Source organism: Triticum aestivum, chromosome 5A (genome assembly GCF_018294505.1).
Source record: "Triticum aestivum cultivar Chinese Spring chromosome 5A, IWGSC CS RefSeq v2.1, whole genome shotgun sequence".
In the NCBI taxonomy this organism is placed as follows: Eukaryota; Viridiplantae; Streptophyta; class Magnoliopsida; order Poales; family Poaceae; genus Triticum; species Triticum aestivum.
Genome location: NC_057806.1, coordinates 43,880,594 through 43,941,541, shown reverse-complemented (window position 1 = coordinate 43,941,541; position 60,948 = coordinate 43,880,594). Strand labels below are relative to the sequence as shown.

General features: G+C 47.9%; 1 protein-coding gene across 1 annotated transcript; it reads right to left on the bottom strand.

Annotated features, from left to right (window-relative positions):
• Positions 1–2,600: 2,600 nt before the first annotated feature.
• Positions 2,601–40,018, bottom strand: LOC123101197 (uncharacterized). Its single transcript, XM_044522761.1, is given in 7 exon segments — positions 2,601–2,637; positions 2,639–2,714; positions 3,718–3,823; positions 3,975–4,049; positions 4,330–4,392; positions 4,477–4,551; positions 39,728–40,018. Coding segments are annotated over 7 exon segments (723 nt in total).
• Positions 40,019–60,948: the final 20,930 nt, after the last annotated feature.

The following is a 60,948-nucleotide window of genomic DNA, read 5'->3' as shown; positions in this document are numbered from 1 at the left end:
GCTCCACGTGTCATTCTGCAATATTTTTTATATCCAATTTTGACAAATGTTAGGAATAATATAACTCTAGCAAATATGTCCGTGTGTTGCTACGGGTTGATTTATATAATTTCACCATTGGAAATCAGTTTTCTCTGAACGACATTTAGTTGCATAGATAACAATAGTCATCAGATCAATTTAGTATCACCACCAACACGCGATACAATGCTCAATTCATCAGACGCCACCTCCCCTCTACGTAATGCATATTTTGATTTTTCGACCCATTCCGTGGGCGCGTGATGGATGAGGGACATATTTTCTTATGTGTTCAAGCATAGTACATTAGCAGGAATGTGCATTTCCTGCTCAAATATATCTAACTACTGAAATATGAACCAAATAGGGAACAATTTTATGTTCGAGCATGAATTGTACAGTGACAAAATAAATAAGGTGAGAGCACACATATGTTTCTTCCACCAGGTCAGCAAGCCTTTCAGTGATGCTCCACAGCTCCAGTACAATGTCATCACGGGCAAGACGGGAAAAAACACAAAGTAAATTACCAAGCCACAATAACTATTTAAGCCACTCCCACCCACTGGGTCATTTCTTCGAACAAATTCGGTGTGAACATTGTCATCCTCTTGAGCAGCAAATAGCAGTAAATGGGCAAGCAAGCAAGTGTGCGTGCAGGGGCAGCTTCCATTCCTGATGAGTACATTACCTGCTCCTCGTTCCAGTTCCCCGTCATTACCTTAGCTTGTGATTAATAATTGGTTGTTGCTGCTAGATGTTGCTACCAACTGCCATAGTCAAAAGCGGATCAAGAAATCCACACAAAATTCAGTCTCTTATAAGGCAACAAATCCAGAGACTGTACACGTAATTGTATCAAAGATAAACTGAAAAAATTATCACATAATTGCTGCACAAATAGTGGGAACTTACTGTACCTTTCGATGTATACTGTTGCAGATTTATTTTGTGTTCAGAGTAATTTCTTCAGAGTTGGCTAACCTAAGATCCAAATATGGACAATTAGTGGAAATACCTATCTTGGCCCTCTTAGGCAAAGCAATTGTGATAACATCTCAAGTTTTAGTAGAAAACAAGAAAAACACTGTTAACTGGTAGGTTTCAGTACTCTATTACTCTGAAGTCTAGACTCTCAAGCAATGAAATCAGCAGGCATACAACAGTACAACACAAACAAACAATGGGTGATGCTTCTCAAAGTGATCAAACACGATCTATTGCAATAATTTCACAGTAGATTGAAATTAAATGATCATGTACATATATATTACATGTTACACATTAGCTCAACCAGACAATTACTCTAGGGGGCATTGTACATTCTCTGACAAAATTGAACTGGGAATAATTTTCTCACGTCAGGTCAGGTTGTAAGGTCCATAAATCGTAAAACAATGACCCCATTACACCATCAATTACATCAGACACCCTAATAATTCGATGGCTACAGCTAGCTAAGCTAATCTCAGCTTGAACGGATTACCTAGCTGCTAGCCGGTATGTTAATATAAATCATGGACAATCATCTCACGGTTTTACAAAAGGAAAATATAAAATTAAGATCTTGGTGAACAAAATATAAAATTATGATCTTGGTGAATATTATATGATTCAACACCATTTATGTCTTATGATCCTTACGCACATTAGTTAGACCTTTTTAGTAACAAGGCAAAAAGAAGTATAAAGTCACATGATTTATTGGCGAGTAAATGTCATAAAAAATAACTTGCCATCGATTTCTAGATGTTAAACCCAGGAAACACAAGAGGTAATTCATTGACTGTCAGACAACTTGGCACCTATATGAATATCAGGCACAAAAATTGAGAAGTGTTCGCTCGCTACCGAGAACTTGCTGCCACATTTGAACAATTTGACCTTTTTTGCGGGGAAGAATAATTTGACCATTGACATGATAAATTTAAAGACCCTAAAAAAACACCAAACATAACACCTCTATACAACATATATGTAGTCCAAAGAGGATGGATCAAATGGGCCGTCCACATGAGTATGTCCGCGACGTCAAGCGGCGCTGCCATGAGCACGCGAGGCCATGGGCAGCGGCCAGACGTCTGAGTTGATGAGGCCTGCTGGCTCCACTATTAAGGCTTATATCAGTTTGCATCTCAGGTCCAGTTAGAAAATGAGATGATTAGAGAGAAAAATAAATTGTGCCATGACGCATGGTTCAGTTACCACCTCGGTACCTCCAGCAAGTTGTCCATCTGGTCAGCTCACTGCGCATGCTCCATTATTCATCACAATAGAGCCTTCACAGTTTGCACACACCACCAAGGAAACTGGAGACACTAATTTTTCCTTCCATCCCTTTATTCTACTATTGATCTTGTCAGTTGGCAGTTAGCACTTTTCCCTTGTGAAGTAGTCGAATGATCGATAAACTAGACTGCATATAGTACCTTGTAGCTGACACTATAGTTTGCTTTTTATAGATTGGTCATTAGTGGCAAAAAATAGTGTAAAGGTGATCGATAACATAGGGTACGATCTGAAAGGGGTGCCTTAAGGAACCACACCAGTACACAACTCATGCTTAAAATAACTCCAAGTCATCTCCCTTATTTTAGCCTCACCACCATCATCCGAACCGCGGCACGGCCTGGTTCTTTGGTAGAAAGAACATCCTTGATCACCACTGGTTTCATTCTTCAAGGTGAGGATTTCTTTACAATTGATAGAAAAACCAATCATTGATGCAAAAAATTAGCACAAAAATACATCAACAAGTTTCGCAGCCTACGGTGTACCTATATGGCTGCACGACCACAATTTTCCCTACCTCAATACATAATCCTCCCCTAGTCAATCTTCCTGTTCATAAAGAAATTACTTGTGAATAGAATTAGATCAACAAACATGGGATGTAAGAAAACACTTTCAGCTTCACATGGGTCAAGCAAGTATCGACTGTATTGTACCGTTACCTTTCATTGTATTATGCTTTAGTTCCAAGAACTCAGATGCATCAACTTGATGCCTTTCTTTGAAATAAGAAGAGAACTCAGATGCATCAGTTGTCTTCCTCTGCTCTTATTGTTGATGTACAATAAGAACACACAGAATGTAAAGCCCCATTTCAGAGACATGAAAGGACTAATAATACTGTAGTGGCATATCTCAAATAGCTATGCTACAGGTACATCTGTACAGGACCTAAATAAAGTAGAATGCTTTCAGATTTGAGTACACAACCAAATTAAAACAATTCAATATCATTATCACAATACAGTTGGGGCTGGTGGCATCAACAATCATCATTATGTATTACTGAAGGCGATACTGTGTACAAATTTCCGTTCTAGAGTTATGAATATTTACAGTAATTCAATCCCACTATTTGATATCAATTGGTTTGCAACGCGGGGGGGGGGGGGGGGGGGGGGGTAGTCCGGCAGAAGATTTTCGCTACCCCACGAAGAAATTTTTTAACTTCAAACAAAAATAGGTCTGATCCATTCTTGCCAACAAAAAAAGATATTAATCTACGGAATCAAGTAAACATAAGACATACTTTTGCTTCACCTGTCACAATGACACCATTGCATCTTCATCTTCGATGTCAGTATCTACCTTGGTGCTGGTCAACTTGTTCTGCGAATTCAAGTGGAGAAATTTCTTTTCAGTTCTCAATCCGTAGAGTGGAGTCTAATATATTGGTAGTTTTGCCTACTATTGCCTCTTCGGTGTTCTGCTGCAGGCAAGAGTGAAATGCCATATTGACGAAAACATGAAGGGCAGTGTCCAGGTCGTCCAGTGAAAGAACCTGCATATTCTGTAAGAAAATATCAATAAGGCAATATATTTTTATACTATAGTTATTATTATATTTTTCTATAGACTTGATCAAATATAGAAAAAGTTGACTTGGAACAAAGGTAAAACTTCAATTCACTTAATTTGTAATGGAGGAAGTACCAAGTTACTTTCCGCAACCAGAGCTTCGACAGTGTGTTGATTAAGCTCATTTGGGTAGAGTTCTCCGGAACCTCCAGCATTGTCTGCAGGATAGCAAGATGCATTTTTCAGATAAAGTGCTCTGCTTTTGTACTTCAAAGAATTTTACTCTGAATATGTTACTTTTCCTTATCATTACAAAGTAATTGAAGTTCTTGTTTTGCTAATTGTGCATATTTTGGCGCCATTTTGCTGATCTTCAGAAAACAATAATGACTTGTGGATTGGCAACCTACAGCAAAAAGGTTGTAAACAAATAAACTATCCAAGTAGTACTAACAAGTGGGGTGATATCAGAAAGTTCCCACATAGTTCTTGAGGTACCTTCTCAACATACTTTTGACCAAACCGCTGGGGGTGTATTGTTAAGAACCCAGAGTAGTCCACCTGCAGAATAAGATGAAGTCTTTCGTTTGACAATCCTGGAAAGAAAATTGGACACAACTATCAGAAGTCACCTGATTTCTTCACCTTTATCCTAACAAGTGAAAGTTTGGGCTCTGATCCACTGCCTGTTGTTGTGTCATTCTTAATAAGATTGGCCACCTAAAGAAGCTCAGTCAGTAGCCAGTACAAGTAATTAGAGGGTACAAATTACAAACATCAGACAACTGAAACTCCACGCCAACCAGCTCAGTCGACCAATATTTGGCCATGTTTTTGACAAAGATCCTTCTGTCCATTTATCCGTATGTACGCCTTGGTCTTCTCGGGATTGTATGCACGACCTATTTGTTGACTAAAGATATGTCTGGTTGGAGGCGTCAAATCTCTACTATTAGAGCATTTATGCGCGGGAGGACGGTCCGGTCATTGACGGCACGGATCTGGATGGAGAGGAGAGAGCTTGAGGAGCTTGGGGGCGTGTTGCGCGTGGCCGAAGCTCACCAGAACCGGCCGGAGTGGGTGATGGTGGCGGCGAGGAGATCATGGGGGAGAGGAGATCGACCGAGGGGTGGGGGTGAGGGGGGATATATATATATATATATATATATATATATATATATATATATATATATATAGAGAGAGAGAGAGAGAGAGAGAGAGAGAGAGAGTTTTGAGTGATTCGTGAGAGAGAGTTTGGTGGGGTGAGGGTCGATGGGGGTGTGGTGCGGCGGTGGACACACTCAGTAGTAGCGCGGGTATCTCACCTTGCTATAGCTATTCGCTTAGTAGTAGCGGATGTTTTATCACCCGCACTACTATTATGCCCTGTCCACGGGAGATATTTACTAATAGTGTTTACTAGTAACGAGGAGTCAATGTGGCGCGCTACTAGTAATTAGCAGTAGCGTGTATCAATATAGCGCGCTACTAGCAAGCGTCTGTCTATAAGCTATTTCCTAGTAGTGAATGAAGTTGAAGACGACATCCCTAATGTTGTATGGAATCTTTTTAGTCACATATGATAGTGTATTTTTGGCTCTATGCATAAGATCCTACCTGAAATGTTTTCTTTGATTTGTACTATTTTTTAGTGCAACCAAACTACCTTTCTATGTATGTTATTCTCACATGTATGTGTATATTAGTCGAGACGTGCATTTGCACATGCACACTTACTCGTTTTTATTAAGTGCAAGTTCGTTAAGCAAATGTGGACGACCTTTAATCTAGGAGAAGTGAGACTATCCTCACATGAAATCAAAACTACTAACTCTTTTCTCGTTTAGAAGGCCCATGATTTAACAACATAACATGAGTTTTATATCTGAAAAATTATATCATAAAAACACTCACCGGTTTCAGAGCCTCACTCACCAGTTTATTACATATTCATAGCGGAGCTAGAACTATTTCCAAAGAGAGGAGCAACGAACCAGGTTGCAGCAAAGAACACTACTCAAAGGATGAAAGCACCACCGTCGGGATTTGCAAAGATCAATGTTGATGCTAACGTGCCTAGAGCTGGCACGGGGGGCTCAGTCGTGGCAGTATGCCGAGACGCCAGTGATATGTTTCTCGGCAGCTCGGCTCTGGTCATCTCTGATGTCACTGATGTTGTAACTTTGAAGGCGATTGCATGTCGGGAGGCCTTATCACTCGCTGAACATATGCTGCTCCAGAATTTTTTGGTTGCCTCCGACTCGAAGCAGGTGATCAGTGATACGGGCAAGGGCAGAAGCAGCAGCTATGCATGTATAATCAGTGAGATCAAGCAACAACCGGTAAATTTTAACCGCACTTTCTCGTTTGAAAGCCAAGCAACGAATAACGATGCAGAGTCAAGCTAAATTCTCGAATTCTTTGGACGAGGGGAACCATGTGTGGTTCTAACCCCACGATCCTTTGTATTCCACTTCATGTGGATTTTGATCAGTAAAGTTTAGCTTTACCCCTAAAAAACAAAAAAATATGTCATAAAAAACTTAAAATATTCCATTTTCTAATGGTATACCTATTATATAATGTTTACCTTATTTTTTATTTTTCTTTGGTTTTTCTTTTTGTTTGCTATAACTTCGGGTTTATTTGTTTTTCACTCTGTTCTTTGTTTCTTCTTTTCTTTATTTGTTCCTTTGTTTCTTTCTTAGGTTTCCTTCATTTTTCTTTATTTTTCACCGTTTTCTTCATTTATTTTTCTTTGGGTTTTTGTGTGTGTTTTTCTTTATGATTTTTTCTTCGATTTTAGATCCTTTTCAAATTTACTTTTTTTGCATTCTATGTCTTTGTATCGTTTTTCCTTAGTATTTTATGTACAATTTTCATGTCCAACTTTATTTTATACAAGCTATTTGTAAGGCACATAATAATTTTTAAAAATAGTTTTTAATGTCTATATTTTTTGTATACATGAAGAACATTTGTATACATGTTTAACATTTTTAATACATTATTATAATTTTAAATACAATTACTAACGTTTTCTTTCAAATACATGTTTGATGTCTACTTTTTTCGTAAACATTGTGTATTTTTCATATACATCTGAAACATTTATTTGATATACATTCACCATTTTCCAAATACATGGTTAACCTTTTTTTCCTTATAATGTCACATATATTTTCTGAGACATGTTGTAATGCCATCGATTCAACCGTACACTAATCATACACGCAATTGTGTACGATCAAGATTAATGACTCACGGGAAGATATCACAACACAATTCTAGACACAAACAAAATAATACAAGCCTTATATTACAAGCCAGGGGCCTCGAGGGCTTGAATACACAAAAGTCAGCGGAAGCAACAAAATCTGAGTACATACATAAGTTAGACAAGTTTGCCTTAAGAAGGCTAACACAAAAACAACAACGATCAAAAAGGCAAGGCCTCCTACCTGGGAGCCTCCTAACTACTCCTGGTCGTCGGCGGCCTCCACGTAGTAGTAGGCACCCTCGGTGTAGTAGTAATCGTCGGTGGTGTCGTCTGTCTCCTGAGCTCCACCATCTGGTTGTGACATCCGGAAATAATGGAAAAGGGGAAAAAGAGGGAGCAAAGCAACCGTGAGTACTCATCCAAAGTACTCGCAAGCAAGAATGTACACTACATATGCATCGGTGTCAATGAAATGGATTGTATCTGTGGACTAGACTGCAGAATGCCAGAAGAGAAGGGGAAAGCCCAGCCTATCGAAGACTAGCATATTCAAGCATCTTCAAGCATCTTGCAGCATTTAGAAGAGTACAAATCAACATAATGTAAAGTGGTAGTAGTGTTATCAACCTCGGCCAGAGATTCTTTCTCGACTCCTTGCGAGAAAGCAATCCCAGAGCCATACTATCCATTTCTCATCACAAGTATCCAGTTCTAGTTGTATCGATCGGGATACAACTCCGAGTGTCCGCTACCATAGGACAGGCTATCGATAGATGTTTTCTTCCCTGCAGGGGTGTACCAACTTACCCACCACGCTCGATTAACTCCGGGCGGACACACTTTCCTGGGTCATGCCCGTCCTCGGCCAAACAATACGCCGCAACCCGACCTAGGCTTAATAGAGAGGTCAGCACGCCGGACTAAACCTATGCCCCCCAGGGGTCATGGGCCATCGCCCCGGGAACTCCTACACGTTGCGAACGCGGCTGGTGAGCAGACCTAGCTACCTCCATAAAAAGGCAGGTGCTTACGCAGTCCAACCCGGCGTGTGCCGCTCAGTCGTTGACGTCTATTAACCTTCGGCTGATGTATACGACACAAAACGCCCATACTATGCCCACGTGATGGTTAGTGCTATCAGGCCAGAGGCCCCTCAGATAAAATATCCAAACTGTTAGTGTGTTGGTAGTGCGGTCACGAGCAGAGACTCACGAAAGATGTGACCCCGTCGCCCCGTCTCGAGGACTTGTGGCAAGGGCTAATAATGCCCGGCCACGCCTCGTAGTTATCTCGCGGGCACTCTCCAAGTCAACCCGACTCCTCATCACTCGCAATTAAGCTCGCGCGGGTACCCCTCAGGGCCGACCCATCTTTAGTTACAAGGTTCAGTGTAAAGTCATAGTAACCATAGTAACTGTGTGTCTAACACCAAGGGGAACCCTGAGGAATCACCCTCGATGGATTCCACTCGACATAATCATCAAGGTGAACATAAGAGGAATCACCCTCGAGGTTCACTCTTGAGGGGTTGCACGACAGAGTCGTATCAGAAGTGGTTAAGGAGGAAATCACCCTCGATGACCACGACCGAACAACTACACTACATAGATCTCATTAGGAGTGATGTATGAGGTGTCACCCTCGGCACTCGATAATAACTCTGCAGAGTCATACAAGTAGGGGGTGATGTGCGGTGTCGGGGCCTGGACATTGATCGCGTTGATCGAGTCATCGAACACAAAGCGGGGCAACTGGGACAAGGTGGGGGTCACTGATGGATCACTAACCAACCTATACTAAGCAGTTTAGGGTAAGCAGGTAAGGTACAAAGTGCAGGTTACAAAAGCAGGCTATGCATGAGAATAGGAGCAAACAATAACTATAGCAAAATCTAATGCAAGCATGAGAGAATGGAATGGGCGATATCGGGATGATCAAAGGGGGGGGGGGTTGCGTGGAAGCTCTGCTGTAAAGGAAGAAGGGTCGTCGGAGACGTAGTCGATCACAGGGGCAACATCGGTCATGGGGTCTACCGAAGAGAAGAGGGGGAAGACACAATAAATATAAAGCAATCAAAGCATCACAAAGCATAACAAGACAATAGACGTGCTGGGTGTAACCTAACGTATGGCTACACGTTATATGTGAAGGGGGAATTCAACCGGGAATGTTTTCCCGGTTCCGAACCTGTGTCAAACAGATGACCGGAGGGGGAATGTTCCATGTTCAGCATGCTAGGGGCATGTGACAGATGAACGGACCGCGTATTCGGATTCATTGGATTTTGCTAAGCAACTTTCATGTATAAAGTTTTCCATCCGAGCCATAGTTTATTTTATATTAATTTTCAAAGATTAAAGCATTTTTAGAAACTAATTAAAATAACAGAAATGGAATTATGACGTCAGCAGAGTGTCAGCATGACATCAGCAGGTCAACAGACCCGCTGACTGGTCAAACTGACCAATGGGTCCCACATGTCATAGACAGTGGACTAACAGAAGTTTAAACTAACTAAACCAGAGTTATTTAGCAGGAAGGACCCACCTGCCATAGGCTAATTAACTAAATTAATTAGTTTTAATTATGAAAACATTTTAATTAGAGGATTAAGCGGTGGGGCCGGCACGTCAGTGTCACAGAGATGCCCAGTCAGCACGTTGACTGGGCCAACCCAGTCAACGGGGCCCGCGGGGCCCGTTGGCAGTGACCCAGGGGTGGCCCTAGGTGTGCCACGTTGGTGGTGGCCGGCGGCTCAACGCCGGTGACGCCAAACACGGCGGCGCGACTTGGATCTCGCCGGAAAACGCGTACAGGGCTCGGGGAGGAGCGGGGCTAGGCTCATTCGAACGAGCTCTCAGCGCCGCGTCCAGTGGTGGTGGTGGCATCGCCAGACCTGGCCGAAAACTTTGCCGGCGACGAGGTCCGCGGCGGAGCGGCTACGGTTGACGGCGGAAAAGGTGCTACGACGTGCTACAGCTCAGGCGAAAGGGCTATGCGGGTGCTGCATGATGCGGTGAAGCTAACGGGCATACGCCCATGACCATTTGGTCTCCGGAGACTCGCCGACGACGAGCTCCGCGGCGCTGCGTTCGGGTGCTCGAGGAAAAGGTAGCTAGGGAACGCGCAGGAGCATCCAGAGAGAGGAAGAAGGATGAGGGGCTCACCGAGCGGCACACGGAGGCCGGTGATAGGCTTACTAGCGGCAGGAGTCGTTGGAGAGGAGGAAGATCGCCGGCGACCGAGGCGGAAGGGGGGTGGCTCGATCCACGGCCTGCGGTGCTCCCCGGTTTGTGCTCGTGGACGGGGACGAGGAAGTTGACGACGGCGGAGCTGCTGGACTGGTCAGCGAGGCGAGGCGAGGTCGGTAGCCGCGGCTGCGACGGTGAGCGGCGACGGAGAGGCTCGGGATGATGTGGGAGTGAGGAGTGGCGCGAGGGAGAGGGAGCGGCGGAGAGGAAAAGGGGGGGGGAGTGGGATAAGGGACCGAGGCACCGGGGGCATGGAGGCCTTATCCTCCCCTCGACGCCGACGAGGGGGGTCCAGTGGCGACCGCACCCTGTAGCGGCGCGCGACCGAGGAACAGGAAGGGGCGCGGTGCGGGGAGCTGGGCCGGCTGGGCCTGCCAGGCTGGTTGAGGTCCAGGGGGGTTCTCTCTCTCTCCTCTGCTTTTCCTTATCTTATCTTTTTCTTTTGTTTTTCTTTTTCCAACAGCTTTTGCATTTTCTTTTTGCCACTAATGACTTTGCTTTGCACTTTGAAGTTGAATGGAATTCAAGGAAGGAATTTGAAATGCGATATTATCCCAACATGATTATCATTGCAAATCTCAGTAGCTTAGCATGATCATGATGGATTACTGTAGCTCCATTACATAGGGGTGTTACAATTCTCCTCCTCTAAAATAAATTCTCGTCCCGAGAATTAAGAGGTAGAAGGGAAAAGATCGGGGTATTTGGCACGGAGGTTATTCTCGCGTTCCCAAGTGGCTTCATCCTTAGTATGATTTGACCATTGCACCTTGAGGAACTTGGTAACCATCTGGCGTGTTCGACGTTCAACTTCTTCAAGAATGCGGATCAGATGCTCTTTGTATGTGAGTTCATCTTGAACTTCAATCAGTTCCGGATCCACTTCACGATCTGGATCCTTGAAGCATCGACGAAGTTGCGACACGTGGAAGACATCATGGACGTGAGAGAACTGAGGTGGCAACTCCAATTGATAAGCCACCAGTCCACGACGGGAGAGAATGCGGAAAGGACCAATGTTGCGCGGAGCAAGCTTGCCCTTGACTCCGAACCATTGAGTGCCTCTCAAAGGAGTGACACGCAAATAAGCTTGTTCACCAGGTTGATAAGTCGAACCCCAGTGTTTCCGGTCAAAGTTGCTCTTGTGGCGGGACCGGGCCGCCTTGAGATTATCCCGAACAATGCGAACCTGCTCTTCAGCTTGTTGAATAATGTCTTGACCAATGAGCATCCGTTCCCCAGTTTCTGACCAATTCAGAGGGGTTCGACACTTACGTCCATAAAGCACTTCGAAGGGTGCCATTTTCAAGCTGGCTTGATAACTGTTGTTATAAGAGAACTCCACATAAGGGAGGGATTCTTCCCACTTCTTACCGAAAGAAATAACACAAGCTCGAAGCATGTCTTCAAGAATTTGATTGACTCGCTCGACTTGGCCTTGGGATTGGGGATGATAAGCAGTGCTCCAGGTAATATGAGTTCCCATTGCCTCTTGGAAACTATCCCAGGCTGCCGCGGTCTGAACTGATCTCCTTCGGAATGCCGTGGAGTGACACAATCCTGGAGATATAAAAGTTTGCTAATTGACTAGCAGTGATAGTCTCCTTGACTGGCAGAAAGTGAGCAACCTTCGAGAATTGGTCGATGACGACAAAGATAGCATCGTTACCTTTCTGAGACTTGGGAAGGCCAATGACGAAGTCCATCTGAATCTTATCCCACTTCCATTCAGGAATCGGAAGTGGTTGTAGAAGTCCAGCCGGTTTCTGATGTTCTGCTTTGATGCGACGACAAACGTCACATTCTTCAATATATCGAGCAATGTCTTGCTTCATCTTAGACCACCAGTACTTCCGACGGATGTCTAGATACATCTTGGTACTTCCTGGATGAATAGAGAGAGGGGTGTCATGCGCTTCTTTCATCACCTTCTCTGTCATAAGCTCGAACCGGGGTACTAAAATGCGATCTCTGAAGTATAAGGTTCCATCTTCACCAAGTGAGAAATCTCTGGATTTCTCTAAGGCAAGATCCTTTTTCATCAAATCAACGTGAGCATCTTTGGCTTGAGTAGACTTAATTGCTTTCAGAAGAGTTGGTTCCAGTACAAGATTATTCAGAGAACCCTATGGAACTAGTTGAAGGTTCAACTTGCAAAGTTCTTCATAAAGGCGGGGTTAAGCTTTATGAACCATGTGGTTATTGCAATAAGACTTGCGGCTCAAGGTATCGACAATTACATTAGCCTTGCCAGGGGTATAGGATATACCGCAGTTGTAATCAGCAATAGCTTCCATCCATCGTTGCTGACGGAGGTTCAGATTTGGCTGAGTAAACAGGTACTTCAGACTCTGATGATCGGTGAAGATCTCGCAACGATTACTGAGATGGTACTGTCGCCATAGCTTCAGTGCAAAGATAACCGCAGGGAGCTCGAGGTCATGAACTGGGTAGTTCTCTTCATGAGGACACACTTGACGGGAGGCATAAGCAATCACTCTGCGCTCTTGCATTAGGACACAACCTAATCCTTGACGTGAAGCATCGCAATAGATGACAAAGTCCTTGCGATAATCAGGGGAGCAAGCACCGGGGCAGAAGTCATCTTGTCCTTGAGTGACTAGAAACTTTCCTGACACTTTTCAGTCCAATCAAACTTAACGCCTTTGTGTAGCAGATTGGTCAGTGGCTTGGCGATCTTGGAGAAGTTCTCGACAGTGACGCTTGGATATTTAAGCTACAATAATTCCCTGTTAATCATGCCACATCATCACGGTTAATGATGTTAATCTCGCGTTAGTTAAACAGTGAAAGGTAAATAATAAAGAGTAATTAAAAAAACTAAACGAGACAAACCCCCATCCCTCACTGGGCCTCGGCCCAGGTAACCCCGAGGCCGACCCACACAGCCCCCTCAGCCCCGTGCATAACCCCCCACTGGCTCACTGTGACCTAGCCCAAAAATATCTCCCCACTCCCCCCCGCACGATCCCCTCTCCCTCGAACACGTCTCTCTCTCCCCCCTCTCGGTCAGATCGGGGCAACCCCGACCGGCCCCGCCAATCACCGCCTCCACTCGGAGACCCACCTCCCGTCTCCTTCCGCCCCGCCGCCGCCGCGGCTCGCCACCTCGACGCGCCGGATCGTCCCCGTCCTACTCCCTGCCTCGACCTCGCCGACGGACACCGCTCGCCGGAGCCGCGTCGCCTCGCCTCCTCATCTCTCCCTCATCGGCTCCGACGAGCCTCGCCGACCCCCTACTCGGCAACGGCCGTGAGCGCCCCCTCCACCCCCCTCTCTTTCCGTCGTCCCGAACGCCACCGCGCTGGCGCACGCGCCTGCACCGGCCCCGCTCGCCGCGCACGCGCTTCGCCCTCCGTGCTCGCTTGCTGCTCGTCGTGCCCTGCGCCCGCACCCCGCCGTGGCCACGCCCTGGCTACGCTCGTGCCGCGCCAGCCACGCCCGACGCGCGTGCTCGCGCATCGCCTTCCTCCCCGGCGTGCTCACCGCGCCCTGCCACTCCACCCAGCCGCTCTCACGCGCGCGCCGTGCGCCCCTGACCGCGCCCTCGCTCCCGCCCGACGCGCCCTTCCCCGCGCGTGCCTCGTTGCTGCACCGCCGCTGCCGTGCAGCCCGACGCGTGACAGCGCTCATCCCGCACCCGCTCCTCGCCGCTGCGCGCTCGTCGACCCGCCACCACCGCCACCTTGGGCCACCGCTCGGTGCTGCTGACCGCTGCTCGCGCCTCGTCGCGCCCAGACGGGCTCCGGCCTCGACTGGCGCCCACGCCCGCAGCGCCCTGCGTCGTTAACGCACATCCACCGCCCGTTAGCCCCTGGGCCAATGGCGAATGGGGCCCGCCCCTTGTTAAAATGAAAACGGACTTAAAAATATAAAAACAATAATAATATATAATTAATTAATTAACTAACTTAATTAATCTACTTTAATTAAACTTAATTAATCCTGCTTAATTATAAACCCTAATTAGTCTGCTTAGTCCATGACAGGTGGGTCCCACTGGACCCACATACTAGATTTGACTCTGGTCAACTGGTCAGTTGACCTGCTGACATCATGGTGATGTCATGCTGACATCACCTTTCACTGTTCTGGATAATGTTCGATTTAAATAATTTAATAAATCCAGAAAATGCCTAAAACTTTGATAAATCGTAGAAAATAAACCGTAGCTCGGATGAAAAAGTTTTATATATGAAAGTTGCTCAGAACGACGAGACGAATCCGAATACGCGGTCCATTCATCTGTCACATGCCCCTAGCATGCTGAACATGGAACATTCGCCCTCCGGTCCTCTGTCTGACACAGGTTCGGAATCGGGAAAACATTTCCGGTTGACTCCCCCTTTCACCGGTATCGTGTAGCACCGTGTTAGAACACATCTAGCTCTACCTGTTGTCTTGTTATGCACCTGCTTGCTATGTATTTACTGTTTCTCCCCCCTCTTCTCTTCGGTAGACCCCGTGATGATGCTGATGCCCCTGTGACCGACGACCCCTCCTTCTCGTCTGAGCGACCAGGCAAGCAAAACCCCCTTGAGCATCCCGATATCACCCATTTCTTTCCCTCTCTTGCTTGCATTAGAACTGCTACTGCTTTATGTATGATCCTACTATGATGCATAGCTTGTTTTTGTTACCTGCTTTCATACCTTACCTGCTTATCCTAAACTGCTTAGTATAGGTTGGTTAGAGATCCATCAGTGACCCCCACCTTGTCCCAGTTGACCCGCTTTATGTTCGATGACTCGATCAACGTGATCGATGTCCAGGCCCCGACACCGCACATCACACCCCTAGTTGTATGACTCTATAGAGTCACCATCGAGTGCCGAGGGTGGAACCTCTTACATCACTCCTGTTGAGATCATTGTAGTGTAGCTATACGGTCGAGGTAATCGAGGGTGATTTTCTCCTTAACCACTTCCGTTACGGCTCTGTCGTGCGACCCCTCAAGTGTGAACCTCGAGGGTGGATCCTCTTACGTTCACCTTGATGATAACATCGAGTGGATTTCACCGGGGGTGATTCCTCGGGTTTCTCCTTGGTGTTAGACGCACAGTTTCTATGGTTACTATGACTTTACACTGAACCATGTTACTAAAGACGGGTCGGCCCTGAGGGGTACCGCGCGAGCTTATTAGTGAGTGATGTGGAGTCGGGTTGACCTGGAAGGTGCCCGCGAGATACTTACGAGGCTAGGCCGGGCATTCTTAGCCCTTGCCGCAAGTACTCGAGACCGGGCGATGGGGTCACATCGATCGTGAGTCTCTGCTCATTACCGCGTGCTCCTAATCCACTACGGTTTGGATATTTGATCCGAGGGGCCTTTGGCCTGATAGCACTAACCATCACGTGGGCATAGTATGGGCGTTCTGCGTCGTATGCACCAGCCGAAGCTTAATCGACATCAGCGACTGAGCGGCGCGCGCCGGGTTGGACTGCGTAAGCTCCTGCCTTGTTGAAGGAGGTAGCTTGGTCTGCTCACCGGCCGCGTACGCAATGTGCAGGAGTTCCCGGGGAGATGGCCCATGGCCCCTGGGGGCATAGGCTTAGTCCGGCGTGCTGACCTCTCTATTAAGCCTAGGTCGGGTTGCGGCGTATTGTTTGGCCGAGGCCGGGCATGACCCAGGAAAGTGTGTCCGGCCGGAGTTAATCGAGCATGGTGGGTAAGTTGGTGCACCCCTGCAGGGAATGAAACATCTATCGATAGCCTGTCCTACGGTAACGGACACTTGGAGTTGTATCCCGATCGATATAACTAGAACTGGATACTTGAGATGAGAAATGGTTATGAGAAATGGATAGTATGGCTCTGGGATTGCTTTCTCGCAGGGAGTCGCGAAAGGATCTCTGGCCGGGGTTGATAACATTACTACTACTACTTTACATTATGTTGATCTGTACTCTTCTATATGCTGCAAGATGCTTGAAGATGCTAGTCTTTGATAGGCTAGGCTTTCCCCTTCTCTTCTGGCATTCTGTAGTTTAGTCCACAGATACAGCCCTTATCCTTTGATACAGATGCATACTTAGTTTAGATCTGATGTAAGTCTTGCGAGTACTTTGGATGAGTACTCACGGCTGCTTTGCTACTTCTTTTTCCCCCATACCCGATTGTTGCGACCAGTTGATGGATCCCAGGAGCCAGACGACACCACTGATGATTACTGCTACCCCGAGGGTGCCTACTACTACGTGACAACCGCTGACGACTTGGGAGTAGTTAGGAGGCTCCCAGGTAGGAGGCCTTGCCTTTTCGATCGATGTTGTTTTTGTGCTAGCCTTCTTAAGGCAAACTTGTTTAACTCATGTCTGTACTCAGATATTGTTGCTTCCGCTGACTCTTGTGTATTCGAGCTTATGTATTCGAGCCGTCAAGGCCCCTGGCTTGTAATATAAAGCTTGTATTATTTTAAGTTGTGTCTAGAGTTGTGTTGTGATATCTTCCTGTGAGTCCTTAATCTTGATCGTACACATTTGCGTGTATGATTGAATCGAGGGCGTCACAAGTTGGTATAAGAGCCGACTGCCTGTAGGATCCCCCTTTCCAACTCCTTGGCCGAAGTTGTGTCTAGTCACTAAAAAACTTTTACTAACATGGCTGTGTGTCTTACGGGCCCACGTCGCCATTGGGTGGTATTAGGATCTTATACTCCTCGTCTATACTCTGGGACTCTGATCTCTCTTCCTTTCGGGTTAAATTTTTACTAACTTGACATTAGGTTCTCGTAACCACTTCATCCCGGAGAGCCCCTTCTCCACAGATGACCGACTGTTTCATCATAAGACTCTGAAGATACTCCTCAATGAGTCCCGAGACCCTGTGCCCACTTCTTTGCAGTTCCCTACCACCGATATATCCTTATGGATAACTACATACACTTGTCATTCATACAATCATTCCTTGTTGCTCTTGTTTTTACAAGATGCCCTGAACTGCTCTCCTTTGTTTCGAGAATTCTTTGATCTTGATGCCTTGCAGTTCCTTGTCACCTGAATACCCCTACGGATAACTTTGTGCACCTACCGAGTATCCGCTCATCCTCAGTTGATTCATGTACTTCACAAAAGTCTTTGTAATACCATTCGCTCTTGTGAAAATCCTCAAAGCCTATTGTTCTTGGATTTCTTGCTTGCTTGCATTATGGTTAATACCATAAGTCTAGTAATCTTAGTGTCATCCTTTGTCATTATCATTTTGAGTCCGTTGATAGAATATGTTGCGAATGCTCGCAATCCTCAATCAGATCCTAGAATTCATCCTTCCAGCACATACGTCATTTTAACATGTGCTAGATCTCGACTAATCAAATCACCATCGATTGTACTCCTAAGGCTATTCTACCTACCCATCCCTAATCAGAGCATTGCTTCTGATCCCTTGTTTTGGAATTCATAATTCCTTTGCAATTGAGCTTTGAGTTAGTCAGTTGTTTCTATAATCTGATCTCCTTGCATTCTTTCTTCCTCTGGTTGAATATTGATGCTCACATCGGATCCCTTGTGGACCACCAGACCCCTTTTTTGGATTTTATCTGACAACGTCCTTCATATTCAGTAACCTTGTAGCCTTTTCCTCGGATACATAATGCCTTTGGTAAATTGTATCCCCTGCTGTTGTCAACCATGCTCCGCTATCGAGCTTGTGTTATTTATTCTTGAAATTTATGATATATGTTCCTAAGATGCCCCGATGGGTTGAACCTATGCCTTCCCTAATCTGTGTGAACTCGAAAGTTATGCGGATTATACTCTACTGGCTTTTCGTCAGATAAAATTTCAATACTACAACTTCATCAAGAGCGAGAAGTAAAATGAAAGGTTATGCATTGTAGAAGTGGGAGTCGACCCTGAACCTTTGTGTTCATGCCCACGGACATGGTGTGGAACTTATCATGAAAGCTTCTTGCAAGGATATTTAATCATTTGAATAATTCTTCCGGTATCGTAAATTGGATCCCTTGCAGTTATGGTCTCGACCATATTTCCTCCTTGATCTCATTCACTGGGTAAGTTAAAATTACCTATCCTCTGCAAATCATTTCCCCCGTCCAACCTCTACTCCGCTTTACCTTCTGGCATTACACCTAGTACTTGATACTGGGAAGCTTTATATCCCATCACATCATTCCTAGCCTGAACGGCTATATTTTATCATGACAACTTTTTAACTATGCTACCTAGTCCTTATGCCCGGAGCAACTTCCGACGATGAGCTAAGATTACGTCGATCTTCCCCATCTTATCATTTCACCTCGAACAACAAACTTGACTTTGAGCTTGTGCCGAATCCGTGGTTCTCATAGCCTTTCACTTCATCCTCCCTTTTCTACTCGAGGGCATCTTCATAGAGTCCCTCGACAAACTTTGTCTTGATCACCCTCACACTTTGGCTTCTTCAGAGATGTCAATTGAATTCATGGCTAGAAATACCATCCTTGCCTCTCGATGATTTGTGTCAGCATCAACAACATTCTTATCTTCCCCCCAACACAAACTTGATCATATTGATTTTGGGAATACATCCTTTTTGACATGACGATGGATTGCTACTGAGCCCGTCGGCCAGACCCTCGTCTTTTCCCTGCTAAAATTGTATGACTTATTTTCTAAGTTGTTTTCGATGGATCCTTGGTGTATCCGAAGTCTGACCTTTGCTTGAAACCATGTCAATGCTATCTCGAAGCATGTCTGTGATAATTCGATCTCCAATAAGAACATTTGAAGCACGATACTAAATTTTCTTTATCAATTATCCAAACACCGTTGTATGGGTAATGTCATGAAATTCTTTCCCTTTACCTAATTGGTTATCTACTTACTATCCTGTCATGGATATCATCCTCTGCTTGTCCTTGGGAAGGATATACTCCTGATAATTGTGTTTAAACACATTTTCCTTTCCATTGTTCTGACTAATATACTAATCATATTTTTTCCTTTCCATTCTTTTGTTTAACCTTTCCGGTAAACTAACTTATCTCAGTAGAGATAATTTCTTTCTTAGGTAGGCACCTCAATGTAAAACTCTGTGAGTAAATACCCTGTTACTATTGATGATGACATTCCAGTAGCCACCGATAGATGAGAACTTTGCCTAACGGCCCGCCTCGTTCAACGAGCAGGAAAATGGTTCTCTTCGTCCCTCGCCGTTGGTATCAATGTTGTTACCGACATAACTGACAATCTACCCTCTGACATACCTTGCTATCGTGACCGTGCAAGACGTCATCCCCCTTTCTGCTTTAACCCACATGGTGGGCCCATAACCCACAGGTCCCAGGATCGAAACCCGACTCTCGTGTACACCCCCCGTTTCCAAGGTTATTCCTCACACTTGGCTTCATGTGTAATTCGCGAACCACCTTCCTAGTGATCTATTCTGGTATCAGACATAATACTTATTCTTGTTACTCTGTACCCCTTTCACACCTTGTGTCAGTCATCGAACAATGGTCTACCCGTTTGAAACTTCTTATTGTACCGTATTACTTTGCTCTCGGCATGTTTTATTCGTTCAACTCGAGAGATACTCATATGTTCATTCGTGGGATAACCCCTGATGATTACCCCTAGTAGCGTTCTATCGTTGTCAAGCTGCCCCTTTCCTATTCGTAAGTAAGATGGGGCTCCCGAAGAAAGGATGCCAACATTGTCATGATGACCCGAAGCAGAGAAATGAAGACACCCACGTAATGGATCGACCTCTTCGAGAAGAGCAACCAAGACCGAGATGACTCGTTAGAATTTCGTAACAAAATCCCTTCCCAGTCACTTATTGGTGGTGACCCAACACTTTTATAAAATGTTTAAATCCCCTTTTGTGAATATAACAGTGGCTAAACAACCATTTAAATGCCTTTTATAATTTCTATAAAAATTGAACTGTTTTATTTGTGAGTGAAACTTATTGTGGCAGAGGTATAAATAGTAATACTAATTTAGAAACTACTTTTGTATTTTAACTAAACTAAAATACTGCGGAAATTAACTAAAACAATGAAAGGTAAATAATAAAAAGTAATTACAAAAAACTAAACGAGACAAACCCCCGTCCCTCACTGGGCCTCGGCCAGGTAACCCCCAGGCCGACCCACACAGCCCCCTCAACCCCCTACATAACCCCCCACTGGCTCACCGTGACCTAGCCCGAAAATATCTCCCCACTCCCCCCGCACGATCCCCTCTCCCTCGAACACGTCTCTCTCTCCCCCCTCTCGGTCAGATCGGGGCAACCCCGACCGGCCGCGCCAATTGCCGCCACCACTCGGAGATCCGCCTCCCGCCTCCTGTCTCCTCCCGCCCCGCCGTCGCCGCGGCTCGCCACGTCGATGTGCCGGATCGTCCTCCTCCTCCTTCCCGCCTCGACCTCGCCGACGGACGCCGCTCGCCGGAGCCGCGTCGCCTCACCTCCTCATCTCTCCCTCATCGGCTCCGACGAGCCTCGCAGACCCCCTACTCGGCAGCGGCCGTGAGCGCCCCCTCCATCTCCGCTCTCTCTCTGTCGCCCCGAGCGCCACCGCGCTGGCGCACGCGCCTGCACCGGCCCCACTCGCTGCGTGTCACATCCCTAGCTTCTGGTGCTGCCTGGTGTTTGCATCATGTTTAAATTTTGAAACTTGAACTGAGGGAAATTGGAAGCCTCAAAACCCTAAATAAAAGAAGGGCAAAAACCCTTAAAAATCTCATTCATTGTTCCAAAATGCTCTTCTTAAATGTTTTATAATTTTTGGCAAGGGTTCTGGTCCCAACCAAAATATTGAACATTTTTAAGGATTTATTTTTGGGACTTTGAATTTAATTCATTAGCTATTTGAATTTGAATTATATTCATATAATTAGAATATAATTTCAAATATCCCTGAAATATTTTATGAGCTTTTGGAAAAGTCCATCTAGCAAAATAAAAATATTCAGAGGAGCTTTTGGCATTGTTTGAATTATTTTTAAATTCAAAACAGTGGCAAAACGAAATTAAATAAAACAAAACAGAAGAAAAAAATAAAACAGAGCAGAGAAAACCTTACCTGACGCAGCCCACCTGGCAGCCCGCTGGCCGGCCCAGCACTGTGCTGGCCCGTGCCAGCCACCTGCTTCCTCCCGCCAGAGCAGGCAGGCAGCTGCCTGTCGGCCGCGCGCGCCGCCGTGCGCCACCTCCTGCTTCCTCGGCCCTCCTAGACGATGCCACGGAGACACCCAGAGCCTCCCCTCGTTCTCCCCTCTCCCTCTGGACCGCTCCCCCTCCGTTGGCTCTCTCTTCCCTCTCTTCCCTGTGAGCCCCGAGCGCAGCCGTCGCCGCCGTTCGCCATAGCCGCGGCCACTGGCCACCCCACGCAATCCCGACGGGCCCACAAGCTCCGCCACGTTGTCTTCTTCATCTTCGATGAGCCACGCAAGCCGGGAGGGCCTGGAACATCGCCATCGCCGTCGTCTTCCACCTCGGGCTCCGACCACCGCCGCCGTCGATTCGCCGTCTCCACCGCCTCCCCGGGCACGCCGACCTTCTCTTCGAACTCACCGTGAGCCCCTGTCCATTTCCCCTCTCTCCCTGTGCCCGTCCGCGCCTTCTAACCACCCTGGCTGTCGGAGCCGACAGTTCCTCGCCGCCGGCGATGACGCAGACGAGGCTAGAGCCACCGTAGCTAACTCCCGAGCACGGCAACGTGCTCAGCACTCTTTCAGGAGCCGGGCGCGCCCACCCGTGCGACCTGCCGTGCCCCCTAGCGCCAACCCCGACCTCGCCGTGCTCCGGCCGCCGCCCCGCTCGCCGCCGTCGCCAAATCCGACCTCCCCAGCACGAACGGATGCCACGATTCGATGCGCGCACACACCAGCTACATGTAGAGCCCCTTAGTCGCCGTTTTGGACGCCGGAGGAGGAATTCCGACCCCTCCGCCGTCTCGGGCTTCACCGGCGACGAGCCGTGGACCAAGTCCGGTGGGTTTGACCCACTCTGACCACGGCGGGACCCCCCCTGTGTCCATGACAGGTGGGCCCAGCCCTGTTAGCTAATTAGGATTAGCACTAATCAAATTAGTTAAACTAATTACCCCCTGCTGACACTGACAGTGGGCCCCGTGGCTATTAATTTGATTAGTTAGAGTTAATTAACTCTGTTAGTCACCTGAGTCACTGACCAGTGGGCCCCACTGGTCAGGTTTGACCCGGACCAGTCCCTGTTGACCTGCTGACGTCACACTGACGTCAGGCTGACGCAATAATGAATTACTGGAATTATTATAATTCAGGAAATTCCAGAAAATTGTATAAACTTCTAAAATTCATAGAAATTCAACCGTAACTCCAAATTAAATAAATTATATATGAAAAATTATCAGAAAAATTCAAGGAATCCATCTGTACTATTTTCATGCATGTTTGAACAATGTTTGTCCTCTGTTTTGGACAAAACAAATAAAGGGCATTTAAATAATCATATATGGAGTTGGAATTTGAATCATGTATTCAAACCAACTTCATTTAAATCATAGCCAAGTGCATTAGCCCAAAACACATTCATATTGCCATGTCATGAGCATGCATCATATTGTGCATTGCATTAATTGTGTTCTTTCTTGTTTGCCGGTATTTGTCCCCCTCGGTAGACGTTGTTCCGACGTTGTGATCGTTGACACTGATGAAGACTCAATGCTATCTTCAGAAGTGCCAGGCAAGCAAAACCCCCTTGTTCATTCCGATAAAATCCCACTCTCTCGCTCCTGCTCTCTTTTACTGCATTAGGACAACAACGACATATTTGTTACTTGCTGCGGTAGCTGAACCCCTTTATCCTCTGCATGACCTGTCATTGCCACAGTAAATAGATGAAACCCACTAGCATGAGTAGGAGTTGTTTGAGCCCTGATGTGCCTACTCATTCATGCTTGTTTGTCATGCCTGCTATTGCTTAGAGTTGAGTCAGGTCTGATTCATCGGGGATGAATCAGAGGCGTGTGAACATGTCCTACTGTGTGTGAGCTAAGTGTGTGAACACGATTTGGTAAAGGTAGCGGTGAGAGGCCATGTAGGAGTACATGGTGGGTTGTCTCATTGCAGCCGTCCTCAGGAACTGAGTTCTGTGTTTGTGATCCATGATCAGTTACTACCACACATTGGGCTCCGGGCGCTCCAAGCTCTCTCGACTTATTAATCAACTTGATCTCTGTCCAGGAGTTGCAACTAGTTTCTGGTGTTTGTAGGTAGTGTTAGTAGTCTACCAAGTGGCACCCGGTACAGGTGGGCTTGGGACAGACTAGGCACAGTGGCACGGTGTACCAAGTGGCACCCGGATGGTGGGCTTGGGAACCCTGCTCACATCGTTTGGGGCCGTGAGCGACACCCCGGCCGGATCTCCTTGCGGATGGAACCCGAATAGGCGATAAACCTGGACTAGAGACTTGTTCGGTTAGTCAGGTCGTGGCCGACTCCCTCGCCCGGCTTCCGCTTGAAGGTTGCCGAGGTACATGACGTGTACAGGGCGATAAGTGGCGAAAGCGTGTGTGAAGAAGTACACCCCTGCAGGGTTATCATTATCTATTCGAATAGCCGGATTCCTCGGATATGGAAACTTGGACCCCTTGCATAGTTCATAGACAAGTGAAAGTGGATACTCTAAAATACGCAAGATAAGCGTGAGTGCTATGGATGGCGTTCTCGTAGGGAGACGGGAGCGGATCCATAGTGGTGTATTGATATGGTGAATATGTGGACTCGTGTGCGCCACCTCAAAAGAGTTACTTGCAGTCGTAGTTCAGGTTAGCCACCGAGTCAAAGCTGGCTTGCTGCAGTTAAACTCCACCATCCCCTTGTTGATAATGATGCATATGTAGTTAGATCTGATGTAAGTCTTGCTGGGTACATTTGTACTCACGTTGCTTAATTTATGTTTTTGCAGAGAGACTTCAGTCTCACTAGTAGTTCCACGTGGACTTCGACGTTTAGCTTGTTACCTCAGCTACGATCTTGTGCCCTCGGCAGGATCTGGTAGATAGTCAGGCTTCTCAGCCTTTTTCATTTATAGTTGTCTGTACTCAGACATGTTAAGCTTCCGCTTGTGCTTTGACTTGTATGCTCTGATTGTTGGGTCATGAGACCCATGTTTGTAATATCTCGCTCCTCGGAGCCTATTGAATAAACTACTTGAGTCGTAGAGTCATTTTGTGATGCCATGTTGTATTGCACATATCGAGCATATTGTGTGTATGTTATTGAAATGCTTGGTATGTGTGGGATCTGACTATCTAGTTGTTTATCTTTAGTAGCCTCTCTTACCGGGAAATGTCTCCTAGTGTTTCCACCGAGCCATGGTAGCTTGCTACTGCTCCGGAACACTTAGGCTGGCCGGCATGTGTCCTTCTTCGTTCCTGTGTCTGTCCCTTCGGGGAAATGTCACGCGATGAATACCGGAGTCCTGTTAGCCCGCTACAGCCCGGTTCACCGGAGTCCTGCTAGCCCAGTGCTACAGCCTGGATTCACTCGCTGATGACCGACACGTTCGATGCTGGGTCATGGATGCCTGTCCCTGTAAGTTTGTGCCACTTTGGGTTTACGACTAGCCATGTCAGCCCGGGCTCCTTATCATATGGATGCTAGCGACACTGTCATATACGTGTGCCAAAAGGCGCAAACGGTCCCGGGTAAAGGTAAGGCGACACCCGTGGGAATACCGTGCGTGAGGCCGCAAAGTGATATGAGGTGTTACATGCTAGATCGATGTGGCATTGAGTCGGGGTCCTGACAGCGTTGGTATCAGAGCTTGACTGCCTGTAGGATTACCAAGCCAAACTGGTCGAAGTTGAGTCTAGAAATTCTTTAGTTATATAAGGGAATTGATTGTGGGATGGAACGTAAGGCTCTTTTTACTCCTTATACCTCATGCCTTCTGATCTGAGTCATCTTATCTTTCCTGCGGGGTTGAGGAACTAGGCTTTCCCTTCTTTCTATCAGGATCACGTGTTACTAATCCGTAGACCTATAGAACTGTTGGACTTAAGCCTCAGTCCAGTTCCTACTACTTCTGTATGTTAATTGTTGATCTCGAAACCTTGATATTGTGCTTTTGAGTGGTTATGCCACCATTTTTGTGAATGTCTCAAATCTTTTCTGAGCATTTACAACCGTTATGCTGTCCGAGTCATCCCAGGTTTCTAAATAATCTGATGCAATTGCAAAATCCTTTCCCTCTGATTTGATGACCTTTCTGGCCAGGTTAACCACACTAATCAGTGAGTTGAGGTACTCTATTGCCTCGACGTATATGTTGGAGCTATTATTATGACCCTAGGTGTCTCAGGGGATCATCTAGTAGTCTAGCCGTGTTTTGTGTTCCCAGTGTGATGATTCTGGCCTTTATTCTCGAAAGCATCCCGTGATGCCACTAGTAGTAGGTATTCTACTCCTGGGTTTTGAACCCGAGATTCACCCTACTTACTTCATGTTGATAGTAATTGCTAGCTCCCTTAGGTTATTAGTAACCTTGCGATAGTCCTTGAAGTCCGTGGTATCTTCTTCTTCCAAATACCATGAACTACTTATGGCAGAAGTTCCCCGTTGAACTGAACGATCACAACCAGAGTGCTCTTGATGAGTTCTCCATTATATATTGTGGCTCTGCTAGTTCTACTTTTCTGCATGGGTTATCCGGAAGAAATATGTTGAACTTCGTTCGACATGCTAAACCATGCATCCACAACTCAGAAAATCGTATGTTCCTTTGAGTTGTCCATCTTTAGTTGTTTTCTGGCCCTTGTATATCAATTGATATTCAGGAGTAGTTATGCATCCGTGTTCATCGTTGCCACTACTCTTGTGGTCTGTCAAGCCATTCCATTCAGGATGAATAGGAGAAACAAACTCCAGAACCTCATCCATATCTAGGATTGGGTCAAAGCAATTGTATTCCGCAGATCAAGTTGCAATCCAGCTTCTGGTCTGTTCTACCTTGAAGTATTACCATCTTTATATCAGGAATATCATGGGAATTGCACACCATCTTATGAATTCTTGACGCAGTAATACTTCTTATCATCATTGATAATTTCTCGGTTTCCGTGTTATTATAACCGGAATGCCGGCAAGTGAATCGTGGTGTGTGAAATCAATACTCCTAGCAACTCCGTTGCTTGATAGTTAAATGGACAATAACGTCATCCTTAGCGAGTTGACTATTGAATCATCACCCTAAGGTTGATCGTGCTACCTAGTCCATTTTCCTGGTGCACTCCTCGATTATGAGATAGGATTTTGTTAAGTCCTCGCTCATTTGATCATATCGTCTTGCCCTGAAAAGCAAGATTGTTCTCGAGCTTACTAACATATCGGTGGTTCGTGATTTTCCGTATATCTTCTCGGAAGTATTACCAGGTTGTCACCTGACCGCTATGTTGAGTTCGTGATCAAGATGGTCTCCTGTAAACCACCCCTTCTCCAAGAATCTGTGTGGGATACCCCTGAGCTAGTTGGTCAAGCTAAACAACAACTTGGAGAGTTGGAAGATAAAAGCTTGCCTGACTTAGTTCATGTTAAGGGATATCTTTTTGTGTGTGTGTGTGTGTTGAAGAAAGATGGTATCTTCATCAATTGGTCCTTGTGAACAATTGTTGGATCTATTATCTTACCCAAACCTTTGATTTAAGTATGGGCTATCGTCAAATCAAATTAGAACCAACGATGTTCGTAATGTTGCCTTACTCGTGGATTTTCCTCGAGCATACACCATTATATCTTTTGGTCTGACCAATGCTATCACCGTGTTCACTTAACTATGGAATTCCTTTTAAAAGGGAACCTGGATGAATTGTTGTTGAGCCCATCGACAACATCCTTATCTTCTCCATGATTCTGTTGGACATTAAGCTAGTGTTGGAAACTTTGTAAACAATGCCTTCGAGTTCCGTCTCTGAGGTATATGTTTGGATGAAAGAAGTGACTCCCTTTGATTCACGTGCATTTGATGTAAGTTGCCGCCGTGGGTTTGAGAAAGGTTTGTTTTGTTTCCTCTGGAATCGTCCCAAGTTAGTCATGCATGTGCAAAGTATACTATGGTTTGGTAGATTAATTACCTCCACTCCATGTGTGTTCCGTAGCACCCCAAGCCACTGACTGATTTGTTCAGGGAAAGGAGTTAAGTGTTAATCCATGGTAATGCACAAGACTCTGATGTCCCCGATGATGGTTCCCTACCAGAACTCGGTAGTGTTTTATTGCAAGACTACCATGTGATCATGTTTGTCTGGGACAGCGTGTTCACATGTGTGTAGCAGAACCAGCTCATGTTTGGAGCTTGCTATCGTAGTTCATTTCCCGAGAATCTCGCAATGTTATCTCGTCGAGTTGTGTTGCAAACTTTCATTTTTCTTCCTAGATGCGATGAGTCTGGATTATTCTGACACCAACCAGATCTGAATCTCAGGCAGATATGATAGCTGGAACATTTCCCAAGAACTATAATAATGGTCCCTCGATAACAGGTAAAGTGGGTGTCATGGCCAACACCCCCAGCCGGAAGACCTATTATTGTAGTAACTTGATTGAGGAAGTTGGCCACCTTCCCATAAGGACTTCGTAGGATTTACTCCCTAGTTGTTCCTTATGATTCTTGTGCTCCCGAAGTCCGACCTTTACTTGATGTTCTAGATACCAGACCATTTCTATGAATGGGTTACACTAGCACATCAAGGAGAACATTAGAAGCGGAGTGCTAAATGTCTCTCGGTCGATCATCCAGATTTTGTTTCCTTGGCCTCGCTAAGGTGAAATCTGAGAAGGTGTTATCTTCCTTTGCATCTGCATCACCCATCATTAGTCATCATGGTAGTAAGTTGTGTTGCCAGGATCCTTGACACGGATATTGGTAAAATCTTAATGATTATGGAAATGCTCAAGTTCTTGAGAGCACGCGCAAGTGCTAGGTTTGATCGTCGACATTAACTGTATAGTGCTCTCAGTTTCCTCGGCAATGCTATGACCTTTTCAAACAGTGAATTCACTCTCTATTGTTGGGTTCTTCCCCAGTTACCAGAATCATTCCCAGCATTTGCATTTTGTTCCCAGCTTGCACCGCCAATGTGCCATTCTACCATGGGACTCTTCCATTTCCGGTGATAAGCAAAAATCATCCATTGCGTTGTCTTCAACAAGGTAATCCACATCATCCAAGTTCGAGTATGCCATTCTACCGAACCCCTCTAAATGATCGATTATGATTTGCCTTAAGCTGGTATAAAGAGTTTCAATGATCCTTGAATCAAAGGTAATCCTTTTGCCACTTAAGGGGATATTTCTACGAGTCACCTTCCCTAAGGTGCATCGTTATGGTATCATGGCAACTCAACTCCTTGCTATTTGACAACCGTCACCACCTTCTTAGGTGTGGAATTGTTGTCTACCTAGTGAACCTTCGTCATCCGTTTCTTTCCACCCCTCTTGATGTGTATCTCGTGTCTCAACCCGAGAGATGGTTCTATGTCTCATTCCGTGAGTTGTTCGACCTTCGAGAAGATCGATCCTTCTAGAGTTTTCCTTTCCTCTTCTTGTCATGATTAGCTAGAATTCTCAGAGCAAGACATCAAGACAATGATGGTGATCGAATCAATGTTCTTATGAAGGGCAACCTGGATCGTGAAGATTGTGTTAGGTTGCGTTCCCCATCGTCTTACCCTACACATGAATCTCGGGTCGAGATTCTTGTTTAGTGGGGGTGAGTTGTCACATCCCTAGCTTCTGGTGCTGCCTGGTGTTTGCATCATGTTTAAATTTTGACTTGAACTGAGGGAAATTGGAAGCCTCAAAACCCTAAATAAAAGAAGGGCAAAAATCCTTAAAAATCTCATTCATTGTTCCAAAATGCTCTTCTTAAATGTTTGATAATTTTTGGCAAGGGTTCTGGTCCCAACCAAAATATTGAACATTTTTAAGGATTTATTTTTGGGACTTTGAATTTAATTCATTAGCTATTTGAATTTGAATTATATTCATATAATTAGAATATAATTTCAAATATCCCTGAAATATTTTATGAGCTTTTGGAAAAGTCCATCTAGCAAAATAAAAATATTCAGAGGAGCTTTTGGCATTGTTTGAATTATTTTTAAATTCAAAATAGTGGCAAAACGAAATTAAATAAAACAAAACAGAAGAAAAAAATAAAACAGAGCAGAGAAAACCTTACCTGACGCAGCCCACCTGGCAGCCCGCTGGCCGGCCCAGCACTGTGCTGGCCCGTGCCAGCCACCTGCTTCCTCCCGCCAGAGCAGGCAGGCAGCTGCCTGTCGGCCGCGCGCGCCGCCGTGCGCCACCTCCTGCTTCCTCGGCCCTCCTAGACGATGCCACGGAGACACCCAGAGCCTCCCCTCGTTCTCCCCTCTCCCTCTGGACCGCTCCCCCTCCGTTGGCTCTCTCTTCCCTCTCTTCCCTGTGAGCCCCGAGCGCAGCCGTCGCCGCCGTTCGCCATAGCCGCGGCCACTGGCCACCCCACGCAATCACGACGCGCCCAGAAGCTCCGCCACGTTGTCTTCTTCATCTTCGATGAGCCACGCAAGCCGGGAGGGCCTGGAACATCGCCATCGCCGTTGTCTTCCACCTCCGGCTCCGACCACCGCCGCCGTCGATTCACCGTCTCCACCGCCTCCACGGGCACGCCGACCTTCTCTTCGAACTCACCGTGAGCCCCTGTCCATTTCCCCTCTCTCCCCGTGCCCGTCCGCGCCTTCTAACCACCCTGGCTGTCGGAGCCGACAGTTCCTCGCCGCCGGCGATGACGCAGACGAGGCTAGAGCCACCGTAGCTAACTCCCGAGCATGGCAACGTGCTCAGCACTCTTCCAGGAGCCGGGCACGCCCACCCGTGCGACCTGCCATGCCCCCTAGCGCCAACCCCGACCTCGCCGTGCTCCGGCCGCCGCCCCGCTCGCCGCCGTCGCCAAATCCGACCTCCCCAGCACGAACGGATGCCACGATTCGATGCGCGCACACACCAGCTACATGTAGAGCCCCTCAGTCGCCGTTTTGGACGCCGGAGGAGGAATTCAGACCCCCTCCGCCGTCTCGGGCTTCACCGGCGACGAGCCGTGGACCAAGTCCGGTGGGTTTGACCCACTCTGACCACGGCGGGACCCCCCCTGTGTCCATGACAGGTGGGCCCAGCCCTGTTAGCTAATTAGGATTAGCACTAATCAAATTAGTTAAACTAATTACCCCCTGCTGACACTGACAGTGGGCCCCGTGGCTATTAATTTGATTAGTTAGAGTTAATTAACTCTGTTAGTCACCTGAGTCACTGACCAGTGGGCCCCACTGGTCAGGTTTGACCCGGACCAGTCCCTGTTGACCTGCTGTCGTCACACTGACGTGAGGCTGACGCAATAATGAATTACTGGAATTATTATAATTCAGGAAATTCAAGAAAATTGTATAAACTTCTAAAATTCATAGAAATTCAACCGTAACTCCAAATTAAATAAATTATATATGAAAAATTATCAGAAAAATTCAAGGAATCCATCTGTACTATTTTCATGCATGTTTGAACAATGTTTGTCCTCTGTTTTGGACAAAACAAATAAAGGGCATTTAAATAATCATATATGGAGTTGGAATTTGAATCATGTATTCAAACCAACTTCATTTAAATCATAGCCAAGTGCATTAGCCCAAAACACATTCATATTGCCATGTCATGAGCATGCATCATATTGTGCATTGCATTAATTGTGTTCTTTCTTGTTTGCCGGTATTTGTCCCCCTCGGTAGACGTTGTTCCGACGTTGTGATCGTTGACACTGATGAAGACTCAATGCTATCTTCAGAAGTGCCAGGCAAGCAAAACCCCCTTGTTCATTCCGATAAAATCCCACTCTCTCGCTCCTGCTCACTTTTACTGCATTAGGACAACAACGACATATTTGTTACTTGCTGCGGTAGCTGAACCCCTTTATCCTCTGCATGACCTGTCATTGCCACAGTAAATAGATGAAACCCACTAGCATGAGTAGGAGTTGTTTGAGCCCTGATGTGCCTACTCATTCATGCTTGTTTGTCATGCCTGCTACTGCTTAGAGTTGAGTCAGGTCTGATTCATCGGGGATGAATCAGAGGCGTGTGAACATGTCCTACTGTGTGTGAGCTAAGTGTGTGAACACGATTTGGTAAAGGTAGCGGTGAGAGGCCATGTAGGAGTACATGGTGGGTTGTCTCATTGCAGCCGTCCTCGGGAACTGAGTTCTGTGTTTGTGATCCATGATCAGTTACTACCACACATTGAGCTCCGGGCGCTCCAAGCTCTCTCGACTTATTAATCAACTTGATCTCTGTCCAGGAGTTGCAACTAGTTTCTGGTGTTTGTAGGTAGTGTTAGTAGTCTACCAAGTGGCACCCGGTACAGGTGGGCTTGGGACAGACTAGGCACAGTGGCACGGTGTACCAAGTGGCACCCGGATGGTGGGCTTGGGAACCCTGCTCACATCGTTTGGGGCCGTGAGCGACACCTCGGCCGGATCTCCTTGCGGATGGAACCCGAATAGGCGATAAACCTGGACTAGAGACTTGTTCGGTTAGTCAGGTCGTGGCCGACTCCCTCGCCCGGCTTCCGCTTGAAGGTTGCTGAGGTACATGACGTGTACAGGGCGATAAGTGGCGAAAGCGTGTGTGAAGAAGTACACCCCTGCAGGGTTATCATTATCTATTCGAATAGCTGGATTCCTCGGATATGGAAACTTGGACCCCTTGCATAGTTCATAGACAAGTGAAAGTGGATACTCTAAAATACGCAAGATAAGCGTGAGTGCTATGGATGGCGTTCTCGTAGGGAGACGGGAGCGAATCCATAGTGGTGTATTGATATGGTGAATATGTGGACTCGTGTGCGCCACCTCAAAAGAGTTACTTGCAGCCGTAGTTCAGGTTAGCCACCGAGTCAAAGCTGGCTTGCTGCAGTTAAACTCCACCATCCCCTTGTTGATAATGATGCATATGTAGTTAGATCTGATGTAAGTCTTGCTGGGTACATTTGTACTCACGTTGCTTAATTTATGTTTTTGCAGAGAGACTTCAGTCTCACTAGTAGTTCCACGTGGACTTCGACGTTTAGCTTGTTACCTCAGCTACGATCTTGTGCCCTCGGCAGGATCTGGTAGATAGTCAGGCTTCTCAGCCTTTTTCATTTATAGTTGTTTGTACTCAGACATGTTAAGCTTCCGCTTGTGCTTTGACTTGTATGCTCTGATTGTTGGGTCATGAGACCCATGTTTGTAATATCTCGCTCCTCGGAGCCTATTGAATAAACTACTTGATTCGTAGAGTCATTTTGTGATGCCATGTTGTATTGCACATATCGAGCATATTGTGTGTATGTTATTGAAATGCTTGGTATGTGTGGGATCTGACTATCTAGTTGTTTATCTTTAGTAGCCTCTCTTACCGGGAAATGTCTCCTAGTGTTTCCACCGAGCCATGGTAGCTTGCTACTGCTCCGGAACACTTAGGCTGGCCGGCATGTGTCCTTCTTCGTTCCCGTGTCTGTCCCTTCGGGGAAATGTCACGCGATGAATACCGGAGTCCTGTTAGCCCGCTACAGCCCGGTTCACCGGAGTCCTGCTAGCCCAGTGCTACAGCCTGGATTCACTCGCTGATGACCGACACGTTCGATGCTGGGTCATGGATGCCTGTCCCTATAAGTTTGTGCCACTTTGGGTTTACGACTAGCCATGTCAGCCCGGGCTCCTTATCATATGGATGCTAGCGACACTGTCATATACGTGTGCCAAAAGGCGCAAACGGTCCCGGGTAAAGGTAAGGCGACACCCGTGGGAATACCGTGCGTGAGGCCGCAAAGTGATATGAGGTGTTACATGCTAGATCGATGTGGCATTGAGTCGGGGTCCTGACACTGCGCAAGCACTTCGCCTGCCGTGCTCGCTTGTTGCTCGTCGTGCCCTGCACCCGCACCCCGCTGTGGCCACTCCCTGTCTGCGCTCGTGCCGCGCCGGCCACACCCGACACGCGCGCTCGCGCATCGCCTCCCTCCTCGGCATGCTCACCGCGCCCTGCCACTCCACCCAGCCGCTCTCACGCGTGCGTCGTGCGCCCCTAACCGCGCCCTCGCTCCTGCCCGGCGCGCCCTTCCCCGCGCGCGCCTCATTGCTGCACCGCCGCTGCCATGCAGCCCGACGTGCGGCAGCGCTCATCCCGCCCCCGCTCCTCGTCGTTGCGCGCTCGTCGACCCGCCACCACCGCCACCTTGGGCCGCCGCTCGCCGCTGCTGACCGCTGCTGGCGCCTCGCCTCGCCCAAACGGGCTCCGGCCTCGACGGGCGCCCACGCCCGCAGCACCCTGCGCCGTTAACGCACATCCGCCGCCCGTTAGCCCCTGGGCCAATGACGAATGGGCCCGCCCCCTGTTAAAATGAAAACAGACTTAAAAACATAATAATAATAATATACAAGTTATTAATTAATTAATCTAGTTTAATTAAACTTAATTAATCCTGCTTAATTATAAACCCTAATTAATCTGCTTAGTCCATGACAGGTGGGTCCCACTGGACCCACATATCAGATTTGACTCTGGTCAACTGGTCAGTTGACGTGCTGACGTCATGGTGATGTCATGCTGACATCACCTTTCATGGTTCTGTATAATGTTCAATTTAAATAATTTAATAAATCCAGAAAATGCCTAAAACTTTGATAAATCATAGAAAATAAACCGTAGCTTGATGAACAAGGTTTATATATGGAAGTTGTTCAGAACGATGAGACGAATCCGAATACGTGGTCTGTTCATCTGTCACATGCCCCTAGCATGCTGAACATGGTACATTCCCCCTCCGGTCCTCTGTCTGACACATGTCCGGAACCGGGAAAACATTCCCGGTTGACTTCACCTTTCACCGGTATCGTGTAGCACCGCGTTAGAACACGTCTAGCTCTACGTGTTGTCCTGTTATGCACTTGCTTGCTATGTATTTACTGTTTCTCCCCCTTCTTCTCTTCGGTAGACCCCGTGACGACGCTGGTGCCCCTGTGACCGACGACCCCTCCTTCTCGTCTGAGCGACCAGGCAAGCAAAACCCCCTTGAGCATTCCGATATCGCCCATCTCTTTCCGTCTCTTGCTTGCATTAGAAATGCTACTGCTTTATGTATGATCCTACTCTAATGCATAGCCTATTTTTGTTACCTGCTTTCATACCTTACCTGCTTATCCTAAACTGCTTAGTATAGGTTGGTTAGAGATCCATCAGTGACCCCCACCTTGTCCCAGTTGCCCCACTTTATGTTCGATGACTCGATCAACGTGATCGATGTCCAGGCCCCAACACCGCACATCACCCCCTAGTTGTATGACTCTACAGAGTTACCATTGTGTACCGAGGGTGGAACCTCTTAAATCACTCCTGATGAGATCCCTGTAGTGTAGCTATACGGTCGAGGTCGTCGAGGGTGATTTCCTCCTTAACCACTTCCGTTACGGCTTTGTCGTGCGACCCCTCAAGTGTGAACCTCGAGGGTGGATCCTCTTATGTTCACCTTGATGATAACATCGAGTGGATTTCACCGGGGGTGATTCCTCAGGTTTCCCCTTGGTGTTAGACACACAGTTTCTGTGGTTACTATGACTTTACACTAAACCATGTTACTAAAGACGGGTCGGCCCTGAGGGGTACCCGCGCGAGCTTATTAGCGAGTGATGTGGAGTTGGGTTGACCTGGAAGGTGCCCGCGAGATACTTATGAGGCGTGGCCGGGCATTCTTAGCCCTTGCCGCAAGTACTCGAGATGGGGCGACGGGGTCACATCGATCGTGAGTCTCTGCTCGTTACCGCGTGCTCGTAATCCATTACGGTTTGGATATTTGATCCGAGGGGCCTCTGGCTTGATAGCACTAACCATCACGTGGGCATAGTATGGGCGTTCTGCGTCGTATGCATCAGCCGAAGCTTAATCGACGCCAGCGACTGAGCGGGGCACGCCGGGTTGGACTGCGTAAGCTCCTGCATTGTTGAAGGAGGTAGCTAGGTCTGCTCACCGGCCGTGTACGCAACGTGCAGGAGTTCCCGGGGAGATGGCCCATGACCCCTGGGGGCATAGGCTTAGTCAGGCGTGCTGACCTCTCTATTAAGCCTAGGTCGGGTTGCGGCGTATTGTTTGGCCGAGGCCGGGCATGACCCATGAAAGTGTGTCTGACCGGAGTTAATCGAGCATGGTGGGTAAGTTGGTGCACCCCTGCAGGGAAGAAAACATCTATCGATAGCCTGTCCTACGATAACGGACACTTGGAGTTGTATCTCGATCGATACAACTAGAACTGGATACTTGAGATGAGAAATGGTTATGAGAAATGGATAGTATGGCTCTGGGATTGCTTTCTCGCAGGGAGTCGAGAAAGGATCTCTGGCTGAGGTTGATAACACTACTACTACTTTACATTATGTTGATATGCACTCTTCTATATGCTGCAAGATGTTGAAGATGCTAGTCTTTGATAGGCTAGGCTTTCCCCTTCTCTTCTGGCATTCTGTAGTTTAGTCCACAGATCCATCCCTTATCCTTTGATACAAATGCATACTTAGTTTAGATCTGATGTAAGTCTTGCGAGTACTTTGGATTGTACTCACGGTTGCTTTGCTACTTCTTTTTCCCCCATACCCGATTGTTGCGACCAGTTGATGGATCCCAGGAGCTAGACGACACCACTAATGATTACTGCTACCCCGAGGGTGCCTACTACTACGTGACGACCGCTGATGACTTGGAGTAGTTAGGAGGCTCCCAGGAAGGAGGCCTTGCCTTTTCGATCGATGTTGTTTTTGTGCGAGACTTCTTAAGGTAAACTTGTTTAACTCATGTGTGTACTCAAATACTGTTGCTTCCACTAACTCTTGTGTATTCGAGCTTATGTATTCGAGCCCTCGGGGCCCCTGGCTTGTAATATAAAGCTTGTATTATTTTAATTTGTGTCTAGAGTTGTGTTGTGATATCTTCCCGTGAGTCCTTGATCTTGATCATACACATTTACGTGTATGATTAGTGTACGATTGAATCGAGGGCGTCACAAGTTGGTATCAGAGCCGACTGCCTGTAGGATCCCCCTTGCCAACTCCTTGGCTGAAGTTGTGTCTAGTCACTGAAAAACTTTTACTAACATGGCTGTGTGTCTTAGGGGCCCACGTCGCCATTGGGTGGTATTAGGATCTTTTACTCCTCCTCTATACTCTGGGACTCCGATCTCTCTTCCTTTCGGGTTAAATTTTTACTAACTTGACATAGGTTCTCGTAACCACTTCATCCTAGAGAGCCCCTTCACCACAGATGACCGACTGTTCCATCAGAAGACTCTAAAGATACTCCTCGATGAGTCCCGAGACCCTGTGCCCACTTCTTTGCAGTTCCCTACCACCGATATATCCTTATGGATGACTACATACACTTGTCATTCATACAATCATTCCTTGTTGCTCTTGTTATTACAAGATGCCTGAACTGCTCTCCTTTGTTCCGAGAATCCTTTGAGCTTACTGCCTTGCAGTTCCTTGTCACCTGAATACCCCTACGGATAACTTTGTGCACCTACCGAGTATCCGCTCATCCTCAGTTGATTCATGTACTTCACAAAAGTCTTCGTAATACCATTCGTTCTTGTGAAAATCCTCAACAACCTATTGTTCTTGAATTTCTTGCTTGCTTGCATTATGGTTAATACCATAAGTCTAGTAATCTTATTGTCATCCTTTGTCATTATCATTTTGAGTCCGTTGATACAATATGTTGCGAATGCTCGCAATCCTCAATCAGATCCTAGAATTCATCCTTCTGGCACAGACGTCATTTTAACATGTGCTGGATCTCGACCAATCAAATCACCATCGATTGTACTCCTAAGGCTATTCTACCTACCCATCCCTAATCAGAGCATTGCTTCTGATCCCTTGTTTTGGAATTCATAATTCCTTTGCAATTGAGCTTTGAGTTAGTCAGTTGTTTCTATAATCTGATCTCCTTGCATTCTTTCTTCCTCTGGTTGAATATTGATGCTCACATCGGATCCCTTGGGGACCACCAGAACCCTTTTTTGGATTTTATCTGACAACGTCCTTCATATTCAGTAACCTTGTAGCCTTTTCCTCGGATTAATAATGCCTTTGGTAAATTGTATCCCCTGTTGTTGTCAACCATGCTCCGCTACCGAGCTTGTGTTATTTATTCTTGAAATTTATGATATATGTTCCTAAGATGCCCCGATGGGTTGAACCTATGCCTTCCCTAATCTGTGTGAACTCGAAAGTTATGCGGATTATACTCTACTGGCTTTTCGTCAGATAAAATTTCAATACTACAACCTCATCAAGAGCGAGAAGTAAAATAAAAGGTTATGCATTGTAGAAGTGGGAGTCGACCCTGAACCTTTGTGTTCATGCCCACGGACATGGTGTGGAACTTATCATGAAAGCTTCTTGCAAGGATATTTAATATTCCTTTCCATTGTTCTGATTAATATACTAATCATATTTTTCCTTTCCATTCTTTTGTTTAACCTTTCCGGTAAACTAACTTATCTCAGTAGAGATAATTTCTTGCTTAGGAAGAGAACTTTGTCAGTAAAACTCTGTCAGTAAAGACCCTGTTACTATTGTTGATGACATTCCAGTAGCCACCGATGGAAGAGAACTTTGCCTAACGGCCCGCCTCGTTCAACGAGCAGGAAAATGGTTCTCTTCATCCCTTGTCGTTATTATCAATGTTGTTGCCGACATAACTGACAAGATACCCTCTGACATACCTTGCTATCATGACCGTGCAAGATGTCATCCCCCTTTCTACTTTAACCCACATGGTGGGCCCATAACCCACAGGTCCCAGGATCGAAACCTGACTCTCGTGTACACCGCCCGTTTCCAAGGTTATTCCTCATACTTGGCTTCATGTGTAATTCGCGAACCACCTTCCTAGTGATCTATTCTGGTGTCAGACATAATACTTATTCTCGTTACTCTGCACCCCTTTCACACCTTGTGTCAGTCATCGAACAATGGTCTACCCGTTTGAAACTTCTTATTGTACCGTATTACTTTGCTCTCGGCATGTTTTATTCGTTCAATTTGAGAGATACTCATATGTTCATTCGTGGGATAACCCCCGATGATTACCCCTGGTAGCGTTCTATCGTTGTCAAGCTGCCCCTTTCCTATTCGTAAGTAAGATGGGGCTCCCGAAGAAAGGATGCCAACATCGTCAAGATGACCCGAAGCAGAGAAATGAAGACACCCATGTAATGGATCGACCTCTTCGAGAAGAGCAACCAAGACCGAGATGACTCGTTAGAATTTCGTAACCAAATCCATTCCCAGTCACTTCCCCTCTTAACTCGGGACGAGATTTCTTGTAGTGGAGGAGAATTGTGACGCCCGGATATTTAAGCTACAGTAATTCCCTGTTAATCATGCCACATCATCACGGTTAATGTCGTTAATCTCGTATTAGTTCGAAACCGATTCAAATTCAAATTTGATTTAAAGTCAAACGATAAAAGTTTTCAAACATAAAAACTAAAATGTTCAAGTTGTGGCAAATAATCACTTGTTAATATTGGTGGTGACCCAACACTTTTTAATATGTTTAAATCCCTTTTTGTGAATATATAACAGTGGCTAAACAACCATTTAAATGCCTTTTATAATTTCTATAAAAATTAAACTGTTTTATTTGTGAGTGAAACTTTTTGTGGCAGAGGTGTAAATAGTAATACTAATTTAGAAACTACTTTTGTATTTTAATTAAACTAAAATACTGTGGAAATTAACTAAAACGGTGAAAGGTAAATAATAAAAAGTAATTAAAAAAACTAAACGAGACAAACCCCTGTCCCTCACTGGGCCTGGGCCCAGGTAACCCCCAGGCCGACCCACACGTCCCCCTCAACCCCCTGCATAACCCCTACTGGTTCATCGTGACCTAACCCGAAAATATCTCCCCACTCCCCCCTGCACGATCCCCTCTCCCTCGAACACGTCTCTCTCTTCCCCCTCTCGGTCAGATCGGGGCAACCCCGACCGGCCCCGCCAATCGCCGCCGCCACTCGGAGACCCGCCTCCCGCCTCCCGTCTCCTCCCACCCCGCCGCCGCCGCGGCTCGCCACCTTGATGCGCCGGATCGTCCCCGTCCTCCTCCCCGCCTCGACCTCGCCGACGGACGCCGCTCGCCGGAGCCGCGTCGCCTCGCCTCCTCATCTCTCCCTCATCGGCTCCGACGAGCCTCGCCGGCCCCCTACTCGGCAATGGCCGTGAGCGCCCCCTCCATCTCCCCTCTCTCTCCGTCGTCCCGAGCGCCACCGCGCTGGCGCATGCGCCTGCACCGACCCCGCTCGCTGCGCACGCACTTCGCCCGCCGTGCTCGCTTGCTGCTCGTCGTGCCTTGCGCCCGCACCCCGCCGTGGCCACGCCCTGGCTGCGCTCGTGCCGCGCCGGCCACGCCCGACGCGCGCGCTCGCGCATCGCCTCCCTCCCCGGCTTGCTCACCGCGCCCTGCCACTCCACCCAGCCGCTCTCATGCGCGCGCCGTGCGCCCCTGACCGCGCCCTCGCTCCCGCCCGGCACGCCCTTCCCCGCGCGCGCCTCGTTGCTGCACCGCCGCTGCCGTGCAGCCCGACGCGCGGCAGCGCTCATCCCGCGCCCAGACGGGCTCCGGCCTCGACGGGCGCCCATGCCCGCAGCGCCCTGCGCCGTTAACGCACATCCGCTACCCGTTAGCCCCTGGGCCAATGACGAATGGGGCCCGCCCCCTGTTAAAATGAAAACGGACTTAAAAATATAACAATAATATATAAGTAATTAATTAATTAATTAATTAACTTAACAAATCTATTTTCATTAAACTTAATTAATCCTGCTTAATTATAAACCATAATTAATCTGCTTAGTCCATGACAAGTGGGTCCCACTAGACCCACATATTAGACTCTGGTCAACTGGTCAGTTGACCTGCTGACGTCATGGTGATGTCATACTGACATCACCTTTTACTGTTCTGGATAATGTTCGATTTAAATAATTTAATAAATCCAGAAAATGCCTAAAATTTTGATAAATCGTAGAAAATAAACCGTAGCTCGGATGAAAAAGTTTTATATATGAAAGTTGCTCAGAACGACGAGACAAATCCGATTCGCGGTCCGTTCATCTGTCACATGCCCCTATCATGGTGAACATGGAACATTCCCCCTCCGGTCCTATGTCTGACACAAGCCCGGAACCGGGAAAACATTCCCGGTTGACTTCCCCTTTCACCGGTATCGTGTAGCACCATGTTAGAACACGTCTAGCCCTACCCGTTGTCCTGTTATGCACTTGCTTGCTATGTATTTATTGTTTCTCCCCCCTCTTCTCTTCGGTAGACCCCGTGACGATGCTGATGCCCCTGTGACCGACGACCCCTCCTTCTCGTCTGAGCGAGCAGGCAAGCAAAACCCCCTTGAGCATTCTGATATCGCCCATATCTTTCCCTCTCTTGCTTGCATTAGATCTGCTACTGCTTTATGTATGATCCTACTCTGATGCATAGCCTGATTTTGTTACCTGCTTTCATACCTTACCTGCTTATCCAAAACTGCTTAGTATAGGTTGGTTAGAGATCCATCAGTGACCCCCACCTTGTCCCAGTTGCCCCGCTTTATGTTCGATGACTCGATCAACGTGATCGATGTCCAGGACCCGACACCGCACATCACCCCCTAGTTGTATGACTCTACAGAGTTACCATCGAGTGCCGAGGGTGGAACCTCTTACATCACTCCTGATGAGATCCCTGTAGTGTAGCTATACGGTCGAGGTCATCGAGGGTGATTTCCTCCTTAACCACTTCCGTTACGGCTCTATCGTGCGACCCCTCAAGTGTGGACCTCGAGGGTGGATCCTCTTACGTTCACCTTGATGATAACATCGAGTGGATTTCACCACGGGTGATTCCTCGGGTTTCCCCTTGGTGTTAGACACACTGTTTCTATGGTTACTATGACTTTACACCGAACCATGTTACTAAAGACGGGTCGGCCCCAAGGGGTACCCGCGCGAGCTTATTAGCGAGTGATGTGGAGTCGGGTTGACCTGGAAGGTGCCCGCGAGAAACTTATGAGGCGTGGCCGGGCATTCTTAGCCCTTGCCGCATGTACTCGAGAAGGGGCGACGGGGTCACCTCGATTGTGAGTCTCTGCTCGTTACCGCGTGCTCGCTCCTAATCCACTACGGTTTGGATATTTGATCCGAGGGGCCTCTGGCCTGATAGCACTAACCATCACGTGGGCATAGTATGGGCGTTCTGCGTCGTATGCATCAGCCAAAGCTTAATCGACGCCAGCGACTGAGCGGCGCGTGCCGGGTTGGACTGCGTAAGCTCCTGCCTTGTTGAAGGAGGTAGCTAGGTCTGCTCACCGGCCGCGTACGCAATATGCAGGAGTTCCCGGGGAGATGGCCCATGACCATTGGGTGCATAGGCTTAGTCCGGCGTGCTGACCTCTCTATTAAGCCTAGGTCGGGTTGCGGCGTATTGTTTGGCCGAGGCCGGGCATGACCCAGGAAAGTGTGTCCGGCCGGAGTTAATCGAGCGTGGTGGGTAAGTTGGTGCACCCCTGCAGGGAAGAAAACATCTATCGATAGCCTGTCCTATGGTAACAGACACTTGGAGTTGTATCCCGATCGATACAACTAGAACTGGATACTTGAGATGAGAAATGGTTATGAGAAATGGATACTATGGCTTTGGGATCGCTTTCTCGCAGGGAGTCAAGAAAGGATCTCTGGCCGAGGTTGATAACACTACTACTACTTTACATTATGTTGATCTGTACTCTTCTATATGCTGCAAGATGCTTGAAGATGCTAGTCTTCGATAGGCTAGGCTTTCCCCTTCTCTTCTGGCATTCTACAGTTTAGTCCACAGATACAGCCCTTATGCTTTGATACAGATGCATACTTAGTTTAGATTTGATGTAAGTCTTGCGAGTATTTGGATGAGTACTCACGATTGCTTTGCTACTTCTTTTTCCCCCATACCCGATTGTTGCGACCAGTTGATGGATCCCAGGAGCCAGACGACACCACTGATGGTTACTGCTACCCCAAGGGTGCCTACTACTACGTGACGACCGCTGACGACTTGGAGTAGTTACGAGGCTCCCAGGCAGGAGGCCTTGCCTTTTCGATCGATGTTGTTTTTTGCTAGCCTTCTTAAGGCAAACTTGTTTAACTCATGTCTGTACTTAGATATTGTTGCTTCCGCCGACTCTTGTGTACTCGAGCTTATGTATTCGATCCCTCGAGGCCCTTGGATTGTAATATAAAGCTTGTATTATTTTAATTTGTGTCTAGAGTTGTGTTGTGATATCTTCCCGTGAGTCCTTGATCTTGATCGTATACATTTGCGTGTATGATTAGTGTACGATTGAATCGAGGGCGTCACATCGACAAAGCGGCGACAATAGCTGGCTAGTCCAAGAAAGTTCCTAACTTGCTTGACAATCTTCGGAGGGGTCCAGTCAAGAATAGCCTGAATGCGCTCTGGGTTGACGGAAATACTATCTTTGGAGATGGCATGACCAAGGTAGGTGACTTCGGGTAACCAAAATTCGCACTTGGAATACTTGGCATAAAGTTGATGTTCTCGAAGCTTCTCTAAAACAAGTCGAAGATATTCAACATGTTCTTCTTTGTTCCTCGAATATACTAGGATATCATCGAGATAGACTACGACGAACTTGTTGAGGTAATCCATGAATATTTAGTTCATCAAACGAGAGAATGTGGCTGGAGCATTGGTCAAGCCAAAAGACATGACGGTGTACTTATAAGAACCATAACGAGTGACGAATGCGGTCTTTGGAATATCCTCTTGACGAACATGGATCTGGTGGTAACCCAACCTCAAGTCGAGTTTAGAGAATATCGATGAACCAGCCAGTTGATCATACAGATCATTGATCCGAGGAAGGGGATATTTGTTCTGAATTGTAGCTTGGTTGATAGGACGGTAGTCTTGGACCAAACGGTTCGTTCCGTCCTTCTTCTTGACGAAGAGAGAAGGTGCTCCCCAAGCAGAGGAACTTGGACGAATGAAGCCCTTGCGAAGAGATTTGTTGATTTCCTCCTTAAGTTCAAGGAGCTCATGAGGTGGCATCTTGTAGGGTCATTTGGCGATAGGAACGGTGCCTGGTTTCAAGTCGATGATGAACTCGATAGCCCGAGTAGGAGGTATTCCTGGAAGTTCTTCTGGAAAGACATCTAGTAAGTCGCGAACAACTGGAATCTTTTCAATTCCCTCAAGAGGTGCTGCGTTCAACACATTCAGGAGATAGAGCCGGGCCTCAACATTTTGAACCAGACGAGCATTGTAGCTTACTATCTCATCCGAAGGATGTAGAAGGTGGACGGTTTTAGTGGTGCAAACGATAGAAGCCGTATGTGCTTTCAACCAATCCATTCCCAGAATGAGGTCAATATTGGAAGACTTCAGAATAATGGGGGAGGCAAAAAATTCCAACCCTTCGATTTCAACTAAAACGTTGTGACTAACCATGGAGGTTTGGCATTGGCCCGCAGGGTTTTTTACCACTAGTGGAGTGTGCATCTCTTCGTATTTAATGCCATGCATGAATGCAAAATCTTCTGATATGAAAGAACGTGATGCTCCTGAATCAAACAAGACAGATGATGGTACTGAATTAACTAGAAGAGTACCCATCACGGTAGCTGGCTGGTCTTGAGCTTCATTCAGATCAATGTTGTTAGCCTGCCCACAACCATAAGGTCGGGCATTTTTGTTGCGGGGTTGATTGTTACCACGAGCATTAGAAGGCAGAGCCAGCTGATTCTAATTCTGAGGACAGTTCCTGGAACGGTGACCTGGAAGGCCATACTTGAAGCATAGACCATCATTGGGATTAGGAGTAGGAGCTTGGGGTGGTACAGGTCGAAGAGGCTGCCTCTGCGGTGGAGGGGGAAGACGAGTTGCAACATAGGACTGTCTTGGTGCAGGTGCAGTTGGACGATACATGCTGTGGGGGATCCATATCCGACGCTTCTGCACTGACGGGCCTGAAGATGAGCCAGCAGCACGGCCGCGCCTGAGGAATCCCTGGTGTTCCTGAAGACCAGTCTCAACCTGAATAGCCTTGTTCACTATGGTGGCGAAATCAGCAAAGTAATGCACCAGGAGTGCTAGCTTGATGTCAGGGTGAAGTCCGTCATGGAACTTTTCTTGCTTACGAGCATCAGTTGCAATGTCTTCTTCAACGTAACAGGACAACTCCAAGAATTCCTGCTGATAAGCATCTACAGACTTGTTGCCTTGGGTTAGGTTGCGGAAATCTCGCTTCTTCCTATCCATGATCCCCGAGGAATGAAGCGGGCACGGAAGGCAGCTTGGAAATCCGGCCAAGTGATGACTGTTCCAGTAGGCAGGGTACGCCTATGGCTGCCCCACCATTGAGCAGCGGGATCCTTCAAAAAGAATGATGCAAATGTGACATAGCTAGCAAGGGCCACACTAGCAGACTCCATTTTATACTTGATGTCACGGAGCCAGTCATCAGCATCAAGGGGTTGAGTTGAGCTGCGGTAGATGGTTGGGTTGAGGCGCATGAAGTCCTGCAGAGTTATTGGGGTTGGCTGTTGATTCATGTTCGGACGAGGAAACTGAGCCATCATTCTTTCCATGAACTGGCGATTCAGCTCAAACTGTTGCATCATTCCGGCCATGAATTCAGGCGGCGGTGGAGCGTGGCCACCACGGCCACGACCAGCGGGTCTAACCATCATGCTAACATGTAACATGGGGTAGTTTAGCATTGAGCATTTGCAAAGACAAGGATCATTTATGATGAAACATGCATAATGAAAGAGGTACGTTGGATACCACATAGTAGTCAACACAACAGTGTGTGTACTATTCAGAATACCATTCTAAGGAATAACTATGGCTTATCCAACTTTGGGGTGAATGTGGTCACGAGATCCTAATGTTAGGGTTAGTAAATGCGTTTAACCCGAATGGAAGAGAGATCAGAGGCCCAGAGTATTGGTCGACAAATAAAAGATCATAATACCACCCAATGGCGACGTGGGCCTATAAGACACACAACCATGTTAGTAAAAGTTTTTCAGTGACTAGACTCAACTTCGGCCAAGGAGTTGGAAAGGAGGCTACCTACAGGCAGTCGGCTCTGATACCAACTTGTAACGCCCTCGATTCAATCATACATGCAATTGTGTATGATCAATATCAAGGACTCATGCGAAGATATCACAACACAACTCTAGACACAAATAAAATAATACATGCCTTATATTACAAGCCAGGGGCCTCGAGGGCTCGAATACATCAGCTCGAAAACACAAGAGTCAGCGGAAGCAACAAAATCTGAGTACAGACATAAGTTAGACAACTTTGCCTTAAGAAGGCTAGCACAAAAGCAACAACGATCGAAAAGGCAAGGCCTCCTACCTGGGAGCCTCCTAACAACTCCTGGTCGTCGGCGGCCTCCACGTAGTAGTAGGCACCCTCGGTGTAGTAGTAATTGTCGATGGTGTCGTCTGACTCCTGAGCTCCACCATCTGGTTGCGACATCCGGAAATAATGGAAAAGGGAAAAAAGAGGGAGCAAAGCAACCGTGAGTACTCATCCAAAGTACTCGCAAACAAGGATCTACACTACATATGCATCAGTGTCAATGAAATGGGCTGTATCTGTGGACTAGACTATAGAATGCCAGAAGAGAAGGGGAAAGCCTAGCCTATCGAAGACTAGCATATTCAAGCATCTTCAAGCATCTTGCAGCATTTAGAAGAGTACAGATCAACATAATGTAAAGTAGTAGTAGTGTTATCAACCTCGGCCAGAGATCCTTTCTCGACTCCCTGTGAGAAAGCAATCCCAGAGCCATACTATCCATTTCTCATCACATGTATCCAGTTCTAGTTGTATCAATCGGGATACAACTCCAAGTGTCTGTTACGTAGGACAGGCTATCGCTAGATGTTTTATTCCCTGCAGGGATGCACCAACTTACCCATCACGCTCGATTAACTTTGGCCGGACACACTTTCCTGGGTCATGCCCGGCCTCGGCCAAACAATATGCCGCAACCCGACCTACGCTTAATAGAGAGGTCAGCACGCCGGACTAAACCTATGCCCCCAGGGGTCATGGTCCATTGCCCCGGGAACTCCTACATGTTGCGAAAGCGGCCGGTGAGCAGACCTAGCTACCTCCTTAAAAAGGCAGGTGCTTACACAGTCCAACCCGACACGCGCCGCTCAGACGCTGATGTCTATTAAGTTGTGGCTGATGTATACGACGCAGAATGCCCATACTATGCCCACATGATGGTTAGTGCTATCAGGCCAGAGGCCCCTCGGATCAAATATCCAAACCGTTAGTATGTTGGTAGTGCGGTCACGAGCAGAGACTCATGAAAGATGTGACCCCGTCGCCCCGTCTCGAGGACTTGCGGCAAGGGCTAAGAATGCCCGGCCACGCCTCGTAGTTATCTCGCAGGCACTCTTCAGGTCAACCCGACTCCTCATCACTCGCAATTAAGCTCGCGCGGGTACCCCTCAGGGCCGACCCGTCTTTAGTAACAAGGTTCAGTGTAAAGTCATAGTAACCATAGTAACTGTGTGTCTAACACCAAGGGGAACCCTGAGGAACCACCCTCGATGGATTCCACTTGATGTAATCATCAAGGTGAACGTTGTTGGGGAACGTAGTAATTTCAAAAAAATTCCTACACACACATGATCATGGTGATGCATAGCAACGAGAGGGGAGAGTGTTGTCCACGTACCCTCATAGACCGAAAGCGGACAACACGGTTGATGTAGTCGTATGTCTTCACGATCCGACCGATCAAGTACCGAACGTACGACACCTCCGAGTTCAGCACACGTTTAGCTCGATGACATCCCTCGAACTCCGATCCAGCCAAGCTTTGAGGGAGAGTTGCGTCAGCACGACGGCATGGTGACGATGATAATGTTCTACCGACGCAGTCCATAGATGGATCGCTGGAGCTTGCTCACTTTGTTAGCACCTTTAGGGTCGAAAAAACCTTATGGTTGCATCATATACTATACAACTCTTCTTTTTAAGAAATCCATGAAGGAATACAGTTTTGACATCCATTTGCTAGATTTCATAAAATGTGGCAACTGCTAACATGATTCAGACAAACTTTTTAAGCATCGACACGAGTGAGAAAATCTTATCGTAGTCAACACCTTGAACTTGTCGAAAAAACTTTGTGATAATTCGAGCTTTGTAGATAGTAACACTACTATCAGCGTCCGTCTTCCTCTTGAAGATCCGTTTATTCTTAATGACTCACCGATCATCGGGCAAGTAAATCAAAGTCCATACTTTGTTCTCATACATGGATCCAATCTCAGATTTCATGGCCTCAAGCCATTTCGCAGAATCTAGGCTCATCATCGCTTCCTCATAGTTCGTAGGTTCATCATGGTCAATTAACATGACCTCTAGAACAGGATTACCGTACCACTCTGGTGCGGATCTCACTCTGGTTGACCTACGAGGTTCAGTAGGAACTTGATCTGAAGTTATATGATCAACATCATTAGCTTCCTCACTAATTGGTGTAGGAGTCACAGGAACATATTTCTGTGATGAACTACTATCCAATTCGGGAGAAGGTACAATTACCTCATCAAGCTCTACATTCCTCCCACTCACTTCTTTCGAGAGGAACTCCTTCTCTAGAAAGGATCCACTTTTAGCAACAAAGATCTTGCCTTTGGATCTGTGATAGAAGGTGTACCCAATATTTTCCTTTGGGTATTCTATGAAGACACATTTCTACGATTTGGGTTCGAGCTTATCAGGTTGAAACTTTTTCACATAAGCATCGCAGCCCCAAACTTTAAGAAACGACAGCTTAAGTTTCTAGCCAAACCACAATTCATATGGTGTCGTCTCAACTGATTTAGATGGTGCCCTATTTAACATGAATGCAGCTGTCTCTAATGCATAATCCCAAAACGATAGTGGTAAAACGGTAAGAGACATCGTAGATTGTTCTATATCCAATAAAGTACGATTATGACGTTCGGACACACCATTATGCTGTGGTGTTACAGGTGGCATGAGTTTGTGAAACTATTCCACATTGTTTAAATTGAAGACCAAACTCGTAACTCAAATATTCGCCTCTGCGATCAGATCGTAGAAACTTTATTTTCTTGTTACGATGATTTTCCACTTCACTCTGAAATTCTTTGAACTTTTTAAATATTTCAGACTTATGTTTCTTCAAGTAGATATACCCATATTTGCTCAAATCATCCGTGAAGGTCAGAAAATAATGATACCCGTCGCGAGCCTCAACACTCATCGGACCTCATACATCAGTATGTATTATATCTAATAAGTCAGTTGCTCGCTCCATTGTTCCGGAGAACAGAGTCTTAGTACTCTTGCCCATGAGGCATGGTTCGCAAGCATCAAAATGATTCATAATCAAGTGATTCCAAAAGCCCATCAGCATGGAGTTTCTTCATGCGCTTTATACTAATATGACCTAAACGGCAGTGCCACAAATAAGTTGCACTATCATTATTAACTTTGCATCTTTTGGCTTCAATATTATGAATATGTGTATCACCACAATCGAGATCCAATGAACCATTTTCATTGGGTGTATGACCATAGAAGGTTTTATTAATGTAAACAGAACAACAATTATTTTCTAACTTAAATGAATAACTGTATTGCAATAAACATGATCAAATCATATTCATGCTCAACGCAAACACCAAATAACATATATTTAAGTTTAACAGTAACCCTAAAAGTATAGGGAGTGTGCGATGATGATCATATCAATCTTGGAACCACTTCCAATACACATCGTCACTTCACCCTTAACTAGTCTCTGTTCATTCTGCAACTCCCGTTTCGAGTTACTACTCTTAGCAACTGAACCAATATCAAATACCGAGGGGTTGATATAAACACTAGTAAAGTACACATCAATAACATGTATATCAAATATAGCATTGTTCACTTTGCCATCCTTCTTATCCGCCAAATACTTGGGGCAGTTCCGCTTCCAGTGACCAGCCCCTTTGCAGTAGAAGCACTTAGTCTCAGGCTTAGGTCTTGACTTGGGCTTCTTGAAGTTCCCTTTCTTTCCCTTTGCCCTTTTCTTGAAACTAGTGGTCTTGTTAATCATCAACACTTGATGCTCTTTCTTGATTTCTACCTTCATCAATTTTATCATCATGAAAAGCTCGGGAATCGTTTTCATCATCCCTTGCATACTATAGTTCATCATGAAGTTCTACTAACTTGGTGATGGTGACTAGAGAATTCTGTCAATCACTATTTTATCTGGAAGATTATCTCCCACTTGATTCAAGTGATTGTAGTACCCAGACAATCTGAGAACATGCTCACTGCTTGAGCTATTCTCCTCCATATTTTAGCTATAGAACTTGTTGGAGACTTCATATATCTCAACTCGGGTATTTGCTTGAAATATTAACTTCAACTCCTGGAACATCTCATATGATCCATGATGTTCAAAACATCGTTGAAGTCCCGATTCTAAGTTGTTAATCATGGTGCACTAAACTATCAAGTAGTCATCATATTGAGCTAGCTAAACGTTCATAACGTCTGCATCTGCTCCTGCAATAGGTCTGTCACCTAGCGGTGCATCAAGGAAATAATTCTTCTATGCAGCAATGAGGATAATCCTCAGATCACGGATCCAATCCGCATCATGTTGCTACTAACATCTTTCAACTTAGTTTTCTCTAGGAACATATCAAAAATAAAACGGGGGAGCTAAACGCGAGCTATTGATCTACAACATAGATATGCTAATACTACTAGGACTAAGTTCATGATAAATTAAAGTTCAATTAATTGAATTACTTAAGAACTCCCACTTAGATAGACATCCCTCTAATCCTCTAAGTGATCACGTGATCCAAATCAACTAAACTATGTCCGATCATCACGTGAGATGGAGTAGTTTCAATGGTGAACATCACTATGTTGATCATATCTACTATATGATTCACGCTCGACCTTTCGGTCTCAGTGTTCCGAGGCCATATCTGCATATGCTAGGCTCGTTAAGTTTAACCTGAGTATTCCGTGTGTGCAACTATTTTGCACCCATTGTATTGGAACGTAGAGCCTATCACACCCGATCATCATGTGGTGTCTCTGTATGAAGAACTTTCGCAACGGTGCATACTCAGGGAGAACACTTATACCTTGATAATTTAGTGAGAGATCATCTTATAATGCTACCGTCAATCAAAGCAAGATAAGATGCATAAAAGATAAACATCACATGCAATCAATATAAGTGATATGATATGGCCATCATCATCTTGTGCTTGTGATCTTCATCTCCGAAGCACCGTCATGATCACCATTGTCACCGGGGCGACACTTTGATCTCCATCGTAGCATCGTTGTCGTCTCACCAACTTATGCTTCTACGACTATCGCTACCGCTTACTAATAAAGTAAAGCATTACAGGGCGATTGCATTGCATACAATAAAGCGACAACCATATGGCTCCTGCCAGTTGCCGATAACTCGATTACAAAACATGATCATCTCATACAATAAAATATAGCATCATTCCTTGACCATATCACATCACAACATGCCCTGCAAAAACAAGTTAGACGTCCTCTACTTTGTTGTTGCAAGTTTTATGTGGCTGCTATGGGCTGAGCAAGAACCTTTCTTACCTACGCATCAAAACCACAGCGATAGTTTGTCAAGTTAGTGTTGTTTTAACCTTCTCAAGGACCGGACGTAGCCACACTTGGTTCAACTAAAGTTGGAGAAACTGACACCTGCCAGCCACCTGTGTGCAAAGCACGTCGGTAGAACCAGTTTCGCGTAAGCGTAATGTCGGTCCGGGCCGCTTCATCCAACAATACCACCGAACCAAAGTATGACATGCTGGTAAGCAGTATGACTTATATCGCCCACAACTCACTTGTGTTATACTCGTGCATATAACATCTACACATAAAACCAGGCTCGGATGCCACTGTTGGGGAACGTAGAATTTCAAAAAAATCCTACGCACACACAGGATCATGGTGATGCATAGCAACGAGAGGGGAGAGTGTTGTCCATGTACCCTCGTAGACTGAAAGCGGAAGCGTTAGCACAACGTGGTTGATGTAGTCGTACGTCTTCACGATCCGACCGATCAAGTACCGAACATACGGCACCTCCGACTTCAGCACACGTTCGGCTCGATGACGTCCCTCGAACTCCGATTCAGCCGAGCTTTGAGTTAGAGTTGTGTCAGCACGACGGCGTGGTGATGATGATGATGTTCTACCGACGCAGGGCTTCGCCTAAGCACCGCTACGATATTATCGAGGTGGACTATTGTCAGGGGTTGGGTGCGACATATGCCAAAGGATGGCTTATCATGGTGGGAGCGAGTAGAACGTCGCCGGTGCCTGGAAGCGGGATGAGGCGTAGACACGAACGCCGACGCACTTTACCCAGGTTCGGGGCTCTCCTAGGAGATAACACCCCTAGTCCTGCTTTGCGGGGTCTCCGCATGACCACTAAGGCACTAGTGGTACAATGGTGCTCCTTGAGCTGTTTGCTAGAGGTGGAAGAAGGCAAGCACGCTCTCTCCTCCTCTAGGTGTGAGTCTAGTTCTAACAGGTTGGAACCCTTTGCATGGGTGCCCTGAGGGTTTATATAGGCCAACCCCTCCCAGGGGTACATTGGTAATCTGCCGGGTGTAGGACCTGGTTGTCAGTGTCTTCGGCCGCCGGCTTCTCTGTCGGCTGCTGGGGCCCGCCGCCTGGTCTGGTACGGAGCCGACAGGCCGCTCCCGCTGCTCGCGGGTCTTACTGGCTGCTGATCACTTTAGCCGTGATGCTAATGATGCAGGCTTGGTTGGGGGAGCGTGGCTACAGTCCCACCGCCTGGTGGGCGATTACTATAGCCACACCACGTCCCATCTGATTGATGGCGCACGGGGCCCGAGGAAGGGATAAGCCGCCTGTTGGAAGCCGGCTTCCCTTAGGTCCGGCTGCCCTGGCTTCCTTCGTCTTTAGGGCTCTCACTGCCTGGTAGGGCCCGCCACCTGCAAGCCGTACCGACGGGTCGTCGTGGGAACAGGGCTCCGCCTATCAGGAGTGACGTTTGGGGGGAGAGGCAACAGTGCCGCGTCGTGCGGAGATCTTCGTCTATACGTGGCACTGTGGCCACGCCCAGCCCTGGATTTGGGGGGATGGGCTACGCTGTAGCCATACCCTGTCTTGTCTCCTTGACGAGGGCGCAGACTTTGAGGGAGCCACGGGCCGACTGCTAGGGGCCGGCCTCTCTGGAGGCCGCTCACTAGGAGTCGGCCTGTCGTGATGCCGTCTTCTGGAACTCGGCCGCCTTCGGCCAGTCGGCCGCTCGGCCAACCGGCCGCCAGAAGGCGGAGATCTATCTTGACGTCTTGAGGGGCGCAGCCAGCCCCATTGTCTTGAAAGGTTCAAGGGCTCGTGTTAGGCTACCTGTGGCCCATTACTCCGACAGTAGTCCCCGAAACTGGTGAGGGGCCACGGTTCGAGGAGCCTGGGAGCCTCAACAGTTTCCTCCTCCGGGTGCTCTGAAGGAAGCTCCATCCAACTTCTCGGGAGCCGGTCGGCAAGAGTTGGATACGTCCAGTCGGATCCTTCCGGGATTTCGAATGCATCGGTGGGAACCAGGTGGCATGCTTGCTAAGCTTCTCTGCCTGCCGCCCGTTGTGGGCGTGCCACATGGCGCCGGCCAGCCGGGTTGGCCTGCCAGACCACGCGTGTGACGGGACGCGACCGCAGGCCAGGCCCGCCACCACCGGGCCTCGGGCTGCGAGCGGATCTGCTGCGGTCGAGGCGGGCGGTTGGGTTTCCCCGTGGAGTTACTCCGCGCAGTACTCGCGCGGTAAAGGCGGGAGCGTGGGGTCATGGGCATAGTTAATCCCACGATCCCACGCCCACCCCCTCGGCTTCGTAGCCCGTAGGCTATAAGTATGGGGAGGAGAGGGAGCGGCGAAGCACACGCGCCCCTCCATCCCACTCTCCCTCCCTCTTCTTCTTCTCGCCGCAGCGCCCCGAGCCCCGCCGAAGCGCTGCCGCAATTTGTCTCCATCGAGTTCGTCCGTCAACCTCGCGTCCCCATGGCGCGCGCCGGAGCCTGGGACGGCTCCACAGTTCATGAAGACCACATCGACTTCCTCCGCCAGACGCGGCGGCTGCCCAGCAAGGACTACGTGAGGGTTCACCTCATGCCGGAGGGGGAGATCTCGCCGGCGCCGGAGGAGGGTGAGCGGGTCGTCTTTCGCTCGCACTGCCTGCGTGGCCTCGGCCTGCCGGCGAGCGGCTTCCTCCAGGCCTTCCTCGAATTCTACAACCTCCAGCTGCACCACCTCACCCCGAACATGGTGGTGCTGCTGTCCACCTTCATCACTCTGTGCGAAGGCTTCTTCGGCGTCCTCCCCACTGTCGAGCTTTGGGGGGAGTTTTTCTACACAAAGCTCGACACCGTTGTCGTGGGCGTGCCGGCTCAATGCGGCGCCTTCATCGCGGTGCGGAGGCCGGGAGGCGACAATCCATTTCCTCCCATCATGCTGATCCAGTCGGTGAAGATGTGGCAGCAGTCGTACTTCTATGTGAAGAGCATCTTCGCGGAGAGTGACTGGGTCAACCTGCCGGCTTACACTGCCGGCCCGCCGGCCGGGAGCCGGCCCAACTGGTCGTACCGGGCCAAGACACTATCACCTTCCGGAGCCGCCGCCAGCGCGCGGCTCCGGGTGTTGGTACAGTCGGAGGGCCTGACCGGGCCCGACTTGCTGTCCCCCTTCGTGGCGCGCCGGGTGCTCCCGCTCCAGGGCCGCCCTCACATGATCTGTCAGATGAGCGGGCATCGGGACCCAAGCTGGCTGTGCACCAAGGAGAAGCCTCACGCAAAGGTAGCTCATATGGTGAACTACCTTGCGAACTGCAAGCTCACGGAAGAGTGGCGGTTCGGCAAGGAGCCGTATTCTCGCGCCAACCCCCCGCCTATGGTAAATTTCCTTTCCTTCTATCTCTCTCTCTCTCTCTCTCTCTCTCTCTCTCTCTGCCGAGTTCCGTTTGTCTAACCTGACCAATCGGCTCTTCGAACAGAGCTCCCTCCTCCAGCCGGCAGTCGGCGCCGCGGGGCCGGAGCGTCAATTTCTCCCTGACTGGGCGGAGAGCGACGTGGATGACCCCGACTTGGGGGCGGCGGCCTTGGAGGACGACACCGAGGGAGGGGGTGGCGCAGCAGGCGGCTCGGGGCTTGGATCCGCCCTCGAGGACTGGCCAGACGACGATGCGGGGGAAGTCGTCCCGCACCGCCAGCCGAGGCACGACCAACAGGGCGCGAGCTCGTCTGCTGTGCCGGCAGCCCGAGGTGGTGCGCATAAGCGCAAGGCCGTGCCGAGCCTGTTCGACAGCCGGCTGAAGAAGCCCAGGGGCTCGGCCGCGGCGACCAAGCAGGATGAAGCAGCCGCGAAAGCCATCCGCTGCCGCAGGGCGGTGAAGGAGCCGCAGCTGGTTTCCGCGTAAGTACTGTCTTCCTCTCGTACTTTCTCCTTCCTTGTTGATCTTGTCTGAGTTTCTTCGCTTTGTTTCCCTTGATCTAGGGCCCCGCTGTCTCTTGATAAGTCGGCCGGCGCCTCCATCGTGGGGGCGGCGGAGACACTACAAAAAAAAGACACATCCGTGACATTTTGGGCCGAACGAAAATTTTCCTGTCATACATATGACACTTCTATGACAATAATTGTGACAAAACCCGGTATCATCATAGATGTGGTGGGCTCCTACTTCTTTGACAAAAAATCATGACAGAAAATGGGCTTTTCGTCCTGGGCGGGCCGGAGACGCTGCTGCATGACACTCTTTGGGCCGTCCATGATGGAAAAAACCATGGTAGAAGCGAGGGCGAGGAAAATTTCGGAGAGTTCCCGGTTACGGTGGGAGGTCAGGGGCCGAGCGATGCGCGTTTCTCTCGTACACGTACGCGCGTGTGTGCGAGGCGTTGGCTCTAACTGAACCGGAGCGAGGCATTGGGCTCTAACTGAACCTGAGCGATTGCACTGCAGGCTACGCATTACTGAACCCGAGCGATCGATCGATGGCTGTTAACTGAACCCGATCGAGCGATTCCTTCGCTACTGCTGCTAACTGAAGCCGATCGATTGGATGAACAGTGAGCGTTGCGGGGGGGGGGGTTGGATGAACAGTGAGCGGTGGCGTTGCCTCTGGATGAACAGGACCCCGTGGTGTGGTGGAGGGCTGGATGAACAGTAGACGGTGGAGGGGTGCCCGTGGAGGGGTGGTTGAACAGGACCCCGTGGTGTGGAGGGCTGGATGAACAGTAGACGGTGGGGAGGGGTGGTTGAACAGTAGCCGGTGGAGTAGCGCGCGGTGGAGGCTGGATGAACAGGAGCCCGTGGAGGCTGGAGGAGGTCGACGGTAGCCCATGGAGGTTGGAGGAGGTCGACAGGGGAGATGAACAATATCCCGTGGATTCCCGTTTTGCGGTATGCCACACCCCTTCCGATGAACAGGACCCCCGTTTCGACCGTAGGAGGTACGTTTCGTCCGTTTTGCGGTACGCCACACCCCTCCTGATCAACAGGACCCCAGTTTCAACTGTAGGAGGTCCGTTTTGTCCGTTTTGCGGTACGCCACACCCCTCCCAATCAACAGGACCCCCGTTTCGACCGTAGGAGGTCCGTTTCCTCCGTTTTGCGATATGCCACATCCTCTCGATCAACAGGACCCCGTTCCTAATGTAGGAGGTCCGTTTCCTCCATTTTGCGGTATGCCAGGCCTCGTTTCCATCGCCTGTTCTATCCAAGACCTCCCGATGAACACGACCACGCATTCCGTTCCGACCCAGCCGGTTGGCTCCCACGCGTTCCGTTGCCTCCTGATGAACACGACGCATTCCGTTGCCTCCCCATGAACACAACGACGACCCTGTTTCTCCGTTCCGACCCAGCCATGTACACGAGCCCTGGCCGTACGTATGCGTGAGTAGGCGTTCGAGACCCAGCCCGTATGTACACATACGTGGCCATATTTTCTTTCTTGCACCCTGGCCACTGTATGTACGTGTACATGCTACGTGCACACCTGTACTACGACACGTGCGCGCCTCTACATCCACCAGTATATATGTACGTACATGTTTGCGACCAGAATGACAACGCTACGTACGCTTCAACCAGGTGGGTCCGACTGTCAGGCACTTCCTTGCGTGCGAAGATGTAGCTGGTGGGTCCCAGCAGTCAGGGGGAAACGTTTTTTTCGAAATACGTGTGGCCCGTCCGGTGGGTCCCCGCTGTCAGGTGGAGGAATAATTATTTTGCACGTAATAAGGAGGCACTTCCTTGCCGGCCGTGGACCCAGCTGTCAGCCTCTCCATGTATAGTCCACGTCCGATGGAAGCCGTTCCTTGACCATGTTGACCACGCCGCGCCGAGAGCACCAGGGCGGTGGACGACGGCGAGGCCTAGGAAGGGGACGACGCGGAGCCGGGGAAGACGCGGCAGTGGATGCCCACGCGTAGAGGAGTACGAGGGTTCACTGGTTCGCTGCGGTGTGAGGCTGCCGTCGCCGCAGAATAACAGGGGGTGTGGGTGAGTAGAGGGATGGCCTGGCCAGCGGTGGGAGTAGTAGGGGGCGGTGAGGCCTCCGCCGCATCGCAGCCGGCCACGGGAGGCAGGAGCACGAGGCACGACCGGCGCTGGTTTGGGCGGCTGGAGCAAGAAGACCAGAGGTTGAAGAAGCACTACGGCCGTTGGATGGACATCGTACGGTCACTGGAGCTAGAATCGTGCATATTGACTAAGTTGACAAAGCCCTCCGTCCCCGTCAACTTAGTAGGCCCACAAGTCAGCCTGCCACTATACTGGGTCCCAGCTAACAGGGGGAGTATTCATTTTTTTGTGCGTAATAAGGAGGCACTTCCTTGCGTGCGAAGATATAGCTGGTGGGTCCGAGCTGTCAGCGGCGGTAACGTTTTTTTCGCGAAATACAGAGGCCCTTTCGGTGGGTCCCTGATGTCAGGTGGAGGAATCATTATTTTGCGCGTAATAAGGAGGCATTTCCTTGCGTGCGGCCGTGGACCCAGCTGTCGGCCTCTCCACGTACAGTCCACTTCAGATGCATGTCGGTCGTTGACCACGTTGACCAGGCCGCGCCGAGAGCACCAGGGCGGTGGACGACGGCGAGGCCTAGGAAGGGAACGACACGGAGGCAGGGAAGACTCGGCAGTTGTTTCCCACGCGGAGGGGAGTACGACTGTACGAGGGTTTACTGGTTCGTCTGCCGTCGCCGGAGAATAACAGCAGGTGTGGGTGAGTAGAGGGATGGCTAGGCCAGCGATGGGAGTACGGTGGGGCGGTGAGGCCTGCGCGGCAGCAGAGCCGGCCGCGGGGAGGAGGGAGCAGGCAGTCCCGCCGGCGCTTGTTTGAGCGGCTGGAGCAGGAAGAGCAGAGATTGAAGAAGCACGACGGCCGTTGGATGGCCATCCAACAGTCACTGCTTGTGCGTCAACCTTTTTTTAGGAAAGCCTCAAATCTGTGGAAAACAGCATACAACCCATCTGCCATTATTTCTAATAATTTACAGCCCATTTGCTAATTATTAAGGTTTTTTGGAGCCCATATTCTTTTTGTTAGCATTACAGCCCATATTGTGGCCACGGTTAAAAAATTATACGAAATTTTGCATATTTCGGTGCGGTCCGAACTGTTTTTAATCCCGAAATTTCGACTCACATTCAAACTGATTTTAAAAATAAATGTATATCAATATAAAATCCAACAAATTCTCCACGCATAAAAATTAATGTAATTTAAAATCTCGAAATGAAAAAAAGATATTTGAAACTAATTGCCGGTTTGATGTGTTTTAAAAATGTACAGCCCATTTCTCATTACTGATGGGCCATTTTCTCGGCCAGCCGAATGAAAGCTCTCCTCGTCTTGAAAGATTTGCAGCCCAACAGGCCTGACAAAGCGACTTACTTGGCAAATCACAAAAAAACTGGGCTGTGGCCGTGGACCCAGCTGTCAGCCTCTCCACGTACAGTACTCTTCCGATGGAATGTCGTTGACCACGTTGACCACGCCGCGCCGAGAGCACCAAGGCGGTGGACGACGGCGAGGCCTAGGAAGGGGACGACGCGGAGCCGGGGAAGACGCGGCAGTGGATGCCCACGCGGAGAGGAGTACGAGGGTTCACTGGTTCGGCTGCGGTGTGAGGCTGCCGTCGCCGCAGGGCCTGGCTAGCGGTGGGAGTAGTAGGGGCGATGAGGCCTCAACGGCAGCACAGCCGGCCACTGGAGGCAGGAGCAGGCGGTCTCCCCGGCGCTGGTTTGGGCGGCTGGTGCAAGAAGAGCAGCGATTGAAGAAGCAGCAGGACCGTTCGATTCAAATCCAACGGTTACTGCTGCTAGAATCGTTTGTTGACTAAGTTGACAAGCCCTGCGTACGCGTCAACTTAGTAGGCCCACAGGTCAGCCTCCCAACCGGTGCGCCCCAGATGTCAGTGGGAGGAATCATTTTTTTCGCGTAATAAGGAGGCAGTTGATTGCGTGCGGCCAGGCCAGCGGAGGGAGTAGGGTGGGCCGGGGAAGCCTGCGCGGCATCACAGCGGGCCACAAGAGGAGGGAGCAGGCAGTCCCGCCGGCGCTAGTTTAGGCGGCTGGAGCAGGAAGATCAGAGATTGAAGAAGCACGTCGGCCGTTGGATGGACATCCAACAGTCACTGCTGCTAGAATCGTGTGTTCACTGACAAAGCCTTGCGTAAACAAGTCAGCCTCGAAATCTGTGGCGTGTACAGCCCATTTGCTATTATTTTTATAATTTTTACTCATTTTCTAATTCATATGGAATTTATTGCAGCCCGTTTTCCATTTTTAGAATTGCTGGCCATTTTCTGGTCAGTACCAGGGTCAAAAAATTAACTAAATATGTGGGAAATTTTGAAAATTCGCAAATTTTTGCTGGGGAACGAAATATTCTTAATCCAAAAATTAATAGCCATACTAAAACAAATTTAAAAATAAATTAGTACTATGTCATGTTAAATCCAATGAAATACGTATAAGATATCAGTGAAGAACAAAAACAAAAAAAGAAACTTATATCCCATTTGCTATAATTTTTTTGGAATTTTCAACCCCTTTTGATATTACTTTTAACAGACATTGACCATACTCTTAAGCCAGGCCGGAATGCATCCCTCCTCGTCTTGAAAGATTTGCAGCCCAGTAATTCGGAGAAAACAAATAGGCCTAGCTTGGGTATTCTTCAAAAAGAAATACTGGGCTACCTATTTTCCCAAAGAACTGGTGCATGAGCATTTAGCTTTATTTATTTATTTACTTATTTATGTTTAGGGGACCATGAGCATGTACCTGGGCCGGATTCATGTGAGAGCCTCCCTTCCAGTTAATTATGGGCTTCTCTATTGGGCCTTCATCAGTGGGCTGCATGTTATCAACAAGTGGAAAATGTGTTCCGTACGAAAAATAGTATGCGCTACGTACGGTACGGGGCACTAAAGGATCGAACCGTGCAACGACTTCCAAAACATTGTGTTTGTCGTTCTAACAACACATTTATTCAACCAACAGACGAAATATACTACTGATTGTACATTGAAAACAGCAGCAGCAGCAACCAGGGCTGGGGGTGCAACAGAAGCAGTAAGCAGGCCAGAAGAGTGAAGACGCAGCTCTCTCTTCCAAACCAAACATCAGCCATCATTACAAAAGGGCTACCAAAAAAGAACAAGTGTATGCATCAAACTAAATAAAGATCCTACTACACCAAGTGTACGCATCTAACTAACTGGCTCAGTTAGACGTTACTATTTATTAAGCTGTGGAGATTGGCTGACGGCTTGAACCAGATGGGTGCCTGACGGGGGAAACTCCAGCCAGCAGGTCGAAGTCTGATACTTGCGACCCTCTCTCCTACTTTGGGCTGCAGAGCGTGGCGGCACATATCAGGGTATGGTGCATGCAGAGACGCATGGTACGCTGTGTACACACAGTTTTGCCTGATGAACGAAACCGCGCTGCCATCATGATCCTTGCCGTCGGTTATCTCCTGGTTAATCGGATAATTCAGTCCGACAAACAGAGAGCGTGTACCAAGGCTACTTACCAGCCTCCAGTCAAAAATTCCTGAAGGCCCAGAGAAGCTGGGATCCTGCTCAAAGACCTTGCAGTGACTGTGATTGTATTCCGCGAAACAACACGTCCGGTACGTGCGAACGATCATCAATCTTTCGCCGTCGTCTGATCGAGCCAGGAACCACCTGCAACTGCCATGCCGCTTTTCTTTGAAAGGTTCTGGGATTAGGAAGGGTAGGGACACCAGGCGGCCTACAACATCATATCAAGTTGGAGTCAAATAAAAAAGGGCTCTTGATTTAGTCAATCTTAAGAACAGCATGTTATGAGCATGAATATTTTTTCAGCAAATGTTGACAGTAATATAAGCAAGCCATCATGATATCATAGGAAAGTAACATACTGCTGTAACAG